The sequence below is a fragment of the Papaver somniferum genome, chromosome 5 (genome assembly GCF_003573695.1).
Source record: "Papaver somniferum cultivar HN1 chromosome 5, ASM357369v1, whole genome shotgun sequence".
In the NCBI taxonomy this organism is placed as follows: Eukaryota; Viridiplantae; Streptophyta; class Magnoliopsida; order Ranunculales; family Papaveraceae; genus Papaver; species Papaver somniferum.
Window position 1 is genome coordinate 99,012,979 of NC_039362.1, and position 72,089 is coordinate 99,085,067.

At 38.7% G+C, this 72,089-nt stretch overlaps 1 protein-coding gene and 3 long non-coding RNA genes across 4 annotated transcripts; all 4 read right to left on the reverse strand.

The window, feature by feature from the left end:
* Positions 1 to 9,315: 9,315 nt before the first annotated feature.
* LOC113281081 lies at positions 9,316 to 9,895 on the reverse strand. Its single transcript, XR_003325902.1, has 3 exons — positions 9,843 to 9,895; positions 9,692 to 9,755; positions 9,316 to 9,356 (listed from the first exon to the last, which is right to left on the reverse strand). It is a non-coding gene; the product is annotated as an uncharacterized LOC113281081 (long non-coding RNA).
* A 25,210-nt stretch (positions 9,896 to 35,105) lies between these two features.
* LOC113277679 lies at positions 35,106 to 36,439 on the reverse strand. Its single transcript, XR_003325046.1, has 3 exons — positions 36,418 to 36,439; positions 36,207 to 36,328; positions 35,106 to 35,329 (listed from the first exon to the last, which is right to left on the reverse strand). It is a non-coding gene; the product is annotated as an uncharacterized LOC113277679 (long non-coding RNA).
* A 557-nt stretch (positions 36,440 to 36,996) lies between these two features.
* On the reverse strand, positions 36,997 to 38,145 carry LOC113279379. The gene is made up of 2 exons (XM_026528073.1): positions 37,692 to 38,145; positions 36,997 to 37,577 (listed from the first exon to the last, which is right to left on the reverse strand). Exons 1-2 carry the CDS (start codon positions 38,143 to 38,145, stop codon positions 36,997 to 36,999), a joined length of 1,035 nt encoding a protein of 344 aa, XP_026383858.1.
* A 136-nt stretch (positions 38,146 to 38,281) lies between these two features.
* LOC113278053 lies at positions 38,282 to 38,894 on the reverse strand. The gene is made up of 3 exons (XR_003325279.1): positions 38,827 to 38,894; positions 38,658 to 38,708; positions 38,282 to 38,406 (listed from the first exon to the last, which is right to left on the reverse strand). It is a non-coding gene; the product is annotated as an uncharacterized LOC113278053 (long non-coding RNA).
* Between the last annotated feature and the right edge of the window lie 33,195 nt (positions 38,895 to 72,089).

A 72,089-nucleotide genomic window follows, 5' to 3' on the forward strand; every position in this document is an offset into this window, starting at 1 on the left:
GGGAAACGTGGCCATGCCCTAGGCCAGCCGACGCCACTTGGCCACGCCCTATGCTACCCAACCGGACCTAATTCCTTTGTCGACCAATCAGATCGCTTTAAACCTACCACGCTTCCATGAGTTTTGGCTGGGCCCATACTTGACGGCCCTATTCCCATCGACCAATCAGGTCGCATCAAACCTGCCACGTGTACCAAAAGGGTGTCCACGCCTGTGCTTGCCCGATCCCCTACTTTTATTGACCAATCAGGTTGCTCCAAACCTGCCACAACTTTAAAAGAGGTGGAAATTGTGTCAAGAGGTCGCCATACTTGGCTTCCCAAAAACAGCGCCAACATACTAACGACATGCTAAACATGCCAAAACGAGCATGCCAGGCGCACATGCCAAACAGGCATGCCAAGTACACATGGCAAATATACCACTTACCGCGGCAACATGCCAAAACGTGCCCACAATCTGTTCGTGACCAGCATCACAACAAACTTCAATCTTGGCTAGCCTAACCGTAATCACGACCATGCTCTAGAGGCGGTGGATGGAACCCTAACTTATAATCGTGGCACAAAACTATGCTGCCTCGGGACCACAACATGCCACAAGCCGTGCGGACTTATGAAACCTTAAAAAATGCGCCACACCACAGCCACTCGTGGAAATATTTGCTCATGTGACCGTTTATACATGGAGGCCTGCCTATGGCTCCTCTGGCACCGTTTGTATAAAATGCCATGCCACGGCCACCTACCGCAAGCCGCATGCCATTTGCGCTAATTAGGGTTTCGGCATGCCAAACCCTAATTTAGGCAAAGTTGCTACGCCAAATAAGCCAGATAATGTTCCACGGAGCATTAGGATTGATGTGGCCACTAAAACTGATGTTTCCACACCACATTGGAGTCTAACACCAATATGCCACCATCGCGCCGCTGGCATGCATAGACTATGCCGACCATTCCACAGTGCCACTGGCATGCACGAACCATGCTAGCCATGCCGTAGTGCCACTGGCATGCGCTAAAGGCGCCACTGTACCATTATCAGGCGCCAAAAAGATGTGGCCATAATCAATGGCCACCCTTCCTCATGAGATGCAATATCGGCCATCCAAGTTCTCTACCGAACCGACAGACTTGTAGCAGCCGAGATGAGCCTAAATCTAGTGGACATGGCTACGCCAGACGCCACTTGCACCTCTGTGCCACTGACTGCACGAACTATGTCAGCCATGCCGCAGTGCCACTGACATACGCTAAAAACACCACTATTCCATTGTCAGACATCAACATGGTGTGTCCATAATCGATTGCTACCCTTCCTCACGAGATATAATCTCGGCCGTCCAAGTTCGCTACCGAACTGACAGGCCTGTGGCAAGTTTTAGGTGACCAGCCAAGATGAGCCTAATATCATCACATGTTATTTTCCTGCGGCAAGTCTCTTGATTTTGACTTGCCACACGTAGCAAACTGCTACATGTTTTCCACGAAAACGCTCGAGACATCAAACATGTCACAAACTGGGGGATACTCATCAGGGTATTGGTCTGGCTGTTTACAGCGTGCGGCGTGCAATACGCCCGTTACAAGAAAGTGTCATGAAGCGGGACGGTTAATGGTGGCAAGAAGTAACGGGTGTAAACGGATCCACTTCCTTTATCATGGAAGCACGGTTTCTGGCGGTTACACACTCTTCCATCACTCAATCGTTCCCAATTCCTACGAGACCAGGGTACGTTTTATTATGGCTTGTATAAATAGGCTTCACCTATTTCCACCAAAAGACAAGTTTTAATCAGCAACAACACGGTATCCAGAAATCACAAAGAACTGATAGCTTTCTGCAAGCCAGTTCCACTTTCTGATACAAGTCATAAAACAGTCACACCTTCAGAATCAACCATTCTGGTCTCAACACTTTCTTCGCTTTCCTCCCTAAGGCCAATCCTTCTTATTCACTTTGTGACCGAAGCAAGCCTGGAACGGCCATTTCTTGGTTTAGGCCAGGATTGTAAAGATTGATCTCTCGAATCAAAAGTACTCCCGTGCAATGCATTGTTTAGGGTCTAGACTTATTTCTCATCCACACACCCAAATTTACCAAATTTACCAAAAACAGCAAACGGGTTAGTCAGTTAGCAGTCTGGTTTAATTAGGGTTAAGACAATTAATTAGTTTTTAATGTTTTAATTATGAGTAGTGATTAGTGTAAGTGAGAGTACATCTGAGCCGTTGGACTTAGGGATAGTGTGCTTTCATTGAGAGTAGGGTTTACTTGTATCTCTATTTAAGATAAGTACGCTATCTGTTTTGGGATTTGAATGAAAAATAAAAACTTAGGCAGTGTTTTTCGAAATACAGAGAGGGTTCTTGAATTCTAACTGTCCAGACCAGAACAATTGGTATCAAGAACATGTTATGATGACAGGAGCAACTATCAAGGATGTTGACAACACCATGAACGAAGTGAGACATAAGATCACGGATTTGAGTAATCATCTTGTACGTGAAGTACATGATACGAGAGTGATAGCACAGGAAAGCTCAGATAAATTAAAAGAGAGATCAAATATGCTACATGAGATCGTGACTCTTGCCAAGACCAACACGGAAGAGATCAAGCCGAGTAATATAGCTTTACAGTAATTAGTCACTTCTTTTACTATGGGGGAAAGCTCTGCAGCTAGGAACGTCAATACCACACCAAGAAAGCAGGAAAGAGACTTCACTACAAACAATATGTTTGATAGAGGCAGATATGGTTCATTTAAGAGTCCTAAGCTTGATTTTACCAGATTCGAAGGTGATAACCCCAGATCTTGGATCATGAAGTGTGAAAGATTCTTCTACATCCATCAAGTGGATGAGACATAAACGGTGAACATAGCTTCCATGTACTTAGAGGGAAGAGCTGACTCATGGTTCTTAGACTATCAAACTGGTAAGGAACTTATTCTTTGGCCTGAGTTAATTGAAGATACTTGTTTTCGGTTCGAAGATTTAGCAAATTGTTAATTGCGTATGCTGTTTCAATAAATTGTTTCAAGTAACAAGTGTAGAAGAATATTATTCTCAGTTTGAAACACTAAAGGCTTTGATATTGAATAATAATAAGCATCTTACAGAAGATTAATTTGTCTTGAGTATTATAAGTGGGCTAAAGGAAGAAATTAAGAGTATTGTACAGATGTTTAATCCAACCACACTTTCACAAGCATTTTACTTAGCTAAGATGCAAGAGATAACAATGGGTATTCAACCAAAATCATCAAAACCCCCCACTTAAATTAAACCCAAGCACCTCCTTTTATTTTGGATTCAATACCAGCAACCAAAATATCACATCACCAAGAACCCCAACTATGAATAACAATACCCAAAGGTTGGATATTACTAGAAAGTCCAAAACCTTCAACCCACAACCCAGACAGAGACCATTCATTTCACTCATTAAAAGGCTTACTCAAGATCAAATGAATGCTAGGCGTGCTCAAGGGTTATGTTATAACTATGATGACCAGTATAATCCTGGCCACCTTTGCAAGACCATAATTATTCATGATGGTAGCTAATGAAGAAGGGCATGAGGAGGAAGTGGAATAAGAGATACAGTCAGAAGAAGACTCTCATACACCCATTGAGACAGATATGAAGATCTCCTTAAATGCATTAACAAGGATTGCTCATGGGGAGATAATTATAATTCCTAGAACTATTAAGAAACATGCCATTTCCATATTGATTGAAACAGGGAGCACTCACAGCTTCATGGACGGTGACTTAGCTCATAATATTTTCTAGACATATAACCTACCGATCACATGCTGGTGACAATGGCAAATGGAGATAGAACCATCAACTTTGGGATGTGTACTGGCTTGAATTGGGAGATGCAAGGGCATTCATTTACAGGAGACATAAGATTACTACCACTTGGGGGTTGTGATGTGGTACTAGCTACTGACTGGCTAAGGGGGTTAGGAGATGTGTTGCTCAACCTGCCAAAGATTAACATCTCATTCAAGCACAAATGGAAGAAGATAACCCTCACTAGCACAACAAGTAAAACAAACTTGATGGCTATGAGCTCTACTGCTGTTAAGAAGTTTTTCAAAAGAAATAAGCATGGGGTTATTGGTCAGCTTTTCTCTATTTCACCTACTCAAACTACTACAACCCCATCCCCAAAAATTAATTCCATACTATTTGAATACAATGATCTGTTCTCTGAGTCTACTCAACTACCCCAAAATAGGTGTCTTGACCACAAGATTCCCCTCAAAGCCAATTCAGAACGGATAAACCAAAGACCTTATAAATTCCCATATGTCCAAAAGGCTGTGATAGAGAAGATTATTCAGGAGATGTTACAGAATGAAGTTATCCAACTTAGTCATATCCCATTTGCCTCACCCATTCTATTAGTCAAGAAAAAAAGATGGAAATTGGAAGTTTGTGTTGATTATAGGAATCTAAAGAAGATCACTATTAAAGACAAATTTTTAATACCAGTCATTGATGAGCTTTTGGATGAGCTGCATGGAACAAAAGTAGGGCTGCACAACGGGTAGGGTGGGTAGGATATGGCCTATACCCACCACCCTACCCGTTTACTGGCAGTTAAGAAAATTTTTACCCGCCACCCTACCCGCCATTAAACGGGTAAGATCCTACCCAACCCATTCTCTGGCGGGTCGGGTAGGGTAGGGTGGCGGGTATAACCGTTTTCCCCCTTCTCCATGACTTTCTGAAGTCTGAATTTCAGACTCTGAACAAGAAAAGGGACCGTGCATGTTGTGCTAGTAGACCAACGATTAATTTAGAAACAAAAGCATAACCATAAAAAATGTACAAACAAAAGTATTCTCAAGAAAAGAGTTGTATTCTTTTTGAAATAGACGATGAATCCCAGCCCAATTCCATGTTCTTCACGTGACCTTGTTCTTCATATAACAGTATCATCACCAAAAGCTCTTCATATTGACCTTCTTCTTCAATCATCATCTACGATGATGGAAGTACTAAGATCACCAAATAAATCTGCATACAAGTTATCTCTTGTTAGATTCAGTCATAATAGTGAATGATTTGATGCAAAGTTCAGTCATAATACCAACATCAAGTAATATCACAACAATTTCTGTATCTGTTAATGTTTGCAAGACAAAATAAGAGGCTAGGAAATTGCTAAATTCTATGAGTTCGAGATAGTAACTATACTTCAAAAAAAGTACAGAAAAATAAGAAGAAGAAACTGCTCCTTTGATAGGTTTAGAACTAACATGCAACTCAGAGCACTGTATTCAGAAAAGGCAGTATATTTCAGAAAAGGCAGAAACCCAGACATGAAATAATGTTATCCTAAATCTACAAGTGCTGAATAAGCAGGACATTATCTTATAACCTTAACATATTATGGCCAAACAAAACCATGTGCAAGCATACACAGGAATAATGACAGAGACCTAACTCTAATCATGTTCAAGTACCCGTCATCCTTTGCATATTTTTTGTTTTCTGAGTTCACATCTCTTTGCATATATCACCACTACATCAATAAAAAGACACCAAATCTATATCTGCAACTTCACGGTTTCCTAATGAGATACATGCCAGGTAGTTCTACAACACCTAATATACATATGGTTATACGAAGGAGAACCAACAAATGTTGATTAAGAGGTCTCAGTATACTTACTGATGGAAATATACATATGGTTATACTATATTGTAAGAAACTGAAAACAACAGAGACTTGACAAATGTAGGAGAATCAATGTAGGAAAGTTGTATACCTGACTCTAAGACGTCATCCTCCTTCTCTTCTGCTCCAAATGTAGATGGATCCATATCAATCGGTGTCCTTAACCAGTTTTGTAGGAGAATCAATGCTTCCACAGTTCGGGGTTTTAAAGAACTTCGGAAATGACCAAGTATTCGCTTTCCAGTACTGAAAGCAGATTCACTTGCAACTGAAGAGACGGGAATAGCAAGTATATCTCTTCCTATAAGTGATAGAATATCAAATCTTGCAGCATTGCTTTTCCACCAAGTGAGTATATCAAACTTCAAACCATTTTTGTTGTCTTTTGTTGGTGAGTAAATCTGTTCCGATAAGTATCTTTCCACCTCTGATTTGTCAACATCCTCCGTTATAGATAACTGGGTTTTACGTTCTTCTCTATGGGCCTTATGTCTTCTCTTTCTATGTGACGTAGAACTAGAACTACAACTCTCTTGACTAGGACTACCACCAGTATCACCTACGGACTCCGACGAGGCTAACACACTTCCTACACCTATATATTCTGCATTATAAGCTGTGAATAATTCATTAAAATCCTCTTTCACTTCATCTAACCAATTGTTTACCAATATTTGTTTCATCTAAGGAATATCATGCACAATCAGGTCTTCTAGTATTATTTGCAGTCCACGTTCTTTTTCTCTTGGGTCAATAAGCACATCAATAAACAATAAAGGATTCATGTTCTTATGCTCACCCCAATACTTGTTGTATTTAAGTAACATCTTCTCACCCATATGGCTTAAGTGAGGATCATGATGAGCTTTTTGCCATTCATTTAACTCTCCACGTACATCACAAATTTCCCCCAAAAATGTATGCGAAGTGACATACGTAGAACCAGAAAACTCAATAGTGGCTTCAAAAAATACCTGTATAAACAGTTTTAGTTGTTATAGAAACTTCATATACAGATCATATTAACTCGTAAGCAACACAACAAGATACTCAAAACATTCTTAGAAAATGTTTACAGATGGCTAAATATTATGAACTAAGAGTGGGGACTAAAAGAGTGCACACCGAAATGGAATCACTGAAATTAAAAGTTGCAACTAATATACAGGGCTAAAATGCAGTTATCTAAGTGAAATTAAAAAGCAAAGCAAGAGTTATTCTTTACCACTAGTATGAATAGGCACAAATTGACTCTTTAAAACAATACACAGAAAAACTAAAAATAAGGAATATAATTAAAGTACTAAAGTTTAGGGATTACTAAAGTAATAATGTTTTAAGATTACTAAAACTAATCAGTGGTGAAATGTGTTAGGCAATATCAAGTTTAGGGATATTTGATCAAATGGATATAATCATGCTGATAATTAAAGAGAATGAAATTTAAAATACCTGTAGAAACTGAACTAGGACTCGAGCATTAGCCCAGTCATACTTTTCAGGAGCATGCACGCGAGGCTTTTTCTTCTTGGCTTTTCTTCGACCAGATAAGGGAACTTCATCAGCATCAGAATCAGAAGAACTGGATTCTATTTCATCAAGAAAATCAGTACTGTCAATATCATCAACATTAACTCCCATTACTGATTCATCGGGAATATCGAAGATAAACCTCTCACGAAATGATTTATCAGATCGTCCTAGCCTTATAAAGACTTTTTCGTATTTTTCTGCTGCATCCAACATCAAGTAAATGGAGTTCCATCTTGTTTTCACGTCTAACACTAATCCCTTTTTGTATTCCATTCTTTCAAGAAATAAGGCATCTAAGAATTTCTTCATTCTAGCAGGAGAGGCCGTGACGTATTTAACCACCGACCTGATTCTGCTCACTGAAGTATGATATTTCTTCAACCCATCCTTAACAACTAAAGCTAATACGTGGGCAACACACCTTACATGTAAATGTTTACCTCCTACAATTGACGATCCCCAACTTACAACTTTCTCTTGGACATATTCAATTGCTTTTTATTTGCAAATGCATTATCGAGCGTGATGGTGAACACTCTATCAAGACCCCACTCTATCAAACATTTCTCCAATGCTCTTCCAATATGCTCACCTCCATGACTAGTAATTTGACAGAAACATATTACTCTTTTGTGTAACTTCCAGTGGTCATCGATGAAGTGGGCAGTAACTACCATGTAGTTGTAGTTCTGAATGGATACCCATGTATCGGTTGTGAGACAAACTATAACCTTGTTCGACTTGAAATAGTTCACCAAATTGGCTTTTTCACTCAAAAAAAGTCCACATATATCACGATAGACGGTCATCCGCGATGGAAGTTTGAACCTCGGATCAAGATATCTACAAAATGCTATAAATCCTTCTCCTTCAACCATTCGGAAAGACTGTTCATCTGTGATAATGAACTTTATCAAGGCTCTTCTACATCCATCTTGACAGAACGTAACCCCAACTATTTGCTGTTGATCTCCCAGATTGCTAGGATGACCGAGAGAGTCCAACTGCGCAGCTTCTAGTGACTCCATATACTTCCGACACTTGGTCAAATGCCAGTTCAAATTTGATGTGCCATACTTCTTACAACCAGCCCTATATTTACCACCTTCACAGTAGTTACATTTCCCCCATTCAGTACCAGCTTCATCAACACTCTTTTGGAAATTCTCCCACACCGAAGATGTTCTGTTCCGCTTCATACTTTCCCTGACCTCAGGTTGAGAAGATGGTGGAGGTGGAGGTGGCGAAGATATAACAACACTGACCCTTTGTTGCACAGATTGATATGAATCTTGAGAGGGAATAAGAGGTCTCGTTGACATCAATTCTGTAATCTCAACCATGCTTCCTCACTAGTCACTTCTGCAACCAGTAAAGAATACTGCAACCAGTAATACTACTGCAACAGTTACTAAGCCTGAGAACAAAGTAGAACTTCTACTGTAGAAGAATACGGCAGCTAGAGAAAAGGTTCCCAATAGAAATAGAGGTTATAAGGCAAAGAACAAGTGATATGAATAGAAAGCAAACAATTAAGAAAGCAAACATTTAAGCAGAGAGTAACAATTAATATGAATAGAAAGCAAAATACACCATTTATGATTGAAACCCTATGATTTTTCAATCAATTTAACACAAAAAAAATGAAACAAAATTCCTATTATCAATTTGACTCTCATCTCTCCCTGGATGAGAATAAGAACTCTTAAGGGGTATGAGTTTATAATCATGCTCATCATATGTGGGATGTATAGGTTTTGTAACAAGGTATAAGCTCTGCTCCCTGAAACAATCTGTAATAGAACAAACCTACTTTTTGTTCTCTAAATTCATTTATTGAGCTATGTTAATAATTTTTTTATAAGACAAAAGGTTCCATAAGCTACACTTAAGTCAGTTGATTTACTTGAACAACAATTGACCATATATCATACATGTTAAACAACGGACAACTAGAAGCAAAGACACGAAAATTCATCTAAAATTATCAAAGATACAGATCAAGAAATGTGTCTATAAGGGAGGGAACCAAACCTGATAACGGTACTTAACAGTTCAAAGCCTAAGCAGATTGCAAATGAGGGAAAATGGTCACCAGCATCGTTTCTCTTAAGAAATATCTGTATGCATAACCTTAATACACAATAAATCAGGGCAGCCACATAGCAATCTAATTCAAAACACTTACATTATGGAAAACCAAGTATAATCAAATAGATGAAGCAAAGAGGGTTTTATATAACAAAGCAAACAAACCCAAGCAAAAGAATACAGAGAAATCCTAATTCCCACGTTCTATTTCAGTAGTATAGGGTTTTTCATAAAAATTTCAAAATCAGTTACTAATATAAAATAGAAAATATAATTAACACATCAACACCTTAATGAAAGCCTAATCCAAAAGAACAAATCGAAACCCAAATCAAAACACAAATTGAAAGCTTTAAACACTTACATCTTCAGATCGAAACCCCCAAAACCTCAAACTGCACTTGCAGCCTGAAACCCTAAATTCTCTTCTGCAGAGATAAGAAAGTGGATTGAGATGAGCAAAAAATAGATTCAAACACATAACGATACACAAATCGAACACACAAATCACTTACATCTTCAGCTTCAGATCGAAACCCAGACTTCACTTCGCTACTGCAGAGACGAGGAGATGAAATGGTTCGAATGAAAAGAGAGAAATGGTTCGAATGAAAAATAGATGAAATAGTTCGATAGAAAGTAAAATCCATTCAAGGGTTACTTTGTCTTTTACCCCTAATATGTTTTAAAATAACAAAAAAATAGGCAGGAGGAGAAAATAATACAAGGGTTACTTTGTCTTTTCAGTATTAGACGGGCAGGCGGGTAGAGTAGGGTAATTTCGTGCTTTACCCGTCATCCTACCCATTTAACGGCGGGTAAAAAAATCTCTAGCTGTCACCCTACCCGCCAAATAATGGGTAGGATAGGTAAGGTTACAACACTGGCGGGTAGGGTAGGATTGGCGGGTATGGATAGGGTATGTGCACCCCTAAACAAAAGTATTCACCAAAATTGACTTGAGATCTGGATACCACCAGATAAGATTGTATGGGCCAGACATACCCAAGACAGCCTTCAGAACACATTGGGGCCACTATGAAACCAATGCCCCAGCTACCTTTCAAGCATTGGTGAATGGTATTTTCAAACCATATTTGAGGAAATTTGTGTTCGTGTTTGTTAGAGCATAGCTCGGTTGAACTCACTAAGCGTTGGTATGTCAAGTTTGGTTGTCATATTTTAGTATCAAAACTCATCTAGAGTCGCTTGATTAAATACTAGAGTCAACTTTGTTTAGGTTAGATTAGAAAGTCTAGGAATGTTGAGACATACAAGTATTACTCCGAAGACTTGAAGAATGTGAAGAAGTAACAAACTAAAACGACGAAATCTTCTTCCACTTGAGGTTAGTAATATTGACTTGAACTGTTTCATTCCTAACGTATTTTTCAAGTCGTGCTATTTGAAAACATGACTGCGAAGATGTATATACTGTACATATTGTATATAATACTCTAGTGATATGACACAATCATAATAGTATGATCATAGTATTAAGGAATTAGACTAGGAAGTATAACGCTTATCTTTTGAACTTCGTAGATATGACATCGACATAATCTTGCATATAGTGTTATGATTATGTGAATGGGTTATGGTGAAGATTTCATCATAGGAAACAATGTCTTACATTTGTTTAAAGGAAGTATATTCATGAACTTGCTTCGTGAATCGAAAGGGAAATCAATAGGTTTATTAGTCCGGTTATTCATTACATATCTTTGGATGACCAATATGTGTGAGTTGGAAGAACCGATCTTAACTCAGGTTATGTATCTTAGTATAACCGAACACAATTCCTAGACTTATGATTTGGTATGACCGGTCATGGTAATTGGTGTAACCGATCCTAAGAAATCACCATGAGATGGTATGATCGATCCTTGTAATTGGTGTGACCGATCCTTGTAATTGGTGTGACCGATCATAAGTGTTATGTGATCCATCCTTGTAATTGGTGTACCCGACCCTAGTGACTGGTGTGTCCGATCACAATTAGATACCATGTGTAGATGGAATCGATCCTTGTAATTGGTGTAACCGATTCTAGTGACTGGTGTGACCGATCACAAGTAGGTACCATATTTAGGTATAACCGATCCGAACCCATGTATGTGACTTGATATGAACGATCACAACTAACCATTGTGATTTGGTATGACCAATCACATAGTAGTCTTGGAATACTGGAAAACCAATTCTAATCGTGTTTGTAAGTGTGGTATAACCGATTCCAAGAAGCAAATCCATATAAATATGAAATAAGGATTTGCAGTGAAAAGATGTCAACATACTTTGAACACGAGCAGTAACTATTATCATTTATTGTTCAAAGATATTCCATGGTACTCAAGGCGATCCTGTGCCAAAATAAATTAAGAATCTTTTAATTAAGGTTTTTAATTTTATATGCTTTAATTACCAGCAATTAATGCATAGATCTAGAGAATAAAGTTAGTAATGTGCATTTACTAATTGAAGATTTTATATTGAGATATTTCGGAAAATATTGGACCAACATTTACTGGAATTATGAAAACCGAACTTGGGCATTCATTGCATGTCTTGAGAATATTTTTGGTTTTGGAAATTCCCTGGTGTCCAAACATCCTTGTTATATAAATACCTAAGTTTGTATTTATAGCAAACTATCCTAAGAGCCAGGTGAATTTCATTTCTTGTTGTTTTTGGTGGATCCGTCTATTCGAAGAGAAAAGTATCCTAATTAGGTGAAATCTCTTACGACCGCTCATTTAAAGACTTATGTGGGATCAAGAAGCTCAAAGAGTACCGTTGGTGGGAAACTAGATAATTGCAATGTTATTAGTTTTCGATTTTATTTAATTGATTAACGGTTGTTGAAACTTTGATTGCACCTTGTTTGTTTATGCTTGAGAATCTTCTCTTCTGATATAAGATTCACTCAGACTAGATCAAAGTGTCGACGGGATCCTTAGAATTGTTGTCAGATCTAAAGACATCTTGTGATAATCCATTGTTAAAAGACTCCGTTCTGTGTGTGATTGATCACAAGGGATTCAAGTGGTGTTGTGCAGGTTTTGAAGATAAAAGAAGATTTGAAGACGAAGAAGATTTCTTATTAGTTTTCGTATCTTGTGGATTTAGTGCACAAACCTTGATCGGCTGGGATCCAACAAGAATCTATTTATCTTTGATAGATTAGTTGCATGAGATCGGCATTCTCTATACTTATCTTTGAGATTTATATTGATTGAGTGTGAATCTATACTTAACTAGTTCGGTAGTTAAAGTTAGATTGATCTAACAAGACAAAGGAGTTTATTAGATTAAACGGAAGAGCCTTTGTCAACGACTCATCTATATCTTATAGAAAGATTGATTAGAGTGGTTACCAAACAGATTCTTCCTTTGTTGTTTGGAATACGATCCAAAGGACTTGTAATTCATGTGCGTGACTTTAGAAGTCGAAGGCGCAGGGATACTGAGGGAACTAAGTATCTAGGAGTAATATGCTTGATCTCAACTATACGAAGTTGGTATTATATTTTGTATTGCAGCTTAATTCTGAAAGTACTCAAAACTGGACTAGGTCCAAGGGTTTCTCTGCATTTGCAGTTTCCTCGTTAACAAAATCTTACTATGTCCTTTACTTTTCCGCATTATAATTGTTTTATTATAATTAAAGTAAATTTCATCTTACGTTAACTTCACAATACTTGATAGTGATCCCTGAGAGTTTGGTTATGAACCTATTATCAAGTAACACATTTTGCTATCGTATTGTCTCGATCTTGTATCCATAGTCAATCATACAAGTTATATTGTTGTTGTATTGTCACGATCTCATATCCATAGACAATCACACGAAGTGTGAACCGAATTATCGTATTGCCTCGACTGTTTCCATAGACGATCACATTCGGTAGAGGACTTATAGGTTGAAACAAAAAGATTGTGGTGTATTTGGGTACCCTCGTCTTTTCAATTGGTATCAGAGCCAGGTTAACACGAAAAGATCTAACAAACTGTGTTGGTGAGATCCGACCTATAAGAATTGAATCTAATGGTTGATTCAGTTAACGTAGTAGCAGGATTTGACTACTTCAAAGACTCGTCGTGGAAGACATGAATGAAGTATATAATACTCTTGTTCCTAAATTTGTTAGGAATTGGGATTATGTCTATGTATGTCTCGGTTGACTTACATAATCCCTTGGCTATCATAGAATTGTATCTCATGGTATTGAATGCTAACAAGTTTAGTAACATTGATACAATATTCTATGTGATATGTTTTATCTTGGAAATGCATAAGATTCCACATGAGATTTTTCTAAATATGAACCATGAATATATTGTTCTTGAAAAATCTGGGATCTTAAATATATTTTGGATTTGTTACCCAAATATATATATGTACATTTTCATATCTAAGACTGTCAATGTATCGCTGATCATGATTGATTTTGGAATATTTGTGATTATATAAAGGATGATTTTTCAGTTAACAAGTCTATTAACAATGGATTGCTTCATATTCCCACAACTGTTTTAATGAAGCAAGTGATCTTTTCAAATATTACTGGATTTGTGATTCTAAAGATATTTTTTTATAAATATCTTTTTATGTTCAAATTTGTCATTGTATACTCTATTGGAAAATTCTTGAGTGAATTTCAAAAGATATTATCAAGTTCTGGTAGTTATAGAGTTTACAATTATTCAGACATAAATATAAAATTTGATCTATAATACAGATCCGGTCCAACAAAAATCTTTTTTCCAAAAGAAAGACCTAGTTGCAAAATCGGATTTGTTTCCCCACAAATTACGGTTTCCGACTTTGGAAGGGTTTCCTAAAACTAGTTATTTACGAAAATTAATATCTTCAATCGCTATAAAAGAAGATTATTTTGTGTTGTTTTTACAAACATCCTGGGAGAAATTTTTCGGAACTAAAACTAGGGTTCTTCATATATCATTGACTTTTGGAAATATGAGAAAGAGGAAATCAAGAGATAATAAAACTTCTGACGATTTTGTTACATACAATGAGATTGAAAGGATCAGATTTCCTTATAAAATAGAAGATAAACATGAAGTCATATCTTTTGTTGATAGTTCATGTTTTGGGAAATCTAAAACTCTCAAAAGAGTAGAGTTTACTGCTGAAAAGAGATTTGATCCAGGAGTGCAAGATAATGATTATGTGTAGTTTGTTCAAGATCGAAACTAGGGAATTTTTTTTTATTTTGAAAAATATTCACCCGTCTTGGTAAGAATTTTCTATGTTAATAATCATAATATTGATCATGAGAATCTTACCTTTGTTACTCTTGTTGGTTGGGGTATTCACTATGTCGATCGTAAGACGATTTCAAACATCATCAAGTACAATGTGGAATGTAATCATATGATTACCGGAGTTAAAATTGAACATGATACCATTTCAACCCGTCTCATCTGAAAAAAGGATTGACTGGGAAGAATGAAGATTAGCAACCAAAGAATACCTTTTTACTTAAGGGTTCTCGGAAAACTTGTTAGCAACTCTATTTGCAAGTACAAGAGATAAGTAAGTTTGGAATAAGGAATTTGCAGAAGTTGTTTACTTTCTGTTTAAAGATAATTCGCAAGTTGACCTTTGTGGGATCATTATCAGTCAAATGATCAAGATATCAGATTCTGTTTCATCTTCAGGAATCAAGAGAAATCTCAGATTTGCATGTCTCATTACCAAAATCTGTGAAGTCACGATGGGAGATGACTTTGATGACATGAGAAGCACTAATGATGTCTCTAAAAAGATGATAAGTCAAATGACTGGAAGTCAAACCAAAGAACAAATTATTTATGAAAATTCACAGATTCCTAACAACAGGACAGAGAATCTTCTAGTTCATCTTAAGAGTCTTGGTAGACAATTAAACTGTATTCAGAAACAGTTAGCCTTTGCTGCTCGAAAAGATCCAAAAACTCTGCAGGGTATCCTGAACATAAATGCAGAGTTTTGGAAGGGGGAAGGAAACCAAGAGTCGGAACTAGAAAAAGAATGTCAAAAATGGCTCGAAGATAAGGAGTGTTCTACTTCTTAGATCTCAAACAAAAATTAGACATCAATTTATTTTGATATTTTTGTGTAAGGTCTATTTTGAATAAAAACTATCAATTATTATTATTTAATGAATAAAATTATTAAAATTTTTGTTTCATGTGATAGTTACTGATTACATGGCATGTGAATGAATGCTTATATTTTTGCTATGTGTTTTCGGTTTATGAGATATTTGATTTCGGTTTTTATTAACCTTAATATTCGATCTCATATAGTGAAACCCTTATGATTTGTATGGCTTTTTTATTTAGCGGGATTAAGTTCTATCCCATATTGGTAGGTTTTATCAAAGGATCATGAGGTGTTCCGATTGAAACTCATATGTGAATAGTCACAATATGTTGAATCAATTTGTGTTTACATGTGTTGTGTTTAACATATAATATGTGTTTCAGGTTTTCAACTTTTGTTATTGGCATGCATTAGTTAAAACCGATTCAACCTTTCTCTAATAAAGGTTGCTTTTTTTGTTGTTCTTTTGTTCTTGAGAGAGGATGACAACACACTGGGGGAGAGTTCTTATTTGAACTTGCGCTTAATGATATATCTTTCTGGGGAGATGTGGATGTGGAAATTGAGGTAACGAATTTGTTAGTTAATCGTTTTCCTGTTTAAGAAAAGCCTGTTTATATTGCATATATTTTTCTTTTGCTTAACAAAATTTCGGTACAATTGATATATTCCACTATGTTGTGTATGGATACTTATGTGATTCAATTGTTTCCGGTTAAGAAAAACTGTATCAATTTATTTGGCTTATTGTTTGGTATCCTCTTTATTATTGGGTATCAAGTGTTTTTTCTTAATGAAATTCGGTGCAATCGCGGTGCTATAATGTTTACATCTGTTCAATTGTTAAGAAAATAATTGTGCAAGTCAATTTATTTTGGTTTGTATCTATAGTTTGAGGCTTAACAAAATACGGGATCATTTGTTTAGTCTAATTGATTCCGGATAAGAGAAACTAAGTTAATTTTGATCTTAGTTAGACTTATCAATTGGAGGATTCGGTTATTCAAGTCTAATCTAGTGTTTTCCTTGACAAGAAAAACTAGTTAACTGACCTAGTGTTTGTTCTGTCTAAAGGGAAAGGTCTAAGTTATTTTCTGAATAATTAGAGTGATGGGAAAAATAAAGTTAATTCTGATCTTTATTTTGGTATTATCGAAACAAGCGATTGTACATACGCAATCGGTTCAACAATAGAATTAAGTTTCTTAGTCGATTTGTTGAACTATTAGGGAAAATTTCTTCGGGTAATTGTTTCTTTGATAACATATTGAAACTAAATTACTTTGTAGTTTGGTTTTTAATATTGGTTACCTAAAATGGTGTTGATGGTGGTTTTTAGTCAGGGATAAAATTGTGAACCCTGTATTTAATGTGCCGTCATTCTGCAAAGAAATAGAGCCATTTAAAAGTGACGAGTGCCTAGGCCTCTTTACTTACATATGCATTGACCAATTCAGTATACTTATATATATAATTTATCCATAACGGTGCGTGTAGCAACAATCCCAATTAGTCTATAAAGTTTATTAATCTTCCACCTGCATGATTCACTAATGAATGGCCCGTCGAGTATTTATTCCATGCTATGTTCCCCAGCTGAACTCTTGATACTGACATGACATGACAATTAATGTTCGCTTGCAGCTGAGTAACATGAATTTCCCGAAGTGTCAGGATTAAGATATGCATAGAAGTACTCAATCAGAGGCACGTAAAGTTATGCTGCCCTATGAGAAAAAATTAGTGATTTTTGTATCAATGCGCAAAATCACCAAAATTGATTGATTTTGTGGCAGCTCGCAAAATTCAATTTTTCTAACCTAATTTTATCAATTTGCAAAAATTAGATTTTTGCGGCCTGCGCAATATCTTGAACCCTATTGGTCGAGACCAAACCTAGGCAAGCTAGGAAATTGATCCATCATGGAACCAGTAGGAGCAAATCCTACCAAAAACGGGAAATAGGAAGAAAAGAGGAAACCGTGACCGGCTGAAGCCATGGAAGAAATGGCTTGACCGCGCCACTTGGCCGGCAAAATTTCCCTAACTCGAGCTTCCTTCGGCCGCCGTTCCTTATTCTATTTTGTTGGCTGCCGGCCCTTCTTTCCGGTCGACCAATCAAATCGCCCTAAATGCGTAGCCTACACTTTTAATTAAAGGTGGAAGTTGGCTGGTCGACGCGCTTAAATTCCTTAAGAAATTGAATTTTGGCTGCCGACGCCAGTCTCAAAACGATCACAGCCCCACGATTTCGCCGGCCGATTCATCACGCTTAGATGCCTCCTGACGCGACCGGACGAGTTCCGTGGTATACACTGGCGGGCCTACTCGCTCCTCAACCAATCAGAATCATCCAGTCTCCAAGCGAGCCACAAACCGATTGCTCAAAGTAGGTTGCTTGCGCGGTATAAAACCCTAATTTATGTTAGCGGCAGCACATTACTGTCGCAAAACGATCTCGACCATCCAACTCGGCTAGCCTAATTTACCGACCCAGATCCAATTTTGGGTGGCGAATGGATACCGTTATGTTTACCGGCGACTCGCCTTTAGCCCTGGACAATCGAATAGCTCCCAGCCTGCATTTAATGACTAAAACCGTTAGCTCAAAGTAGGTTGGCCACGCGGATTTAAAATCCTCAAGGTCGACCAACGACAGTACATAACTTCCGCAAAGCAATCTCGACCATCCAACTTCGCCATCCAAATTGACTGGCCTAGATCTGATTTCGAGGAACCAATGAGATGCCGTCATGATCACCGGGCGCCCCTCTCTTATATGAACCGATCGACCCATCGTCAACCCGCGCATATAATCCCTGGAAGTTGCTCAAAGCAGTCTAGTCACGCTTCTTACAAAAGTATTAATAAATTCAACGACAACCGATTACTGCCGGAAATCATCTTGGCCGTCCAACTTTGCTAGCCAAATTGACCGGCTTAGATCCAATTCTGGGTGACCAATGAGGTGTCGTAGTGATCACCGACCGCCCCTCTTCCACAAGGGATGATCTACTTTCTCTTGGCCTGCTCGAACGGCTCCTGGCAGCTACCCAAAGATGGCGGACCGCGCTCCTTTCAAGACATTAAGTTCCGCTACCAACCAAGACATGATCTATACAACGATGTTTCATAAACATCAATTATTTTCAGCTGCTTGCTTAAAAGCTTATATGCATCGATTACAATCATTATTTAATAAATATCGATTTCACAAATAACTTAATTATTTAACCTTAGAGCATTACATGTTATTTCTTGCGGCAGGTCTCACAACTTGACTTGTAACATATGACCTCCTGCCGCATAGCTTGCGCGTAATTGGTCAAAATAATTAGGTCTTGCAAGCAAGACCCACTCAGCAACTTGCTACATATTTTTCTACAAAATACTCGAGAATCGAACATGTCACAAACGTGGGGATATTCATCTTTAGCGTGCGGCGTGCAACACGCCCATTATAAGAAAGTGTCAGGAAAGGCGGAATGTTAGTGATGGTAGAAAAGTAGTCGGAACGAAACCAACCAGTCTTCCTTATAATAGGGACTTGTTTTTCACCATTTTACATGATCCTCACTTCTCCATCACTCAACTACTTCCACTTCTTATGATATCAGGGGGTTCGGCTATGACTTGCATAAATAGATTTTCTATCTATTTCAAAGACAACAGTGTCATCAACACAAGTATCCATAAAACACCAAGAACTTATAGCTTACATTCCGCAAGCAAGTTCCACATTCAAATACAAGTCATAAAACAACCACACCTTCATAGTTCATCATTCTGATCTCAAAACCTTCTTCGCTTCCCTCCCTAAGATCAACCATTCTCCTTCATTTTTTGACCGAAGCAAGACTGGAACGGTCATTTCTTGGTTTAGGCCAGAATTGTACAGATTGATCTCTCGAATCTAAAGTAATCATGTGCAGTACATTTGTTTAAGGTTTAGATTTGTTTCTCGGCGGCACACCCAATTTACCATTTTCAGCAGAATCAGTTTTTAGCCTACTACAAATTGGCGACCACAGTGGGAGATTAATCTCTCGGTTGCAAAGTCAATTTCCCAATTTTCATTTCAATTTCCTCAATTATAAAATGGTGGATATTAGGTCTGGATCGATAACTAATCATGATACTACTGGTGCTGAAAACACTCTCGTGTCAATATTCTTGTTGCTGACACCAATGTACCGTTTGCCAGCACAGTCAATGCATCTCGTGGTGTTACATCCTCTACCGCCAACACCAGTGGCGTAGGAAACATTCCCTCCGGCGCGACACCTCCTATCATCAGAGCCAGAGCCGTTGCTACCCTTCCCAATGTTTCTTCGAGCGTGACACCTCCAATCATTACCAGAGCTACTTCCACTCCTCCGTCAGGACGGGAGGCTGGAGGATCCAGAGGAAGCCAACCCCCTATTAACATTGTCGATTTAATGGAGAGACAAGAAGTCCTTTCCAAAGATCAAACATACATGGCTACAACTCAGAAAGAAGTGCTCACTTTCCTTAAGACACTAACAGAGCGGCTACCACCAAAGCCACGTCAGCCTCAAGTGGAGCATACAAGGAACGCTCTCATGACTCCTGGCGCAAGCACTTCGACCGGGCATGCCTTTATAGATGAAGAGGCTCGTGTTACTCCTGAACGTCCATCAGAAAGGAATCAACAATCCAATTTTATCACACGTGGGTATCTGGAACGACTTCTCCAAAATCGAGGCAGAGAAAACCTGTCGGCCATGCATCAACATTAACCAAATTATCCTCCTGATGTGCAAATAGTTCCTCTTCCGAGAGGATATTCTTCTCCTCAATTTTCCCTTTATGACGGTACTGGTAACGCTCGTGAACACATCTCTCATTTTCTGGAATCGTTAGGAGAGCATGAATACAATCACGTCCTTCGCCTGAAAGAGTTTCCAAAATCACTTATTGGGAGAGCATACACCTGGTACAACAACATTGCACCAAACATCATAGCCAATTGGTGTGAGATGGTTACCCTTTCTACAAGAAATATTTCTTTGTGTCTGAGCAAATCACTTTTTCAGACTTGGGAAAAATGTTTCAGCGAAACCATGAGCATCCAAATGATTATGTCAAGAGATTCAGAATTCAGGCGCTGGATTGTCACGTTCCAAATGTGACTGAACAACAGTTGGCGGAGTTATGCATTAACGAGATGGTACCTGTCTATCGCGCTTTACTGGAGAACCTACACTTTCAAACATTCTCTGAACTCCATGAAGCTGCTAAGCGGTCGGCTACAACAGAACCAGCCTTGCTGGAAAGAACCAGGCTCGACAGGAATGAAGATGCACGTGAGACTCGAGGAAACAGATGTCTCATCAACAAACAATAAAATACTTAACCCTCTGTAATCATGGTTGGTGAAGGAGGAAAGAGAAAGCTCCAGTTGAGGAACAACAACCCAAATGTGCGGCACCAGCGCAACAGACAGCTCAACCCCGGAAGGTTACGACTAAGACGCCTGCACATCAACATGAAACTGGAGAGGCTGCTCCAAACTTCCCGTTTCCGATTGAAGAGGTAATCGAACTCCTAGAAACATGGATTCAAGATGATTCCATCAAGTTACCTCCTCTCAGATGTCCACCAACTGAGAAAGAAATGGCAGATCCCAAATATTGCCGTTACCATAGGTTCGTCAATCGCCCAACCAATGACTTCAACAAATTGAAGCGCATTTTCAAAGAGAAGATGGATGTTGGAGAACTTCAATTAGGCACTGAAGGAGTTCACATGGATCCTCTTCCTGTCAGAAGCTGCATGCTTTCAGAGGACTCCATTCACAAAACCATGCAGTCTATGATGGAGCATATATGTGAGGTTCTCTATTTCTCCAAGGCGCAGCGTCAAGACATATTTGCAGCCCTCAACTGTATTGTATCAGGAAAGCGACTATTTTCATTCGGAGAAGCTGCTCCCAAATCCCAACCTCTCCTGGAAGGTACGACTGGTAAATGCAACTGGGAACTCTTAATCGCCGCTCACATCAAAGGCATTGAGTTCGACAGCGCACTGATTGATGCATCCTCTGACTTTAACATCATCACTATAAAGACTCTGAAGGCCGCGGGAATTTCAAAGCAAGAAGCTGTTCACTGCCCAACTGTAGTCAAAAACTCAGAATGAGAATCCAAAGATGCCTACGGATACCTTAACACACGCCCAGTTTCATATTATTAAGGAGTACCCAAGTTATGATATGACCCTGGGGCGATCGTGGATACATAAAAATAAAGCAAATCTAGGAGTATGTCCTTTTCCAGTGACTGTATCTGAAAGGATCTCCAACAAGCCGTCCAACCCTGAAGATCCCAAATATTGTCGTATTGACAACTCGCAAATGTGACACAACTACCTAGAGAGGGTGTGGCAGCATTTTTTGTAGGTTCCGGACACAAGTAAGTCTCATTGAAAAATATTTTTTACAACCAGTCACTCCTCCCTTTGTCAAGGCCTGGGGACTCGATCTGATTATCAACACATCTGTCACTAGGAGATGTGAATGGGATGCTGGTTCTTTAAAATATTTTATCAAGTGTTTAGAAGTTGTCTCAGTCAAAGATAATGAACCCAAGAGTCAAGTAGCTATGCAACACCCAAATCACTTTCAAGTTGGAGATGTGGTAGTCAAGATTACTACTCAACATGCTCTACCGGATTTCCCAGAAGGAAAAGAAGAGTCGTACCTGGTAGAAGAAAATATCTTAGGAGGCTACTGCAAGCTAATCAATACTGACAAGCTAGGAGGCATAGTAATACACACCAGGTGGCTCAAACCTTTCAATACCTAAGAAATCATGTCGCCCTTTCCCTATAGTTTCCTCTAGCATTTCCCTTTTCATGCAATATTTGTAATTCCACCAAAATGATTGCACTAGCTTGCATTCATAATTAGGATTTTAGTTTATTAGTTAATCGAAGCATTATTTCCTTTCAGAAAATTACTCTTGAATCATTTCAAAACAAAATCTCAAATAAACTCAAAATCCTCTCAAAAAGATTACCTACTAGCGCAAAACCAAAAAATCAAACCATGAAAGAAACACCTTATATCTTTCAAAAAATACTCAAGAGGGGAATATGTAAACAAAAAAGGAAAGACGAAGTATTTAAGGGAAATCATCCAGCAGCAGCGCATCCTTCACGCCTGAAGAGCAGCCTGCATCAAATTCAATCCCTGAGACAGTATCTCGACTTCCGCCTCTGTGAGATTCGTAGAAGGAGATTCAATCATCCCCTTTTTCAACTTTCGGATTTTGGAAATCCTTCCACATAACCAGGAAGCGTGGAATCCGAAGTTAACAGACATGCCTCGATGATATTCCCAGTTCGCAACTACTTCTTCAGAAACGATGCATCCAATCATGTTGCGCACGTCGTCAATTGAAGATAAGGCCTCTTTCATCCGTTTAGCTAACAAAACGCGGCTTTTGGATATCTTGGTTCGTGGAAATGCGTCCATGCTTCTGCATACTTAGATGGAACGCCACAAATCTTAAAGAAGCACGTAATCTGCAAGGGGAATATCAAACAAAAGGTTGGACGAATCCTTAACCATTATTATTTTTTTCCCTACTTTGAGTTGCCATTACTAGCGTTACATGTGTTGAAATATCATTGTGGAAGTGGTATCTCTTCCCATGAAGAGAAAACACAGACTTGCCGACCATCACCATTTACGTGCCATCTTCCCATCTACCACATCGCCTCAATAAAATGGGAAAGCACAGATTGCAAAGTCAAAGTACTAATTATGGCGGAGGAATGAATATCACATGCGGATACTCTACTGTAACCCTACAGAATAGTGCTACATCTAAAGTTTCAAGATATTGCGAGTTGTTTTTGAGAATTTGGATTTCTTAGCCGGGAGATTTCCTTTATTCATCCAACCGGAAACATAAAATCATGAAAGCAGCATGAATGAAGGATTATTATTCGATGAAGTCTTGGCTCCATCCACATGAAACAAAAAACTACTAAATATCAAAGAAGCATCTACAAGCTACGAAAAAGATGCTCATCTACGAAAGGAAATAACAAAGTGGGAAATCTAGTTATAAGCATCAACACCAGGGTTAATGGAGCCTTCACTGGAGTCCTCTTTGGAAGCCGCTTCAACATCCTTTCCAGAAGCCGCTTCAACCTCCTCTTCGGAAGCTACTTCAACATCTTCCTTGGAAGCTGCATCAACATCCTCTTGGGGAGTCGGTTCAACATCCTTTTCAGAAATTGTTTTAGCAACCTTTTTTGGATATTCCTCATGATAGGGATAATCCACATCAAAGTCGAGGATTATGACGCCGTTATGAATAGGGTATTTATGTTTATCCAGGAGTTCATGTTCACCCAGGAGCTGCTCATGCTCCACCCTCCGTCGCTTTAGTCGAGCAACAAATATTTCAGCCCTGGCACTTGTTAGCTGAGATGCTTCAACGCGCCTCCAATTTTCCTCCATGCTAACCGAAGCCAGGAAAGCTTGAACACCCTCTCGGACGATGCTCAGATGTGCGAGGGACATGCCTTGTATGGCCTGACCAGCTTCACGAAACGGGGGATCTATTTTAGCCAATACCTCCTCGAATACAGTTATCCTAGATTTGCCAACTTCAAAAAATTTCTCTAGAGAGTTAGAGGAGTAATCATCACTAGGAATTTCCATCATATACTGCAGAAAAGCATCACGGTTATGTCAACAACTGACATGGTGAACGATTAAAAAAAACTACAAGAGAATCGAAGCACGTACCCAGAAGGAAGAAAAGTGCAGCCCTGTTATTATCGGTGTGAAAAGAAAGACTCAAGTGCTTCCTTTTTATTGATGGTGGATTTTCGACAAAGGTCAAAATCGTAAAATCATGATATTTCATGTTTCTGGCCCGACTTCAGGAGCGCATGTGACGATTCATATTTTACGATCTGTGAACCATTTTCACGATCTCTGATCGAGTACCTCTAAGAGCCACGATGAGTATGATTCTCGAAAGGCCTCCCACTAGCTGAGCGTTCGATGCTGCACATGTCATCGTGTAGAAGAAAGATTGGGCGGTCCTCCTACATAATTGTTTGTTGAGAGGGCTTAACGCCTTCAGGACGTCAACGACACTCGTTGTCCCCTGACTACATAGAGAGACCCCATCTACATAGAAGAACGATTGGGCGGTCCTCCTACATAATTTTTTGTTGAGAGGGCTTAACGCCTTAAGGACGTCGACGACACTCGATGTTCCCTGACTATGTAGAGAGACCGTGTGTAGATTCAGGCGGCTCTCCTACATAATTGTTTGTTGAGGGGGTTAAACGCCTTCAGGACGTCAAAAACGCTGCACGCTGTTCCCTGACTATGCACCTTTCAGAACGAGTATGATGCTTCAACTATCTCATATCTCGATTCTACAATAGATTAACTCTACCATGACATTCTCCACTGAATTCCTAGAAAATAATCTATTATATCTCATTACTCTGTTCCATGAATCCCCGGCTGACTCCATGGATTAGTAATAGATAACCAATTTATCTCATTACTCTGTTCTCGGAATTCCCCGGATGGATTCATGGATTAGTAATAGATGCACAATTCATGATTATTACTCCGTTTCATGAATATTCTCCACTGAATTTCATGAATTAGTAATAATTACTCAACAATCGGGCATCTGGACTATCACCGAGTAAACCCCAATAAAATAGTGCAAGTGTACTCAACATTGATGCACGAACGAACACCCAGATGCATGAACGAGCATTCGAAAATATGGACAAACGAGGAATCCTACACAAAATAGGAGAGAGAAAATAATATTAAAAAAATAGAAAAGAGGCGCCCAGGGACCAGGCCCACTGGCCGGCCGGCCTATCCCGAGTAAGCCCCAATAAAATGGTGCAAGTGTACTCAACAATGATGCACGAACGAACACCCAGATGCACGAACGAGCATTCGAAAATATGGACAAACGAGGAATCCTACACAAAACAGGAGAGAGAAAATAATAATAAAAAAATAAAAAAGAGGCGCCTAAGGACCGGTCCCACCGGCCGGCCGGCCATGCCGCTGTGGCCGGTCCCTCACGCCTCTTCATTTATTTTTATTATTTTATTTATTTTCATGAACTCATGAAAACTCCTTCATTCAAGCAACTTTCCTTGTTTGAGCAAAACTCACGGTTTCTCCATATTTTCACGGTTTCATGAAAAATAATAAAATAGGGAAAGGTGTTGCGGGGACGGGCTACCTAGCCGTGCCGGTCCCACACCTTGCAATCCCTTGTTTTCATAATTATTATTTCCCTAATTTCATGAAACTCCTCCGTTTGAGCAAAAATCATGGTTTCTTCATATTTTCTCAAATATTGCTCAAACCATGAAAAAAGCCAAAAAGTCAATTGGTCTCATGACCGACTAGGCTTTTCAAGAAAATATTAAAATATTATTATTATTTTAATATTCTCAAAATATTTATCAAACGAGCAAAGTCCTACTTGCTCATTCGAGCAAAATCAAGGATTTCAGTCAAAGATCAAACTCTTCTGAAAATCCAAAATATTGCTCAAACGCGCATCAGAAAATACCAAAACTCTCAGGACTAAGACACATACATTATGGTGACACAAGTATGCTTCCTTGACTGACCAAGGCCGGCCCTAAGGCTTGCAAGGAGCCGGTCCCACACATTCTTATAATTTTGACCTAATTTGCTCAATTGCTCATATTAGGTCCAACCTCTTTCCAACCAACTTGGAATTCTCTCAATCGACCATCACCTGGTCCCACACCACTAAGGACGGTTCTATATGCCCTCTTGGTCGGTCCCTCACTTCTCCATAATTAGGTTTTATCACCTAATGCTCAGACGAGCACTATTCTAATAAATGGTCAACACCAGCATTTGATCAGTCTTTCACCAACCGGTCAACTAAGAACCCTGGTGCACGCTCACTTGAGAACTTGGGAACCACATGGACGTCCATCATCCCATGTGGTCGGTCCCTCCCTCACTCATGACCTATTTTCAGCAATTCATAAATTGACTAACAATTGAACAAAAATAAGGATTTCGAACAAACGCTCCACAAATCATCATTCTCACCCAGTTCAAACACTAATAAATTTATATTGATCCAGCAAGCAATCGACATATGGATTAATCATATAATATTTGATAGTCTACCAATATTTTAATTAATATTTTATTGGGTCACGTTACCAATAAGTAATTCGTCGAATTGAGAAATACTTGCTCAGTTGCTCGAATATTGATCCAACTATCAATATTCAGTAATTTATCGATATTCAGTAATTTGTCGAATTGAGCAATTGTTTAGTTGCTCGAATATTGATCCAACTATCAGTATTCAGTAATTCGTCGAATCGAGCAATACTTGCTCAGTTGCTCGAATTTACAATATTTTCTCAGACGAGTAATATCAACATAAGAACTGTACGTGTGTTTAATCCATGAATCACTGAGTATTCATCACTCATGCTCAATTCAACAAAAATTAGAATCACTGTCTAATAAGTCAACGAATGACTAATCAAATACACGTCTGCTTTGCAGACTCCACATTCGTGAGACATCAATTACGTCACATGGGGGATATCAGTTAGGGTTTTGGTATGGTGGCCTACAACACGTGTGTTCATCCACGATGAGAAATGTGAGTAAGTCGTGCAAACAGTTGAAGGAGTTAGCAAATTGGTGGGTGCATGATCAATCAAGTCTCCACACGACGTGGAACTGATTTTACCACGATCTTCCACTTTCCCACTCTTTCACTCCAGAAACCGTCACACTTACTGGGATCAATGTGTTCATTATTTTTAAAATATAAATAATTCTTTGAATCCATGATTGAAAGACACAGAAAATCCACGAGATATTGAATAGACAATCCATCGTCTAACCAAGAATCATCATGTGAGCAACACTCTCTCAATCATTTGAACTTATTCATCATTTGCAGAAACCTACAACACATCCACAATCCTTTATCATCATTGATCCCACACAATTCTTAGTTTCCCTCCTACAGATCAGTCCAACTCCCTCTTTGTGACTGAATTGACTCTGGAACGACCATTGACTTGGTTTAGGCCGGAGTCCTACAGATTGATCTCTCGAACTCAAAGCACTCTCGTGCAGTGCATCTGTTTGAGGTTAAGCAGTTTGATCGGTTGAGGAGTCTCGACCGCACGGTCGTCTCGTCACTTTACTAAAAACCAGCGAATCGTTTTCCCCATCTACAGATTGGCGACCACAGTGGGAGATTAATCTCTCGGTTGCAATCTCACATTTTCACAAAATGGTTGACTTAGGTCAGGTTCAGTTACAAATCTTAACACAAACAACGCTAGCACTAGCAACAATGGTGGTACTTCAGAAACTACTCCTGCTTCCAACATCGGTGCTGGTGATACCACTCCTCCTCAAACCAACATTGAAGACCATCCCCGGTTTAGCCGCTCTCCGGAAGAAATCATAGAAAATCCTCCTACCATAGATGATCTCATGAAGGTGCAAGATACTCTCGCCAAAAATCAGATTGATATGGCCACCACTCAGAAAGAGTTGTGCAATTATATCAAAACTCTCACAGAAGATGTCAGAGAAAGCTCAGGAGAAAGTAAAATCCAAAGAAACATCTCTGGCTGCTGATCCTGAAGTCACTCCGATCAATGTAGTAGATGGTGATGAGGTGCACAAGGCTGCAGATAACCCACCAACAAAGGAACCTTCAGGATTCATCACTCGTGAGGACCTGGAACGCTTCATGGAGGATCGAGAAAAGACAAAGAATCATCTGTTCACCGTCATCAACCTCTATATCCTGCTGCTACGCAAAGAATTCCTCTCCCGAAGGGATACACTTCCCCAACGTTCACACTGTATAACTGAATAGGGAACGCTCGAGAACACGTCTCTCGATTCCTGGAGGCACTAGGAGAGCACGAACACAACCATGTCGTCCGTCTGAAGGAATTCTCGTAATCTCTGACAGGCCGAGCATACACCTGGTACAAAAACATTGTACATGGGAGCATCGATAGTTGGGGAGAAATGGTTAATGCCTTCTACAAGAAATACTTCTTTGTCTCAGAGAATATTACTCTCTCTGACTTAGGAAGAATGTCTTAGAAGAACAATGAACATCCGAACGACTATGTGAAGAGGTTCAGAGTCCAAGCTTTGGATTGTCATGACACCAATGTCACTGAACAAAAACTAGTGGACTTGTGCATCAACGGAATGATCCCGGTCTACAGAGCCTTGCTGGAAAATCTCTGATTCTATACTTTCTCAGAGCTTCATGAAGCAGCGAAGTGATCAACAACTACTGCTCCGTCCTTACTGGAAAGAACAAGAACTACAAAAGTCGAGGAACCACGAGAAACTCGAGGAAGTGCCAGGAGATTGATCAACAAGCAGTATAATCTCCAACCTTCCATGAATGTTGCTGAAGGGAGCAAGAGAAAAGCCGAAGCGCAGCCACATAAGAACATTTCTCCAACATCCCAAGCTCCTCCGAAAGCGCAAAGAAAGGATAACCAATCTTGCACAAACCTCGACACGGCATCAACGAACGGGGAAATGATCAAACGGAGACTCAAACTTCCCTCTTCCCACTGAAGAAGTGACCGAGTTACTGGGAGTCTGGGTTCAAGATGATGCAATCAAATTGTTGTTCATCAGAGAGAGCCAACTGAAGAAAAAATGGAGAATCCCAGGTACTGTCACCTTCATAGATTCATCAATCATCCAACAAGTAACTGCAATATTTTGAAGCACATCTTCAAAGAGAAAGTTATCCACAATAGTTTCAACTGGGGACTGGAGGAGTACACAAGAATCCTCTTCCAATCAGAACCTTTACACTCTCTGAACAACAGTCAAAGAAGCAGTTCAATTGTTGATCGAGCATATCTGTGAATTGCTCTATCTGTCTAAGGCACAAAGGAAAGACATGTTCACAACACCGAATTACATTGTGTCAGAAGTCTGTCCATCCCGAAAATACTCCTTGAACCTTCATCCACAGACAAAGAGATGCACGACTAGGGACTACTTACCACAGTCCATCTCAGACGAAATGAATTCGGAAGAATGTTGATCGATGCTGACACTTCCATCAACATCATTCCACTGAAAACCTCAGAGCTGCAGGTATCACTCGACAAGAAGCTACTCGTGATCCCATCTCAATCAGAGACCTTGAAGCTCGGAAATACTTATGGCTACATCACTCTCAAAGTGAACATAAGTTCAACAAATCAAGTTTCACATAATCAGGAAGATCCAGGACATGACATGTTCTTCAGACAAGCATGGATCCACGCTGAAAAGACGGCTACTGACAAATCGTCTTTGGTTCCACATCTCTCCAACGAAGAAAGTTTTGATCCAGAAGATTTGGCGGACATTCCATCATCAGAGCACTTGGGGGAATTTCGAACTTTGACGAGGTTGAAGAAAGAACCTGCAAAAGATGCATAGGCATTCATCAAGCGGTTCCACACCCAGGAAAGTCTCATTCCTTTCATGACTGTGTCATTTATTTCCTCACATGCTATTATAGCATGGGGACTCAATTCTGCTAGCAACTCTGTAAGACGTTATGAATGGCATTAGTATTTTACCAAGTGGTTGAATCTGATATTTCTCCGAATAGAGCATTGAGACATTCATTACTGTGAGATGATGTCCAAGCATGGCAAAGAACACTTTGAGCGTTTCTCCACAGCCTTGCAGGAGTGTCCATGTGTCCCACAAAATCAGAAAGCTCTGATGTCTGCACAAGTGTCGAATCCCACTACCTCAACGAAAGGAATGTTGAATCAACAGAAGATACTCAGGGCCGAGACGATCAAACCTAAGACATTCGATGCTTAAGGAATATATGCTTCAATGCTCAAGCATCTAAGAAGCCTTCAAATTGTACTCCCAATCAAAGAGTACACCTTCGATAATGGCGCATCTTGCTTGAGCACAAATATCTCGACGATGACACATTGATTCAACAACAACACGATCAAAGTTTAACTGATCAAAGTTTTTACCATCTCCATGGCCAGACTTCTGAAGCAGATGCAACATCCTTCTTCCATGGATGACACAAACTCCTTCAACATATATGTTTTTTTGAATAGACGAACACGTCGAGATGCACTTCGGGACTTGATCTTATTGGAAATCTCAATATGTTTGAATAAATGTTATCCACATAAAAAGTCATTGCAACCTGATGCGATTCCATGAAAGGTCATCAACGAAACCTCTCTACATCACAAACCTTGCACGACCAAGGAACTTTTCTCCTCACATCCATAATGGAGACTGCCACCGCTATCTGCCACAACAACATCGATTCCCTGACGAAGCCACTTCACAACTTACTGGATGGAAAAGCAAAGACCATGTCGATATTCTAACCTTTTCGGTCTCTGGAGCAACTCCAACCATAGTATCAGCATCAACAAGGATATGCGGAGGAACTCCATTCATGCTCTCAGCATCAACAAGAAGTGATCTCAACATCAACAACGGTCTCAAGAGCAACATCCTCATGACAGGGCTTCATCAATAAACCATTCTCTAAAGTATTGATCGATGAAGCGGACCTCTCCAAGAACTAATGATTCATATCAATATGTGTAGACCTGATAACATACTCACATGAAAGTATTCCCAAAGCTTGCATAACTGGTGGGCACAATCCAAAGTCTTCTACAAGATGTTCTCATCACCTCTACAAATGAGATACAACACACTTCAGGCCATGGGTTTACAAAAAAGTACCAATGGGAGAGGAATGGGACAATGATTCCTCAACAAAATTTGTTCGCCTATGTCTCTTCTACAACATACCAAAAGGGCGCATGAATAGGACATACGAGCTGAAAGATATGACCCTTACTGTCAGGTCTACAAAATCTGAAAAATTTGTACGGGATTACAAATTACAAATTTGCACGCTTCGTTGGCTGACCTCTACAACTCCAAATTGAGTGATTCTTTTCTCATGTGATAACTCAGTCTCTTAGCTTCAAAGTTGGGGTCAAGCATCGAATTCCGACGTCGTATGAGGTTCCTACAGCTTCCAGAGCGTACAACATGCAAGCAGCAATTCTTAGACGAGATTTATAACTTCCACAGTCGATCGGTGTCCACCAGGTCTTTCCATTAAGTACTTCATCAAGGTACATACAACTTCGACCACCTAGGTCTTTACATCAATTTTTCTACTTGGGTCCTCTATCCAAGTCTTGCTAGAAGAAGAGAAAACGAAAAGGATAGATTTAACAAAATACTGGGGACTGACGGTCCACTGATCATGACGATCAGTTTCACAGTCCAAGACCTGTGGCCCTAGACTCTCATGTGCTAATCATTCATCATAAAAGGAATGCTACCACCGGGACATGAAACCATGGTCATTACACCACCCCCTCTTGAGAGCAACCTCAGTTATGGTCCCGTGACCAGGGTTTCAGAAGTGATGTTTCTACGACTGACAGAAACAAGATGGCTGCAAGCACCATGCTCATGTATCAATCAAGGGGTCCTGATCTCAAATGAATCAATGAAATTGAAATACTTCACCAACCGTTCAATACACGAGCGAATGGTCCAAAAACACAACAAGAGTGTTTTACAACAAGCTCGTCTGAGATGATTTTACACTGTCCCGCACAAAGAAGCGATCTGGGAGAAATCGGCGAAGAATCTCGGGATGGGTCATATACCATTCTCTTCGTATGGATGTACTCTACAACATATCCAAAATTCACATAAATTTGAGAAACGAGCAAAGATATGTGTCCAAAACATTGGACTACATGCCAGCTGAAAACTTTCTGGAAGTCTCCTGGAAGTTTACTGTTTCGCCTATTTCGGCCCCTAAACATGATCGAAACTCAAAAAGTTTCTTTAACAAAACTTGGAAATTTCCTGGGCATGAAAAAACATGGGTAGATTGCGAAAATCCGACGTCAGACGAAGATTCTACAGCGTTTTTACTGAAAGGCTGAAGTCTGGATTTTTCTGGTGACGTATTTTGGAAAACTTTCTCATATATTCATATAGATTCTCATTCATTCATTCACAAGTCAGCAATTTCATACTTCTATGAAGAAATTACGGGAGGAATACTTACCTGAGGAGTCTCTAAGCCGCTCGAAGGACTAATGTTGTTGAAGTCACCGTTAGTGGCATTACTACCTCCATTCAGTCCCGGGTTTTGAAGATTCTCCATCTCCTCATTTTCCAAGGAAGAATGTGCTTCATCAATATGTTGGTTGTCTGCAATAATATCCTCCTGGATACATCAACAACAATTATTATTACTTCATTCAAGGAGATGCCATGATCGCTTGAACGAAAAAGAGATACTTACATCAACTCCCTCATCAGTGCTGGATTCCTGAATTGTTTGCCTAGGAGCAACATGAAGACCGTCAATGATCAATGGAGCAAAATCTGAGATTAACAAACATTTTTTTTTGTGATCCTAATTGTACGGATAAGAAAAGTCATGACGGAGGAAACATCGAAAACTCACCAAAGAAACGGCTGGAGACTGCACGTCCTTTACTAACATCTTGTATCCCTTACTTCTGGGTTCTCTGCCCCGAAGACTTTCTTCCATTGCCGTGAAGTCTACATTGATCTGGGATCTCATTATACGATCATCATGTGATAAAGTTAATGAAATAACTAGGAGTACAGCTCAGTATGAAGGATCTCTCACTGAAAAAGTGGGGGTACAACAACCACACCCAATATTTCGCTTAGCAATCTGTATGGACAAACTCCAATATACTTTCTAGAGAATCAACTAGACAGTCAGACTCAATCTAGATAAAAAGTATATCAAAGAGTTTATATCTCAATCTCTCGATTTGATATATACTCAAGCAAATAGAAATCTGCGAGTCTTTATCAAATACTAGAGAGATAACTTGGATGGTACCAAAGACCAATATCCAAGTGTCAATATATTTAAATCAACAACCAAAAGGTCGGATATTCTAATTGATTGAACAACGCACAACCTGTGATATTTCAATTATATAACAAAATGTAATGCGGAAAAGAAATAACACAGACACCAGAATTTTGTTAACCAGGAAACCGCAAATGCACAAAAACCTCGGGTCCTAGTCCAGATTGAACACACACTGTATTAAGCCGCTACAGACACTAGCCTACTCCAAACTAACTTCGGTCTGGACTGTAATTGAACCCCAATCAATCTCACACTGATCCAAGGTACAGTTATGCTCCTACGCCTCTGATCCCAGCAAGATGCTACGTACTTGATTCCCTTAGCTGATCTCACCCACAACTAAGAGTTGCTACGACCCAAAGATGAAGACTTTAATAAACAAATCTGTATCACACAGAAAAGTCTACGGTAATAGATAAATCCGTCTCCCACGAATATACCTATGAGTTTTGTTCCGTCTTTTGATAAATTAAGGTGAACATGAACCAATTGATAAACCGGACTTATATTCCCGAAGAACAACCTAGTATTATCAATCACCTCACAATAATCCTAATCGACGCAGCGAAAAAAGATATTGTGGAATCACAAACGATGAGACGAAGTATTTGTGATTACTTTTCTATCTTGCCTATCGGAGATATAAATCTCGAGCCAATTATTACAATTGTACTCGTAACGATAGAAGATGCAAGATAAGATCACACAACTACAAGAAAAGTAGTATCGGTCTGGCTTCACAATCCCAATGAAGTCTTTAAGTCGTTAACTTGGTTTTAGAAGAAGAAACCAAAGGTTAAAGGATAATCGACTCTAGCTATGCAACTAGTATCACACGTAAGGTGTGGGGATTAGTTTTCCAAGTTGCTAGAGTTCTCCTTTATATAGTCTTTCAAATCAGGGTTTGCAATCAATGTTAGCTTGGTTAAAAGCATTCAATATTCACCGTTAGATGAAAACCTGATTAGATTCAAGCTAATATTTCTCAACCGTTGGATCGAAAACTTATCTTGTTACACACAAATAAAATGTCCAATTTTGGGTTTATGTAACCGTTCCCAAACATTAACATTTGTTGGTTCAACAATAGTTAACCAAATGGTTAGACCAATGTAGTCAATATCGGATACCGGTTTGTCTCGGCTGAGGACCGGTACACTGGTACAACATTGTATCGGGGAGATCTCGGTTTCAAATATCGGGGAGATATCGGTTCTAAATTTATATCTATAATTTATATTGTTTCACACAAAATTATACAACATTAAAATGCATCAATTTTAGAAAAAAAAACAAGTTCATTCAAAACATAAGAGTCGTCGTATGAAGTTCAAATTGGAAAAATGGGAGAATTCACAACTTTAAAGTTCACAATCTGGAAACATAATTAAACATGGACATTACAATTTTAATCAAAATCATTCGATTCATCATAGATATCATAATCTTCCGTAGCTCCATCATCTCCACCAAGTAGTCCATAATTAGAGTCCAACATCAAGTCATCAGTATCATATCCACTATATTCAGAGTCAGTTGGATAAGTAGATTTGCGTCGGGAGATACAAGCACTTTTACCAACAACTGGCATACCTTTTTCACCCGCAATATCTTGCAAATCATCCAAAATAACATTATCTCCTTGTACAACCAAGTCATCCAAATTCTCTAAAGCCAACCATTCATCATTGTCATCACGCTCATCCAGAAAAATGGGATCATGAGCTTTCGGATCATCATTATATTGACTGATTTCTTTGTATCGACGTTCCAATTTCTTGTTGTATTGAATAAAGACGCTATCATTCAATTTTTGTTGCTTTATGCGATTTCGCTTCTTTGAATGCAACTGAAAGACGAAAGGATAATAAGTAAATGAAATGAAACACATCAAACAGATTGAATCTTGATGTTCATCATTATAAATTGAACCAAATAGAAAAGCCAAATATAAATCAAGTGTGTTGGAACATAACTTAGTATTTAGCGACCCTAAATGCAGGGAAAAGGAGAAGACAGGTTTAGATTGACTCACCACCGGTCCATCAAAGGTAGCGATGGCAGCACAGAGAACAATACCATGATCATTTTGATTTTGGGTCATACACTGATTTGGATCATTAGCACATGACATCATATGGAACAATGAACCAATGGATGTTGAGAAAAAATGATTGGCTAGAGAAATATCATGCAGCAAATCATGACTAACTGTGCTTCAAAAAGAAATAACCAACTGACTAATCCCCGTTTTACATGAGTCCATGACAATTAAACCAATTGATACACAAGAATCGAAAGAATATGGGGTTTAAAAATCTCCTCCATGGGGTTTAAAATTAGATGTTGGTGCAGGTTTCAATCCTTCTCTTACTGTAAATACTTCAAATTTTTGTAAAATTCAATTATGACATCTACTCGAGGAAAAAAGAATCACATTCGTTTGTATGCATTAACCAGACCTAGTGATGCAGTTATGGTGAAGAATGCAACACTAAAACTAGTTCTGTTTTGGGCTTTAAGAGCCAGTTGAAAAATGCCCTACTCTTGCTCATATAGTGGTATACAATGGTAACACATTACACATTCACTACAACTTGGTGTGTCGCGGCACCTCAGGAAACTGAATTACAGGCATACATATGATCTAAATACCCTTACAGGAAAATGGTAATACATGAAAAATAATCAGTGCAAGTAAGACTCAACAAGATTAGAATACTTACATTCTGAAATGTGCTCCAGTTTCGCTCACACGGGGAAGCAGAACAAGTAAGACTCAATACCCTTATTGCAAATTTTTGTAGGTTTGGGGTATCGATTCCTCCATATGTAATCCACCAATCATCTGTCATAAACACGGACAAAATAATTATACAAATGCATAGGTAACACAGATGTAATCAAACCTTCAACTTACATAACAAACAAACTGACGAGGTTGATCTTTATATCTTCTCTTTTTGCAAACCGGAGTTCCCAAGATCCCGTTAGCATCACTGTAGTCTCTCAATTCAGTTGTAGCTTTCTCAAGATCTTCTTCATTGGGAATAAGCCTTTGCATTGCTGTATGAAGTCCCCTTTTGATTTCTATGTACTTAAGATCATTATCCATTAGATGAGCAGGGACTTTGTAGAATATGGAAGGATTTAAATAATATGCAGCACAATGTAGAGCATGATTGAAGTTATTCTTCCATCTTTTATCAAAGATAGCCTTAGTTACAGCCCAAGTACTATCATCTTGACTGAAATTCTCCTCGAGTTTCTCCCTTGCTATCCTCATTGCTTCATAAAAACAAGGCATTGTAGGTTTGCGCTCGATATCCACTAACCTTACAACCTTAACCAAAGGCTTTAGCACTCTACAAGAATAATCAACATCTTCCCAAAATGTACCGCTTGTGACAATTTTAAGTACATTAATTCCCATAGTTTCTTTTGCAAACCTCATTTTCAACCACTTATCATTCACAAACATTATTTGCAAATGGGTTTTATACTTTGCAAGACTTTCTAGTGTGTAGACTGAGTTGCAAATCTATTCTTTGTAGACCTATGTAATTCACCACCGATCATCTCCCTCATTAAGCTTAATACTTGAAAATGAGCATAAATATATGTAACGAGTATCTTACCTAGAATGACGGCTGTCTTGATTCGTGGAAGCTTGCCACCAAGTTCTTCTAGCATCAACTGAACACAATGAGCACCACAAGGAGTCCAAAACATATTTGGGTATTCAAGCATTAAATCTTTCCCTGCCTTTTTAAAATTTGAACCATTATCGGTAATGAACTGAACTATATTTTCTTCCCCAACATCGTTAATTACCTCCTTTACAAGCCCACGTATAAAATCAGCATCATTGGTTCTGTTTGACGCATCCACAGACTTCAAAAAAACTGTCCCTTTCGGACAATTCACCAAAAAGTTAATAAGATGTCGCTTTTTCCCATCTGTCCAGCCATCAGACATGATAGAACATCCAAACCTCTTCCAATGTTCCCTAAATGTATCAACAAATTTCTTCATTTCTACTAACCGGTCCTTGAAAAGATTCGTACGAATCTGATGGTAAGATGGTGGGGGCATAGCTAACAAAAAAACAACATAAAAAGCAAAAGTAAACCAAATGAATATACGATAAGAAGAACAGATTAAAGCACGTATTATAGCTAAAATCAACTGAGCATATCACAACTGCTTACCTTTCCCATAGTCGCCTATTGCATATATCATTTCTTTGAAACTTGGGCAACGAACAGTGTTAAATGATACTGAATTCTCAGTCATCCAAGCTGAAATGCATTTCCATGCAGTCTTCATTAACTTCTCTTTCACAGCTGAGTCTCTTTCAAGAGTGGCCTGTTGAGTTTTTTGGTGGTCTGTCTTCATATATAAATCAATTGGACCTCTACTATTACTTTGGCTTATCCTCTTTCTCTTTGTCTGATTCTGAGAAACTAGTTGACTAGAACCCACACCAGCACTAGCACCACGACTGCCCATATTGCCATCAATTTCGACTTCTTGTTCTTCAACATCGGTATCAGCATCAGATCCTTCATTTGAGTTGTTTGCACGCCGATACGCCAAATCAATGTTATCCCTATGAGATTTTTTGGTCCTGTTTACAGAATACACCAGACTAACTTTGTTCATAATGTCAATGGACACATTTGGACATGAAGAAACATTCCCTTTAATATGTAAAAGATGCTCCTTAAGCCTAGTAATTCCACCACCACGAATTAATTTCTTACATAACAAACAAGTAATAATATTTTGATTTGCTAGGTCTTGGCGTTCACCCCATTCCCATGCTGGATCTTTAGTTTGAGTAGCCGAAGAAGAGGGCAATGAATCACAGGTAGTGTTTGTGGCATTTGAATTTGATGCATTAGAAGAATCCATAATCACAACCTACAACAGAAATAAAATATATAGGAGAGTGGTTTGAGCAAATAAAGGAACACAATTGTGTTCTGTTGCTGTTAAATAACAACAAAAGTAGTGGTTGAAATGAAATGGATTGTACGAATTAAATCCAACAATGAATTTACGAATTAAATCAATGGATTGTACTACAAAGTATGAGTTGTAATGAAACAGTAGCCTAGATTTAGACAAAATATTAAGAATATTTCATGAAACAGTTGCAGCAGTAGCCGTACCTTGATTTATTCTGCTCTTACGTTAATCATTGGAGAAGCTATACGCTGAATCTGTACAGTTGGTTTGATAGTTTCATACAGAAAGAACACACATAAATTGATTAGATCTAACAAGAATGGAACTATCAATTAAGATGGAGAAACTAATTTGTTAATGATGAAAACCAACCTTTTGTTAAGATAGAATCAATTAAGATGGAGAAGAAGAACCTGCAAACAAATTTACCTGAATTAAATCTCTTCCCTTTGCGTATCGATGGGATTTAGGGATTAAATTTCTTCCCTTCTCATAGAATTCCGAAAATGCCCTCATAAATTAATGTAAAAGCCAAATATCGCCGAATATCGCCGATAAATCGATGTACCATTTTTCCCGTATCGGACGATATTATCGGTAAAAAATCGTATCGCGATATTAGGATTTCCGTATCGCTCAGCGTCCGATACCGGTAATATCGCCGATATATCGGCCGGTACGGACGAAATTGACTACATTGGGTTAGACATATGATCACTTTCATATCCACCATATTCTTCTTCACCATAACTAGTTCAAATGACTCAAATGAACTAGTTAGAGAGTTGTTCAATTGCTTAGATCTAATGTAACTACACAAGACACAATTGAAGCAAAAACGGTTTGATTCACTCGAATCAGTTCAAGAACTTTATAGCCACGGTATGCAAAAGCATTCCTTAGCTTATATAAACATGGGTTCAAGAACAACCGATTTTAGATATAACCTGCTCAAGTTCGCGGACTGGGTTCGCGGACTTAAGCTCACGGAAGGAGTTCACAAACTCCAGCATAAATTCTCGGGTCGAGAACTTCTGCCAGTTTGCGGACTTGGCTCACGCCACATTCCGTTTCTCTTGATCAACAAAGTTCGCAAACTTTGGTTCAAGGAATAAGGACTTATACATATATGTGTTTCCACAATAATGCTTATATACTACCAATGGTTATATAATCTAAAATCTCATCTCAATCATTGAAACGTTCTCAGAGGATGTTATATAGCCGTTATTCACATACCATTTTTCGTCAGAGCAATTTCCAAAGTGATTGAAACATAACATGACATTCGTCACTAGGTAAAGATGAATTTGGCAAAAGCCAAAGCTTACCAACACATATTTCGAGAAATAGATAGGCGAGTTACACTCGGCTCGAAATAACAAATGTGTATAATGAAAGTCTATATATCAAAACGACTTTTGTCTCAAGAGTAGGAGATAGAGTAGATAGACTTTTGAGTGACAGATAAGTTCAAGTCTCCACATACCTTTTAGTCGATGAAGATCCACCAGTTCCTTGAGTAGTCCTTCGTCGTGTATGATGATTGCCTTGGAGTCTTGAGCTCAACTACACTTTCTATCCTAGTCCGAGACCTTTATCTATATAGGCTAGAAATCAAGACTTATAGTTTTGATCACTAACATTGACAAAAATGCTTGAGATAGCAACGCATACGAGTTCGACCGAGCAATGCTCTAACAATCTCCCCCTTTGTCAATTTTAGTGACAAAACTATCAATACATATGGAATACAAAAAAATAAATAAATTAACTTTTGTAGCTCCTATTCCACATGCCTAATCTTCAACATTACTCGAAATCTTCGTCACTTCGAAGTACTCCAATGATCCCAAAGGCTGTAAGTTTAGTATCATCGTTGTTGAAAATCCGTAGATATAACAACAACAAAACAATAGTCCTCAATCATTGTTATACAGTGTCATATTATCATTACACGGCGTCAAAGTCCAATTGTATCACAACTTCAACAACAATACTATGGTGATATGTATCACTCCCCCTTAGTCAATACTCCATCTCACATGTAAACCTCTCCCCCTTACATAATGATAGGAAAACCATATGTATTTTTAGTGTGAACTACATATTAATTCTCCCCCTTTTTGTCAATAAAATTGACAAAGGTACAAGAATGGGATCCTAATGAAATTTCCGAAAGAGACATTTCTTGACCAAAAGAAAGCAAAAGTATATCATCTTATTTAGATGCAATCATAAAGCCGAAGCTAAATGCATTCATCAAGGAGTTTGTAAAGATACAAGATAACCCATATAATATTCCACAGCCGCACTCCCCACAAAGATTTGACAATTAAGCACAAGTTCAAAAGAACTCTCCCCCATAAGATGTCATTCCCGAGAGAACAACAAGAACGAACTTAATTTCGAAGGAAAAGAAGGATTTCTTTGGACAAAAGAAATCACATACAAGTATGAATTTGAATCCAAAATATTCAATTAAACTAACCACAAGAGAACCCATGATTAATTTAATCGACAAATGCTCAACATAAGTGAACTTATGGACACTCAAAATATACAATTAGATTAATCACAAGAGAACCCATAATTAATCTAATCGAAATACACAATCAAACTAATCACAAAAGTAATCAATTTAATTGGTCGTGCTAGACATATGAAAACTTACGGAGCAACAACTAAATAACCAAACAAAGTGATTAATTTAGTTGAACATGCTCGACATAAAGTACCTTACGGAACAACAACATAGCTAATCATGGAAATAATCAACTTGGTCGTTCAACGCTCAACATAAGACACTTTACGGAGCCTCACAATAATAAAATATGGATCAGGGAAGATCAATTACTGCGGAATACACAAGGATTCATTATATTTTACACCACTATTTGCATAACGACATTCAATAGACATAATCCTTGAAAACAAAAGATTTTAACCTATCTTACATCAATAATTGACATAATAGGCTTAACTTTTGTATTTGTCAAAAGTCTATTCATTCTTTTATCAGTACATGCATATCGACATACGAAAGACTTTACTTTTAACAAGATATGGGACAATCAAAGTTCACGGATGTAAACACACATGTCCCATAATATTGCAATATATAAAACTATAAAGATTAATACTGCAAAAATCATCTTCCAAACAAATTTAGAATTTAAACCAATAAATCTAAAAACACGAAGATGAAAACGTTGGACATAGCTATGTGTATTCACAATAATGGCTATTCCAATCTCTAGCTATTCTTCTAATAAAAACAAGAAAATAGAAGATTTACTAGAAAATAAAACCTTTGAAGAATTCTTTATTATCCCCGAACTCCTTGTCGTCAACAACCATTGGGATATAAGGTTCATTAAGGTAGGAGTTTATATCAATAAACCTTCTCGGCTGATGTTGTCGAACCAGGGCCTTCTGAATCTCATGAGTCTTAAACACAAAAGACTTTATTTGTTGAATCTCCTTCAACTCTTCAAGAACACCAGAAAACTTCTGAGAGTTTGAAGGAACGGCTCTTGGCTTCCTCACATTCCTTGTTTTTCTTTTCAAGGTAGGAGATAGCGATATTTTTCTTTTTCCTTCATGATTGGTGGCTTAACAATCGTATTAACATCTTTTCCATCGGAAGACATCATGCTTGGAGTATCCATAACGTATGGGATTGTGAGAGGAAATCACAAATTGACCTCAACAAGTAGTCTTGAGATAAAAAGAGGTTTTGAGGAAGGAAAAAGTAATGTAGGGTTTCGAAACCTTTAAACAGGTTCGCACATGTCCAACTCACAACCCTATAAAGAGTGGAATTGTCGATAATAACCACCCTTTGTTGATAGACATGAAGAACAAAAACTAAGAAAAGAAGAAAGAAAAATTTTCCTAAAGCCTGAGAGGTACAAAATCATTGTCTCTTTTGATCAGGCACATGAGACAAGATTTCCAAATCAACACAATCAAGTTGCGTTGTGGTGAACAACAATTTGTCCACCATTTTCCTCTTGAGAGGAATCCACAGACCTCTGTCTATCAAAATTATTCGACCATATTCTCTTCTCTAATGGTCTTGGTTTATCCTTGGAAACTAACTTCTTAGACGAAGATAACATCCTACATACCTCAGCGGTCTTCTGAGCAAGTTTAAGCTTCCTTGCTAAATGATTTGCTCTTCGTTGAAGTTTGTTGACGTGCCTCAATTGGTTTTTGTACTTGTAACACCTTGAAAGTTCATGACCCTTCAGAGAACAATACGAGCACGTCAAACTAGGATAAAATTCAGGCTTCTGAGATGTGCACGCAGCTAGACACATGGTGGAACCTGAAACATTACAAACAGAGTTTCCAAGTAATGGGTCAATTTTTTCTTCCAGATTAGTTGGATTATCTTCTGGAAGAATATTGAGATTGATGTATGTATTGATACAGTTATCAAAATTAATATTTTCACCAAGAAGTGTAACACTTGATTTCTCTTCTTCATTTGAATCATAGTTTTCAGACATTTCATCAAGGGTTGCAGCAAGACATTTGTTCCCGGTGTATTTTCTTCGATTTGGGCACTCGTTTGCAAAATGACAAAATCCCTTACACTTAAATCACTGAGGCATATCCTCATCATCAGTTTCATCTGTTTCCCTATTTTTAGTAGGAATACGATTATGAGGTTTAACTGATGCTTTAGGCTTATCTCTGGAGAACCGTTTACTTCTCTTCAACATAAGATCCCTAAACTGTCTTGTGATCATCGGGACTGACTTGTCAAGATCTTCATCTGATGAATCTATCTCAGATTGATCATCTTCAGAGATATACACTTTTTTACTCTTATCAAGTAATTTAGTGTCCTTTTGTGCTTTGAACGCAACATCACTAGATTTGGTTGAATGTTCGTGATCAAAGATCTTAAGATTCCCAACCAGTGTATTTCTGGAGAGAATATCAAGGTTATTTCCCTCAACGATGGCATGCTTCTTAGAATCGTATCTGGATGGTAGCGATCTGAGAATTTTCATCACAATGTCCTTTTCAGGAATAGTCTTACCCAATGCAAAGGATGCATTAACAATTTCAGACACTTTGTGATTAAACTTATCAAATGTTTCTTCATCTGCCATACGAAGGTTTTCCCAATCGGAATTAAGGTTTTGAAGCCTAGCTTCCTTTTCACTGGCATTACCTTCAAAAACAGTTTCTAAGATATCCCAAGCTTCTTGCGACTTAGTGCAGTTTTACATATGATGCTGAAGATTTAGGGTAATGGCATGTATAGTGGCATTCAAACCGTCGGAATTTTGCTTTGCAGAATTTATCTCGGCAGGGGTGTATTCACCAATAGGCTTGGGAACGTTTACATCTCCAACTGCCACGACGGGAGCATTATAGCCATTAACAACATATACTCATGATTGAAAATCACGTGCTTGAAGAAAAGCTCGCATAGAAATTTTCCACCATAAGTAATTAGAGCCATCGAAGACTGGTGATACGTTAATTGAGATAACACCTCTGTCCATAGAGTCAGATCGCTACAAACACAGACTTGTAAGGTCTTAAACGTGTTTTCCTGCTCTGATACCAATTAAAAAAGTGAGGGTACAAAAACCACACCCAATATTTCTCTTAGCAATCTATATGGAAAAACTCCAATATACTTTCTAGAGAATCAACTAGACAGTCAGACTCAATCTAGATAAAAAGTATATCAAAGAGTTTATATCTCAATCTCTCGATTTGATATATATTCAAGCAAATAAAAATCTGCGAGTCTTTATCAAATACTAGAGAGATAACTTGGATGGTACCAAAGACCAATATCCAAGTGTCAATCAATTTAAATCAACAACCAAAAGGTCAGATATTCTAATTGATTGAACAATGCACAACCTGTGATATTTCAATTATATAACAAAATATAATGCGGAAAAGAAATAACACAGACACTAGAACTTTGTTAACGAGGAAACCGCAAATGCAGAAAATCCCGGGACCTAGTCCAGATTGAACACACACTGTATTAAGCCGCTATAAACACTAGCCTACTCCAAACTAACTTCGGTCTGGACTGTAGTTGAACCCCAATCAATCTCACACTAATTCAAGGTACAGTTGCGCTCCTTACGTCTCTGATCCCAGTAGGATGCTACGTACTTGATTCCCTTAGCTGATCTCACCCACAACTAAGAGTTGCTACGCCCAAAGTCGAAGACTTTAAAAAACAAATCTGTATTACACAGAAAAGTCTACGGTAATAGATAAAAATTCATCTCCCATGAATATACCTACGAGTTTTGTTCCGTTTTTTGATAAATCAAGGTGAACAGGAACCAATTGATAAACCAGACTTATATTCCCGAAGAACAGCCTAGTATTATCAATCACCTCACAATAATCCTAATCGACGCAGCAAAAAAAGATATTGTGGAATCACAAACGATGAGACGAAGTGTTTGCGATTACTTTTCTATCTTGCCTATCGGAGATATAAATCTCGAGCCAATTATTACAATTGTACTCGTAACGATAGAAGATGCAAAATCAGATCACACAACTACAAGAAAAGTAGTATCGGTCTGGCTTCACAATCCCAATGAAGTCTTTAAGTCGTTAACCTGGTTTTAGAAGAAGAAACCAAAGGTTAAAGGATAATCGACTCTAGCTATGCAACTAGTATCACACGTAAGGTGTGGGGATTAGGTTTCCCAGTTTCTAGAGTTCTCCTTTATATATTCTTTCAAATCATGGTTTGCAATCAATGTTAGCTTGGTAACAAAGCATTCAATATTCACCGTTAGATGAAAACCTGATTAGATTCAAGCTAATATTTCTCAACCGTTGGATCAAAAACTTAGCTTGTTACACACAAATAAAATGTCCAATTTTGGGTTTATGTAACCATTCCCAAACATTAACATTTGTTGGTTCAACAACAGTTAACCAAATGGTTAGCCATATGATCACTTTCATATCCACCATATTCTTCTTCACCATAACTAGTTCAAATGACTCAAATGAACTATTTAGAGAGTTGTTCAATTGCTTAGATCTAATGTAACTACACAAGACACAATTGAAGCAAAAACGGTTTGATTCACTCGAATCGGTTCATGAACTTTATAGCCACGGTTTGCAAAATCATTCCTTAGTTTATATAAACATGAGTTCAAGAAAAACCGATTTAAGATATAACCTGCTCAAGTTCGTGGACTGGGTTCGCAGACTTAGGCTCACGGAAAGAGTTCACAAACTCCAGCAGAAATTCTCGGGTCGAGAACTTCCGCCAGTTCGCGGACTGAGTTTGCGGACTTGGCTCACGCCACATTCCGTTTCTCTTGATCAACAAAGTTCCCAAACTTTGGTTCAAGGAATAAGGACTTATACATATATGTGTTTCCATAATAATGCTTATATCCTACCAATGGTTATGTAATCTAAACTCTTCTTTCAATCATTAAAACATTCTCAGAGGACGTTATATAGCCGTTATTCACAGACCAGTTTTCGTCAGAGCAATTTCCAAAGTGATTGAAACATAACATGACATTCGTCACTAGGTAAAGATGAATTTGGAAAAAGAGAAAGCTTACCAACACATATTTCGAGAAATAGATAGGAGAGTTACAATCGGCTCGAAATAACAAATGTGGATAATAAAAGTCTATATATCAAAACGAGTTTTGTCTCTAGAGTAGGAGATAGAGTAGATAGACTTTTTGAGTGACAGATAAGTTCAAGTCTCCACATACCTTTTAGTCGATGAAGATCCACCAGTCCTTGAGTATTCCTTCATCTTGTATGATGATTTCCATGGAGTCTTGAGCTCAACTACACTTTCTATACTAGTCCGAGACCTTTAGATTTATAGGCTAGAAATCAAGACTTATAGTTTTGATCACTAACATTGACAAACATGCTTGAGATAGCAACGCATGCGAGTTCGACCGAGAAATGCTCTAACACTTACCATCACTCAGAAGTTCCAGAAGTACCATTTCTTAGAGTTGCATCCGTACAGATGTCATCTCTGGAAACACCATCTTTGAAAGTGTCATCATGGGAGTCAGTCATTCTTGCAAAGTGGCTGTGACAGATGCATAATATTTCTACTTCACGCATCCTTCATACAAAGCATAGGATTCAACAAAACAATGAATCATGGAATAAAGATGTTCACGTCTAAAAAAATGGTAGCTTTCAACTCTTAAATGTTTACGATTCCACTAACAGTAGTAATTGTGATACAAGAGTTAATACTTCAAAATTTGCTCGTCTCCTCGAACCTGCAAACACGAGCAAAATTTTTATTCAAAAACCAAAACTTGATTTTTCATTGGGTGAACATTCACTAAAATTATGAAAACTCACATACATACATTATTTCACCATGAATAATTGTCTACTTTCAACAGTTGTTCAAAATCAAGACATTGATTTTACAAAAATATATTTTAACGTGAAACTCACGTGAATTTGAAAATATATGTATATATTTTGCTCCCACTCGCGAGCATTTGTCTTTGAAACGAAAGTATATTTTCAAAGATTTCTGAAAGCTCGAAGATAAAAAAATTTTCATGAAACCTCATAAACAAAATTTTATTACTAACAGACACACGCCTATTAAAAAAAAAAACTTTTCTCTCGTACGAGCATCCACCTTTGAAACGAGAGTTTATTCCCTTTTGTGAAATCTCACATATTTAAAAAATAAAGTTTTGGCTTCCGTAAAAGCGCATAGACAAAATTTTTATCATTATACTCAGGTCTATTTTGTTTGTTTCTTAAACTAACGAACGAACAAAAGTTTGTTCCTTAAACAAGGATTTTCTTTTTTGCGCTGGACCCATAAATGCTAAACCGACCAAAAATGGACTTCCGACCGTCCAAATTAGCAGTGCTTCATCTCTCCGTGATCACGAGATGACACTCTATCATACTGTCTGGGTCCTCACCCGAGCATTTGCTTGTACATGACACCATTTGAGAAAATCAAGGATTATGAAAATACCTTTGTACGATTGAGTTCAACTGCTCGTCTCGTAGAAAATCACCATCTAATGCTTATTGCGGCACATGAGTGTCCCTCACTAATCAAGGGACTTAATGTTGATGGTGGATTTTCGATAAAGGTCAAAATCGTAAAATCATGATACTGCATGTTTCTGACCCGGCTTAAGGAACGCATGTGACGATTCATATTTTACGATCTGTGAGCTGTTTTCACGATCTCTGATCGAGTACCTCTCAGAGCCACGATGAGTATGATTCTCGAAAAGCCTCCCACTAGCTGAGCGTTCGATGTTGCGCATTTCATCGTGCCCACTATGTAGAAGAATGATTGGGCGGTCCTCCAACATAATTGTTTGTTTAGAGGGCTTAACGCCTTCAGGACGTCGGTGACACTCGCTGTTCCCTGACTATGTAGAGAGACCGTGTATAGATTCAGGCGGCTCTCCTACATAATTGTTTGTTGAGGGGGATAAACACCTTCAGGACGTCAACAACGTTGTACGTTGTTCCCTGACTATGCACCTTTCAGAACGAGTATGATGCTTCAACTATCTCATATCTCGATTCAACAATAGATTAATTCTACCGTGACATTCACCACTGAATTCCTAGAAAATAATCTATTATATCTCATTACTCCATTCCATGAATCCCCGGCTGACTCCATGGATTAGTAATAGATCACAAATTTATCTCATTACTCGGTTCCCTGAATTCCCTGACTGGATTCATGGATTAGTAATAGATGCACAATTCATGATTATTACTCCGTTTCATGAATAATTCTCCACTGAATTTCGAAAATATGGTGCAATTGTACTCAACAATGATGGACGAACGAACACCCAGATGCTCGAACGAGCATTCGAAAATATGGACAAACGAGGAATCCGACACAAAACAAGAGAGAGAAAATGATAACAAAAAAATAGAAAAGAGGCGCCTAGGGACCGGGGCCACCGGCCGGCCATGCCGTTGTGGCCAGTCCCTCACGCTTCTTCCTTTATTTTTCTTATTTTATTTATTTTCATGAACTCATGAAAACTCCTTCATTCAAGCAACTTTCCTTGTTTGAGCAAAACTCACGGTTTTTCCATATTTTCACGGTTTCATGAAAAATAATAAAATAGGTAAAGGTGTTGCGGGATCGGGCTACCTAGCCGTCCAGCTATGCCCTAGCCGTGGCCCGTCCTACACCTTGCAATCCCTTATTTTCATAATTATTATTTCCCTAATTTCATGAAACTCCTCCGCTTGAGCAAAAATCATGATTTCTTCATATTTTCTCAAATATTGCTCAAACCATGAAAAAAGCCAAAAACTCAATTGGTCTCATGACCGACTAGGCTTTTCACGAAAATATTAAAATATTATTATTATTTTAATATTCTCAGAATATTGATCAAACGAGCAAAGTCCTACTTGCTCATTCGAGCAAAATCAAGGATTTCAGTCAAAGATCAAACTCTTCTGAAAATCCAAAATATTGCTCAAACACACATCAGAAAATACCGAAACTCTCAGGACTGAGACACAAACATTATGGTGACACGGGCATGCTTCCTTGACCGACCAAGTCCCGCCCTAAGGCTTGCAAAGAGCCGTTCCCACACATTCTTATAATTTTGACCTAATTTGCTCAATTGCTCATATTGGGTCCAAACTCTTTCCAACCAACTTGGAATTTGCTCAATCGACCATCAGCTGGTCCCACACCACCAAGGGCCGGTTATATATGCCCTCTTTTTCGGTCCCTCACTTCTCCATAATTAGGTTTTATCACCTAATGCTCAGAAGAGCAGTATTCTAATAAATGGTCAACACCAGCATTTGATCATTATTTCACCAACTGGTCAACTAAGAACCCTGGTGCACGCTCACTTGAGCGCTTGGGCACCACATGGACGTCCATCATCCCATGTGGTCGGTCCCTTCCTCACTCAAGACCTATTTTCAGAAATTCATCAATTGACGAACAATTGATCAAAAATTAGGGTTTCAAACAAATGCTCCACAAATCATCATTCCGAGCAAGTTCAAACACTAATAAATTTATGTTGATTCAGCAAGAAATCGACATCTGGATTAATCATATAATATTTGATAGTCTACCAATATTTTAATTAATATTTTATCGGGTCACGTTACCAATACGTAATTCGTCGAATTGAGCTTTTTTTTTGCTAAGTCCAAAAGTTTATTAGAGCAAAAAAACGTAATTACAAAGAAGAGAGGCTCAAAGGCCCCCCCATCCCCGTAAACCAAAGGGGTAGAAAATAACAAAAAACTAACATCTAAAGGCCACTAACTTAACGAAAAAAATAAGAAAAAACAAAAAAAGGGAAAAATTATTCCCCCCTCTCAATTTTCTTATTCGATTAGAAGATTTACTCTTTGAGAAAATAGTATCCATTATGTTCATATCTTCATATCCATCCAAAAAGTCTCCTTCCTCATCCTCATCCGAAGTCAAATTACCCGGAACAAGCTTAATTGGAGTTTGATTGATCTTCCCACTTTTTGTAAGCCTAGGAGACCTACCAAGATAAGACTTAAGACCCATGGTATTTGTAAACAGATCCGGAGAAGCTTCTAGCTCGGCCAAAATGGCTTTGCCTTGTAAAGACACCTCCCTTTGTTCTTTCAAAATTCTTGCACGTTTTTCCTTTTCTAAGTCTTGATCTGCAGTTGTTGTAGGCCCATCCAATTTGTCCGGCTTAACAGACCCCGAACTGCCCATATCCAAATTTGAAACTGGTCCAGACTTCTCTTTGGCCGGCACTGTATTCCTAACTGAATCAGGACTGTCCATAACCAAAATTTCAAGAGTCCCATATTTTTCCTCCACTAAAACACGGTCAGGGGATTCCATATCCTTCCCATTGCTATCCAAATGTACCCTGCCAGAATCAGCGTTATCTTGAGCTTTGCAATCTGCCAGAATTTTTGCAGCCCTCCGAGATACTTTTCTTGCTTCCCAACAAGCCAAAATATCTGCGTCAACATCTACATCAGCTAAAAACTCTTCCAACTCACTGTCTTCCTTATTCTCATTGATCACATTACTAGAATCAGTGTCTAAATTGTTGGAATCCAACCCTAACTCGCTTAGAAGAATATCAAATTTATTTTGCATAACAACTTCAGATTGGAGTAACGCATCCACAAGAGGAGTAGGAGAATTGGCTGCATTATTCTTATTAGTCTTTCCATTTACCAAAGTCCAATCCATGTTTTGATAAGTTTGATTAGATACAGAGGAAGTAAGATCAACCCTACTACCAGCAGCAATCAACGAAATTGCAACTGGATTATTCTCAACAGAATTCGTACTAGGAACATTAGTAGCACCTTGCATAATCTTATCTTTAACAGGTTGCCACTTTTGAATACTCTTTGTTGGATTAACATGATGATTTTTCTTGGTTTTCTGCCTACAATGAGATTCAACATGTCCAACTATTTTGCAGTGGGAGCAAAACTTGGGAATTTTTTGTAACTCCACAAACAGTTCAAAACTTCTACCACCCACTGTTACATGAATGAAATCAGGCACTGTCTTAGCAAAATCAATATCAACCAAAACAGCTGCATAACATCCGTAATCATGATTTAACGTCTTCTTATCCACCATAATGGGATTACCAAGGTTCTTACCAAGTGATAACAAGATTTTTTCAGTCTATAACTCCACATATAACCCAGGAAAAATTAACCCAAACAGTAGCATGAGAAGAACTCTCTTTATCTGGATCAAACCAAGGAAACCAATCTTGGAGTCGTAACTCTTGTCGATTAATTTTCCAGGTTTTACCATCACGAATTTTTGCTTTATCTTCCTCAGATGAAAACTTTATAATAAAAATTCCTTTGTTCATAAGTGTGAACTTTACCTTACCCGGACCTAAGTTCCATTGATCTTCCAAAGATTTTGTAACCATAGCAAAACTTTTAGCTTTAAGATGCAACCTTCCAATAAGACTATGATTCCATATCGCACACCCTTCCTGAAAAAAATCCAGCCGCAATTCCATTGAAGTTTTATTATCATGAAAAATAGGGTTTGGAAGACTACCAATATCTATAGTGGTAGGTTTTAACGTTTTTTTCCCCTTAACCATATCTGCAAAAGAGGCAGATACAAGAGACGAGTTACTAGAACCCGGATCATGATTTTCCCCCATTGCAGATCATCCAAAGATGAGCAGAACAATGGAGAAAAAGGTGAAAAAACTGGAAACCCTAAAAAAACCCAAGAAAAAAATCACCAGAGCTAATAGGAGAGAGAGAAAAAATATTCGTCGAATTGAGCAATGTTCAGTTGCTCGAATATTGATCCAACTATCAGTATTCAGTAATTCGTCGAATAGAGCAATATTTGCTCAGTTACTCGAATTTATAATATTTGCTCAGACGAGTAATATCAACATAAGAACTGTATGTGTGTTCAATCCATGAATCACTGAGCATTCATCACTCATGCTCAATTCAACAAAACTTAGACTCACTGTCTAATAAGTCAACTACTGACTAATCAAATACACGTCTACTTTGCAGAGTCCACGTTCGTGAGACATCAATCACGTCACATGGGGGATATCAGTTAGGGTTTTGGTCTGGCGTCCCACATCACGTGTGTTCATCCACGATGAGAAGTGTGGGTAAGTCGTGCAAACGGTTGAAGGAGTTAGCAAAGTGGTGGGTGCAAGATCAATCAAGTCTTCGCATGACATGGAACTGATTTTACCACGATCTTCCACTTTCCCACTTTTTCACTCCAGAAACCGTCTACACTTACTGGGATCAACGTGTTCACTATTCTTACAATATAAATAAGTCTCTGAATCCATGATTGAAAGACACAGAAAATCCACGAGATATTGAATAGACAATCCATCGTCTAACCAAGAATCATCGTGTGAGCAACACTCTCTCAATCATTCGAAATTATTCATCATTTGCAGAAACCTACAACACATCCACAATCCTTTATCATCATTGATCCCATACAATTCTCAGCTTCCCTCCTACAGATCAACCCAACTCCCTCTTTGTGCCCGAATTGACTCTGGAACGACCATTGACTTGGTTTATGCCGGAGTCCTACAGATTGATCTCTCGAACTCAAAGCACTCTCGTGGAGTGCATCTGTTTGAGGTTAAGCAGTTTGCTCGGTTGAGAAGTCTCGACCGCACGGTCGTTTCTTCATTTTCCTAAAAAACCAGAGAATCGTTTTTCCCCATCTACACTTTTATATTTAGCAAGTCGACAAGATACGGGAAAGGAAAATGACTTTCTATTTGCCGCGTATAGAGGATTTAGATGCGGGATGGTTTGAGGGTAAAAACTGATTCTGTAGGTTTTTGGTAAATTTGGGTGTGTTAATGAGAAAAAAATTCAAACCCTAAACAAATGCACTGCATGGGAGTATTTTAGATTCGAGAGATCAATCTGTAAGACTCTGGCCTAAACCAAGAAATGGTCGTTCCAGATTCAATTCGGTCACAAGGTGAAGGAGAAGGGTTGATCTTAGGGAGGGAAGCGAAGTAGGTGTTTGAGATCATAGTGTTGAATTATGAAGGTGTGGTTGTTTATGACTTGCGTATCATAAAATGGTTTCTGGCTACTTGTGTTGATAACACTTGTGTTCTCTGTCCTTTGCTGAAATAGGTCGAAAACCTATTTATACAAGTCATTTTAGCGCAACCCTGATCTCGTAGGAAATAGAGAAGATTAAGCAGTGAAGTAGTGGAGTTGTGTAAGAGGTGGTGATCATTACGTGGTCACATCTTTACCCACTACTTTCACCGTTGTTAATCGTTCGTCTTTTCCTGACACGTTCTCATAATGGACGCGTTGCACTCCGCACACTTTAAACCGCCATACCAATACCCCAGTAAGTATCCACCAGTTTGTGACATGTTTGATGTCTCGAATAAGTGGGACAAGTCGTGGGACTTGCCGCGGAGAACAACATATAGTGCTATTAGGTGAAACAACTAAGTTGTTTATGAAGCCAACATAAAATATCGTATGTATTTGATGCATGTGAAGCATCGCATTTAAACATCTCAAATTAATCTATGTGTATGAAGCATCGTTGTTTTAGAGCTTGATTGAATAAGTCGTGGATAAGCGTCTTAAAGGAAGTAGCATGATCGACCACCTTTGGGTGATCGTTTGGTGGCTCTAGGGACATGCCATCACTTGGTCGATCACTACTCGTGGAGGAGGGGTGGCCAGTGATCATGGCGTCACCCTCCTGACCATCTAGAATCTGATCTAAACCGTCCGACCAAGCTAGCAAAGTTGGTCGGACAAGATGGTTTGCGGCAGTTGAACGCTGTCGCTGATTATCTTCTAGGGTTTGAAGCTGCACGGCCAACCCCTCTTTGGGAGAGTGTTCCAGGACATCGAGCCCTAGTTGGAACAGGCCGGTAGGCCATGTGTAGAGGTGGGTCAACGGTGATCACACTGACATCTTCAGGGTCGCCCGAAATTGAATCTAAGTCGCTCAACTAGGACGGCCAAGATGGATGGTCGTGATTGATTTGCGACAGTAAGGCGCTGCCGCAAACACAATTTTAGGGTTTTCAAAGCAGCGCGTTCACCCCACTTTGGGCGAACGATTTGATGCGCTCTGGTTTTGCATTGGAAAGGTCGATCGACCGAGGGGGGGAGTTGGGCCAACGGTGAACACGTCGGAATCTCTTTGATCGCTCGAAATGCGATCCAAGCCGTCTAACTAGGTCGTCTAAGTTGGACAGTCGTGATGCGTTTTGAGACCGTTTTTCTCGGTCTTGATTCGTTTGAGCTATTTTATGCAGCGTGAACGCCCATGTTTGGGTCGGCGTTCGAAGCACTTGTGAATGAGGGGAATAAGACTCGATCGACTAGGGCACTAGTGGGCCCGCCGGTGGTCACTATGGTGATTGCCTAGTTTCGCTAGGAAGAGTCTAAACTTGTTAAATCACGTGGCCAAATCGTGTGGCCGTGATTATTTTTGAGACTGATATTAACAGTCTAGATTTTCTTTAAGAATAAATATGTGTTCGATCACGCTAACTTTAATTAAAAAAGTGTGTGAACGCGTTGATCTCTTTGTCAGAGAGCGATGTAGCCTTAGTATTTTTGTGCAGATCCCAATACTGGCACTTCGGGAGATTCATGCTACTCTGTTGAGAGTGAGCATTGATCGTCATGTCATGTCAATATTGAGAGTTCGGCTAGGAACAAAGCATATGCAAATACTAGGCAAGTCACGCATTAGTTAATAATGCTGGAAGAAAATAGAATTCACGGAATATTTGGGATTGCTACTACGCGCACCATTCTGAGTGAATTTCATATTTATACTGAGTTTCTCAATACATATATATATATATATATATATATATATATATATATATATATATATATATATATATATATATATATATATATAAGTAAAGAGGTTTGAACACTCATTACTTTCAAATGGTTTTTGTTCCTTTGCAGGATGACATCGTATTAAAATACAGGGTTTCACGATTTTGGCCCTGAACTAAAAACCACCATCAACATTAATTCCCTGCTTAGCACGTAATAGTGACATTGTTGCGGGGTAAGAAGTAGATGGTGACAGGCAAGAACAAATTGAAAAGGCAGGGCATGGAAGGATTACCAGGAAACACTTGACCGACTCTTGCAATAAGTACAAGCGGCACGAGTGCACTGTTAGGCTGGCCATTCACGGGTTCAGCTACCTTCCTCGAAAAGAAACCTTTTTACACTTGAATTCCAAAACGTGTGTATATAAAAAGGGGGTCGTCCTCCCTCTTTATTATTTGCTCGTCAGTCTATGTATTTTTTTGCGGCAGCTGGTGCTTTTTATTGTGTTGAACCCCCTCAATTGCTTTAGCGAGGAAGTGGCTGCTGCTTCGAATTTGGGACGACGAGCATCCTACAGATATGTTAATTTGGACTCGGAGTTGGGTTGGGCGCATTCTTTCTTTGACCATCCAACGGTCCCTTCCCAGTTCTTAATTAGGGTTTCAACAAGAAGTATGACTTGGTTGGTGTTGAATCCTCGTTTATCGGATGAATCTTGTTACAGCCATTCAGTCTCGTTTTAGGGTTTCTATCGTGTATATGTATATACAGGAAAGCTAAAACACCCTTATCGTGCCGAGATAAATATTATCTTGCTGAAACTCTCTGCTTTCATCATGTCAGATAGAAGTGGATCATCTTCTTCGGCTCAGCCAGACTCTTCTACTAAACGCAAACGACTTGTATCCAGAGTATGATTTTAAACATTTTCTGATTTTGAAGTAGTAGTTTTTCTTTTTCTTTTGGCGTCTAATCATTGTTTTCTTTCAGAGCGGCTGAATCCCTGAGCCTTGCGACGGTTCTCCTGTACGAATCATGCGAGTCAAGAAGATTATACCGATATATTTTCCACTGGTGAATATGTATCTGTTTTCCATAGCTAGTCGGTGACGCAACCTTCCCCTCTCTTTTTTTTATAGAGGTATCCTTCTGGGACGTGTGTAACAGTGGTTGACGACGATGATTTAACCACTCCTCTCCCTTAAAGGTCAAACACGCCTGCCGCTGATCTTGGGTGACGACGATGATTTAACCACTCCTCTCCCTTAAAGGTCAAACACGCCTTCCGCTGATCGAAAACTTAGCTTGTCACACACACTTGGGTAGACGTTTACTGGGTTCGTGAAAACCATGCCCAAACTTGTACGTGTATGTTGGTTCAATGTAGTAACACAAAAGGTTAACCATATGGCATTTCATATTAACCTTGTTCTTCTTCACCATAACTAGTTCAATTGACTCAAATGAACTAGTTAAAGAGTTGTTCAATTGCTATGATATCTTATGTAACTACACAAGACACAATTGAAACAAAGATGATTCGGTTCGATTGAATCGTCTCATGAACATTATAGCCACGGTTTGCATAAAGCATTCCTTAGTAATTTAATGTTTCATGTTCAGAGCACATCTTTAGATCATAACCTCTTAAGTTCACAAACAAGTTCGCGGACTTAAGTTAATCGGTTGAGTTTTCCAAACTCAGCAGAAATTCTCAGGAAGAGAACTTCCGCCAGTTCGCGGACTGGGTTCGCGGACTGAGTTCGCGGATTTATCACACAAACGAGTTTTGGAAAATCCAGCAGAAATTCTCGGTCGAGAACTTCCGACAGTTCGCGGACTTGGCAAGCCAATTCCACGATCCTCCCGATTTCTCTTGATCAACAATGTTCGAAAACTTCGGTTCAAGGAATACATGGTTATGTAATCTAAACTATCATTTCAATCATTGAGACATTCTCAGAGGACGCTATGTAGCCGTTATTCACATACCGATTCACGTCAGAGCAATTCTCAAAGTGATTGAAACTTTTCATGACTTTCGTCACTAGGTGAAGATAAACTTGATCAAAGCGAAACGCTTTACCAACACACGATTTCGAGATAAAAGATAAGCAATGAATACTCAGCTCGAAATGTCAAATGTGTATGATCTAGTCTATATAGCATACGACTTTTGTCTCATAAGAAGTAGGAGATAGAAGAGATAGACTTTTGAGTGATAGATAAGTTCAAGTCTCCACGTACCTTTTTGTTGATGAATTTCCACGGTTCCGTATATAGATCTTCGTCGTTGTATGATGAATCTCCATGAAGTTCTTGAGCTCAACTATACTTTTCTATCATAGTCCGAGACTTAGCTATGTAGGCTAGAAATCAACACTTATAGTTTTGATCACTAACATTGACAAACATGTTGAGATAGCAACGCATGCGAGGTTGACCGAGCTATGCTCTAACAAACACAGACACCAGAATTTTGTTAACGAGGAAACCACAAATGTAGAAAAACCCCGGGACCTAGTCCAGATTGAATACACATTGTATTAAGCCGCTACATACACTAACCTACTCCAAACTAACTTCGGACTGGACTATAGTTGAACCCCAATCAGTCTCCCACTGATCCAAGGTGCAGTTGTACTCCCTACGCCTCTGATCCCAACAGGATACTGCGCACTTTATTCCCTTAGATGATCTCACCCACAACTAAGAGTTCCTACGACCCTAAATCGCAGGCTTTAACAATAAACAAATCTGTCTCACGCAGACAAGTCTATCAAAGGATCAATCTGTCTCCCACATAAAAACCCTAAAAGTTTTTGTTCCATTTTTTGATAATAATCAAGGTGAACAGGAACCAATTGATAATCCGGTCTTATATTCCCGAAGAACATCCTAGATTAATCAATCACCTCACAACAATCTTAATCGTATGGTAGCGAAACAAGATGTCGTGGAATCACAAACGATGAGACGAAGGTGTTTGTGATTACTTTTTATATCTTTCCTATCGGAGAAGTCTCACGATCTCAAGCCAATCAATATGATTGTACTGTGACTATAGAAGATGCAAGATCAGATCAGATAACTACGATAAAAGTAGTATCGGTCTGGCTTCACAATCCCAATGAAGTCTTTAAGTCGTTAACCTGGTTTTAGAATAAGAAAACCAAAGGTTAAAGGAGAATCGACTCTAGCAGAGAAACTAGTATCACACGGACGTGTGGGGATTAGTTTTCTCAATGCTAAATGTCTCCTTTATATAGCCTTTCAAATCAGGGTTTTGCCTTAGTTACAAAGCAATCAATATTCACCGTTAGATGAAAACCTTATTTAGATTCAATCTAATATTTCTCAACCGTTAGATCGAAAACTCAGCTTGTCATACACAATTGACTGTACGCTTCTAGGTTTGTTAACCGCACCCAAACATGTACATTGTTGGTTCAACAATAGTCTACCCAAAGAGGTTAACCATATAAGCGTTTCATATCAACCATGTTCTTCTTCACCATAACTAGTTCAATTGACTCAAATGAACAAGTTAAGGGAGTTGTTCAATTGCAAGGAAATCTTATGTAACTACACAAGAAACAATTGAAGCAAAGATGATTTGATTCACTCGAATCAGTTCATGAACTTTAATAGCCACGGTTTGCAAATGCATTCCTTAGTCTTTTAAGATTAGGTTACAAATCATCTTTAGATATATAACCTTCTCAAGTTCGCAGACTAGGTTCGCGGACTTAAGACACCGGATAGAGTTTACAAACTCCAGCAGAAATTCTCGGGTTCGAGAACTACACCGGTTCGCGGACTGGGCTCACGCAAGTAGTTTGTCAACTCCAGCAGAAATTCTCGGGTTTGAGAACTTCGGCAGTTCGCGGACTGAGTTCGCGTACTTGGCACTTGCCATACTTCCGGTTCTCTTGATCAACAAAGTTCGAAAACTTGGGTTCAAGGAATCCATTGGTTATGTAATCTAAACTCTCATTCCAATCATTGGAACATTCTTAGAGGACGTTATATAGTTGTTACACTATTTCTCGTCAAAGCAATTTTCAAGGTGATTGAAACATTCATGACTTTCATCACTAGGTAAAGATAAACTTGGTCGAAGCGAAAAGCTTACCAACACATATTTCGAGATATAGATAGGAAAGGTATACTCGGCTCGAAATAACAAATGTGTATGATCTAGTCTATATATATATATATATAGCATACGACTTTTCTCTCAAAGAGTATGAGATAAAATAGATAGACTTTTGAGTGACAGATAAGTTCAAGTCTCCACATACCTTTTTGTCGAGAAGTTCCACCGGTTCCTTGAGTAGATCTTCTACTTGTATGATGAATCGCCATGAAGTCCTTGAGCTCAAATACACTTACTATCCTAGTCCGAGACTTAGCTATAAGAGACTAGGAATCAATACTTATATTTTTGATCACTAACATTGACAAACATGCTTGAGATAACAACGCATGGGAGTTTGACCGAGCAGTGCTCTAACAATCTCCCCCTTTATCAACTTTAGTGACAAAACTATCAATATATATGGAATACAAAAAAGATAATGAAACTTTAGTAGCTCCTATTCCACATGTCTAATCTTCAACATTCCTCGAAATCTTCGTCACTTCCAAGTACTCCAATGATCCCAAAGGTTGTAAGTTTAGCATCACCGTTGTTGAAGATCCGTAGATATAACAATGATAAAGCATCTGTCTCGATCATTGTTATACAGTGTCATAGTATTATTACATAGTGTCAAAGTCCAATTGTATCACAACTTCAACAATAATATTGTGGTGATATGTATCATTCCCCTTTAGTCAATACTCCATCTCACATGAAAACCACTACCCCTTACACAATGATCCGAAAACCATATGCATTTGTAGTGTGAACTACATATTAATTCTCCCCCTTTTTATCAATAAAATTGGCAAAGGTACAAGAACGGGATCATAATGAAATTTCCGTAAGAGACATTTCATGACTGAGAGAAACAAACACACAACATCTTATTTAGATGCAATCATATGTCCGAAGCTAACAACATTCATCAAGGAGTTTAAAGATACAAGATAACCCCTCTAAAATTCCACAGCCTCACACCCCTCAAGATATGACCATTAAGCACAAGTTCAAAAGAACTCTCCCCCATTTGATGTCATTCCCAAGGGAACAACAACGAGCAACCTTAATTTCAAGAGAAACAAAGGATTTTATTGGACACCAAAACCATGAGAATGATTTTTATATCCCAGACTCAATCAAATTATTCATAAGTAAACCCATGAATAATTCAATCGGAATACATAATCATATTAACCACAAAAATGATCAATTTAATTCATTGTGCTCAACATAAGTAAACTTACGGAGCAACGACTAAGTTAACCATACAAGAGAGTGATTGGCTTAATCGTTCATGTACTCAACACAAGAGAACTTGTGGAGTAATAACTAAATAACCAAGAAGATGATTAATTTAGTTCTAAATGCTCAACATAACGTACCTTACGGAACAACCAACAAAGCTAATCAATAATAATCAACTTAGTTGTATTGTGCTCAACATAAGATACATCACGGAGCCTCACGGTACTACAAAAAGATGGATCAATGAAGATCTATACCGTGGAATACACAAGGATTCATTCTTTTGCACAAGCATATACAATAGCAATAATCCTTGGATAAAAAAGATTTTAACCTATCTTCCGTCAAGGGTTGACAATATAGGCTTAACTTTTGTATATGTCAAAAGTCTATTCATTATTAAACCAATACGTGAATACCGATCGTGAACGACTTTACTTTTGACAAAATATGGGACAACATAGTTCACGGACGTAAACACCAATATCCCATAACAAATTGCAATATAAAAAATCAAAAAAGATTAAATACTGCAAAACATCATCCTTCAAACAGTTTTAGAATTTTAAACCAAAAAACCTAAAAACAAGAAGATGAAAATAATGGCTATGTGTAGTCACAATCATCGCTATTCAAAGCACTAGTTATTCTTCCAACTAAACCAAAAAGAAGACTTACTAGGCAACATAAATAAACCTCTATGAAGCATTTCACTTACTTTGAATATTCTTCTCATATTCTCTATATTCATCAAGCTCGTCTTCGATTAGATCAATCCTAGATTCAAGATTATCCATCTTATCTTCAAGTCTCTTAGAGGAAGCTTCGAGTTTACTTTTCAGGGCGCGTACTTGAACCAAGACAAGATTCATGGTTAAAGAGAGCTTATCAAATTGTGAGACAGATAGATTCTCATCAGAAGATGAGGTACGTTTTTCAGAACACATCTCGTTGTCAGAAGAATCAAAACGAATCTTCTTAGATGGAAACAGAACAGTCCATACATCACTTTCTTTGCTGGAAAGACTAGAAGAGGACATGATAGAGAAGGTAAATGAAATGATTAAGCAGAAGAGGAGAAACTTCATTTTTGAAGGGATGAAGATGAAGAATTTCTAAAAACGACCTTTTACCAAACCCTAACAGAATTTGGTAATCTCCAGAAAAAGTCTTATGAACAAACAAAAACGGTAAGCGGGAAGAATAAACAAAATCAAATTCTCCTAGGGATTTAACAGATACATTCCTACACAACCCTCTCGAAAATCATGATTCTTGCCCAAAAGGGATAGATGAAAGATTCATGAATAACAAGATTACAGTTCATAATCATTCCAATCTAATATAGGACTGGGATATATCTCGTGGAGGGGGGGAATCATTTGTTAATCCAGGTTTTTGCTTATCCTTTAGGAGATAATAGTTACGCACATCATTATTTTCCCTTTTAATCATAGTTTTGAAAAACTTGATTGTTGATTTGGGTAAATCATGCACCGTTCTAGAAATCACTTTTTGAGGAAAAAGGGATTTCATAGAAGATTTCTTCTTCTGCTCAAAGATTTTCGACAAAGGCTACAATCGTAAACCCGTAATTATACGAACTTCTGATCCAGCAATCAGACGCGAGTATCGAGACACGGGTCTCTCATCGAATCTCTGACTGAGAATACTGTCTCTCAGAGTACATGCAGATATGTAGTCTCTCGGCTAGGCAACGGCATATCTCATGAATACTGAACACTTCAGTCATTATTTCTATATAGAATCGCGAGATTGGACGGCTCCTAGACAGCTTGCCTGCTAGTATAGAGCAATAACGTCTTCAGGATACAAATAACAGTTTTCCCTGACTATATAAAGGATATGACGCTTCAACTATCTCATGTCGCTCAGAATAATTAATGCTCCTAGACGATCGTACTAGTATAGAGCCATCAATTAATTATTCCTAAATTCTTGGATTCATCCACTGAATTTTTGAAAATATTCAAATATTTTCGTAATATTTCGTTACTTCAATCTATGGTTCTTCCCAGCAGAATACCATGGGTTAGTAATAAATATTCAATATACGGGCGTCTGAGTTACCTTCGAGTAAGCCCCGACTTAAAAGGTGCAAGTGTATTCGACGATGATGCACTAACAATCACCCGAACGCACGAACGAGTATTTTAAAATACGAGGAAACGATGAACCTATGCAAAATAGGAAAGAAAATAATAAATAATAAAATATTGACCAAGGCGCTGGGGACTGGGCCCACTAGCCGGCCGGCCGTGCCGTGGCTAGTCCCACGCCAGTTTTATATTTTATCATATTTTTGTTATTTTTCTTGATCTTATGAAAATCCTTTCATTTGAACAAATATCCTTCGTTTTGAGGAAACTCCTCAGTTTCATGGTGTTTCCTTCGCACCAAGAAAATAATATAAAATTGGGAAATATGTAGTGGGGCCGTGTTTATTGGCCAACCGGCCATGCCTTGATCCCGGCCGGCCCCACACCTCATGGTTCCTTATTATTTTATTAATATTTCCCTAATCTCATGAAAACTCCTTAATCTCATGGTATTTTCATAAAACCATGAAAAATATATTATAAAATTAGGGAAACTCGTGGGACCGGGCCCCAACCGGCCGACCGTGCCCTAGCCGGTCCCAGACATCTCTTTATTTTATTATTATTATTTTAAGTTTCCTTGATCCCATGAAATTCCTTGATTTCATGGTATTTCTCTCAAATTATGAAAATTCCTTCAAATCATGGAAATAATACACAAAAATTACATAAAATTAGGAAAACGCACGGGACCGGGCCCCAGCCGTCCGACATGCTCAAACCCGGTCCCACACACCCTTATTTTATTATTTTAATATTATTTGTTTCCTTGATTCCATGGAAACTCCTTCACTTCAAGGAAACTCCTTAATTTCAACAAACTCTTTGATTTCATGATATTTTCATAAAATCATGAAAAATAATATAAAATTAGGAAGGGCACCATGGGACCGTGGTCACTGACGTGCCGGCCATTCCTTGGCCTCAGCGGTCCCACGCTTCATCATTCCTTCATTTTATAATTATTTTCCTTCATCTCATGAAGTTTCCTCAGTTTCAGCAAAACCCTGATTTTGTCATATTTTCTCAAATGGTTGCTCAAACGTACGCCAGAAAATACCAAAATTCTCAGGACTGAGATACGGACGTTTCGAAGACGTGAGCATGTTACTTTGACCGACCAAGGTTGGATCTTTGGTTCACACGGAGCCGGTCCCACATATTTTCATGAATTGACCTAATTTGCGCAATTGCACGTATTAGGTCCAAAACTCTTCCAAATAATTTTGGAATTTTCATAGAGCGATCGTCATTCGATCCCGTGACCATCCAGGGACGGTTTCATGACCCCTTGGTCGGTCCCTCATCTCTTCATAATTAATTAGGTTTTATCACCTAAGGCTCAGACGAGTATTTTTCTAATAAATGATTAAACCAACATTTAATCATTCTTTCATCAACAAATCACCAACTCTTCAAGAGACCTTGGTATTTGCTCACTCGAGCATATGGGAGCTACATGGACGATACATGATCTCATGTATCTGGTCCCTCCTTCATTCCCTGGTTAATTTTCAAATAAACGATCAATTGGTCATCAATTGATCGAATTAGGGTTTCTGAGTCCAATGATCATGATTCCAGACTCGGACGAACGATAATAATTTTACGACGATCTCATGATCAATATTTTATTAATTATACTTGGTCCAGCTGCCAGTATCTTAATTTAATATTTTATTTGGTCACGCTACCAATAATTCATCAAACGAGCAACGTTCAGATGAATAATATTTGCTCACACTGAGGAATATTGGTTCATCTTAACTATCAACATTTATTCGAGAATTGTGCCTCTGTCTCAACAGACACGTTCAATTCATGAGTCTCAGAACATTTTGCAAAATCATGTTCAACTCAGCAAATGCATGGACTCATCGTCCCATGAAGTCATGAAGTCATCATGACTAACTAAATACACGTCTGCCTTGCAGACTCCACGAGACATCAATCGTGTCACATTGGGGGATATTAACTAGGGTTTTGGTCTGGCGGTCTATGGCACGTGTGTTCATACACACGATGAAAATGTGAGAAAGTCGTGCAATCAGTTGAAGGAGTTAACAAAGTAGTGGATGAAAAATCGACCAAGTCTCCGCACGATGAGCAACTTGTTTCAAACACGATTTCTATTTCTCCACTCTTTGATTCCATCAACTGTCACACTTCATGGGATCATGGTGTTTACAATTCCTGCAATATAAATAAGTGTTTGAATCATGATTGAATATACAACAAGAATCTCACGTCAAACAGACAACACGAGATTAACAACTCAACATCTGAGTAATCACTCTCAACAGAGATTCAATCATTCATAACTTATCTTATTCAGAATACATAACACACCTACAATCTTTGATTACCATTGATTCCACACATTTCTCAGCTTCCCTCCTACAGATCGACCCATCCTCTCTTGTGACCGAATTTACTCTGGAACGGCCATTGTCTTGGTTTAGGCCGGAGTACTACAGATTGATCTCTCGAATTCAAAGCACTCCCTTCTTGCAGTGCATCTGTGTGAGGTTGAACATTTTGCTCGGTTCAAGGAGTCTCCTCCGCACGGTCGTCTCCTCAATTCCGTAAAAACCAGCAAATCGTTTTGCCTCATCTACAGATTGGCGGACATAGTGGGAGATCATTATCTCGGTTGCAATCTCACAACTCCACAAGATGGCTGGTCTTAGGTCTGGGTTAGTCACAGGTTCCATCGCAAACGGCGCTAGCACTAGCAACAACAAAAACAACGACAACAAGGATATCCCGGGAATGATTCCGTCCTCTAACACTGACGGTGGTGATGTTACTCCTCCTCATGTCAACACGGAGGAACATCCTTTGTTCGGCCGACACCCTGAGGAAGTCAGAGGAAATCCACCACCTACCATTGCTGATCTCATCAAAGTGCAAGAGACTCTTGCAAAGAATCAAACATATATGGCTACAGCACAAAAGGAGCTATTTAATCAACTGAAGGATCTCACTGATACAATGTCAGGGAAGACCCAAGAAAAAGGAAAAGAGAGGGAAAAATCCTCAGACGCTGATCATGAGGTAATTCCGATTCACACAGTAGATGATTATGAAGTCCGCAAAGCTGCAGACGATTTAGCGAAGGAGTCATCAAACTTCATCACTCGGGAAGATTTGGAACGTCTTCTGGAGAACCGTGGAAAAGACAAGACCCCACATGTCCATCCTCACTAGATTTCATACCCTGCTTCTACACAAAGGATTCCTCTTCCGAAAGGTTATATCTCTCCAACCTTTACTTTGTACGACGGAACCGGCAATTCTCGGGAACATGTTTCTCGGTTCCTCGAAGCTTTGGGTGAACATGAGCATAACCATGTTGTTCGCCTCAAAGAATTTTCAAAATCCTTGAAAGGCAGAGCATACACCTGGTACAACAACATCGCACCAGGAACTATCAACAGTTGGAGAGAAATGGTTAATGCTTTCTATAGGAAGTATTTCTTCATTTCAGAGCAAATTACCCTCTCTGATCTCGGAAGGATGTTTCAAAAGAACAACGAACATCCTAACGATTATGTGAAAAGGTTCAGAGTTCAAGCTTTGGATTGCCATGATCCAAATATCACGGAGCAACAACTTGTGGACTTATGCATCAACAGAATGATTCCAGTCTACAGAGCTTTATTGGAGAATCTCAGGTTTCAGACTTTCACAGAACTCCATGAAGCAGCCAAGAGGTCGGCAACCACTGCACCTGCTCTATTAGAAAGGACTAAGACTGCAAAAGCTGAAGAACCGCGAGAGGCTAGAGGCAGCAACATACATTTGATCAACAAACAATACAACCTTCAACCTTCCACAAATGATGTCGCGGAAGGGAGAAAACGGAAAGCTGAACCACAACGTAAGCATATTTCCTCGACCCCTTTAAAGGCGCAAAAGAAGGATAACGTGCAAGCTCCTCCTCAACACACGGAATATCCAGAAGCACCTGATTTCCCTTGCTCAATTGAAGAAGTTATCGAATTGATGAATTCCTGGATTCAAGATGGTGCAATCAAGTTGTCGTATGTCAAGAAGGAACCAACTGAAGAGGCCATGGAAAATCCTCGGTATTGTCGCTTTCATAGATTTTTCATCCATCCCACAAGTGATTGTAAAACTTTGAAACGCGTATTTAAAGAAAAGGTCGAATCGGGAGAACTCAACTTGGGGACTGAAGGAGTACACATGAACCCCCTTCCAGTCAGAACCTTTACTATCTCTGAACCTCCCGTCAAAGAAGCAGTTCAATCCTTAATTGAGCATGTATGCGAATTGCTATACTTATCAAAAGCTCAAAGGAAAGACATGTTTCCTGCATTAAACCACATCATGTCAGGCAAGCGTCTGTTGATTCAAGAGACACTCACTAAGCCTCCAGCAACTGACAAAGAAATGTATGATTGGGGATTGCTCACCACAGTGCACATCAAAGGAAATGAGTTCAAGAGAGCATTTGTTGATGTCGGCACTGCCGTCAATATCATCCCTTTGAAAACTCTCAGAGCCGCTAGCATTACTCGACAGGAAACTACTCATGCCCCCATCGCAATCAGAGATCACGCAGGAGTTTCCAGAGATGCGTATGGCCACATCATCCTCAAAGTCAAAGAAAATTTGGTCTGCACTGAGACCAAGTTTTATATAATCCGAGAAGATCCAGGATATGATACGATTCTTGGACACACATGGATTCATTATGGGAAGGTGACACTGACACCTTCAATTACACATCTCTTTGCTGAAGAAACCTCTGACTCGAAAGAAGAAAAAGAAGATATCTCACCATTCGAGTATTTGGAGGAGGTCAAAGCCTTGACAGAACTTACACAAAAGCCTGAGGAACATCCAAACGCTTTCGTCAAGAGATTTCGCACTCAGGCAAATCTTATTCCTTATCATGTGCCCACATCGTCAGTTTTCAAATATGCTTATTTGGTCCAAGGGCTTCACTCCGCAAAAAATTTAGCAATTGCAAAATGCTATGAGTGGATAATCTCACCACAACAATATTTCACCCAACGGTTGGGTCCAGAATCTCTTCAAGTTGATCATCCAATCAAAAGATTCATTACGGAGGATGTGGCTAAGCATGACAGACATTATGAAGGATACTCCTTTCTGCACAAGTGTCCATATGTGCCACAACCACGGAATCTCATCACACGAGGAATTCTGAATCAACAAAAGATATTCAAGGCGCGGTCGACCAAACCTAACAAATTTCATGAAGGAGACCTGGTTCTCAAAGCAGTTCAACGTGGTTTTCACTCTGCAAGAAACTTTAATTGGGAAGGACCATTTATGGTTGCTAAATCCATAACCGGAGGATACTACAAATTAATCAACACAGACGGAAGAACCCTACCAGTAATTCATGAGAATTGGCTTAAGGCATTCGTCTGAAATAATTAGGCATTTGAGGTACTGGGCGTTGTAGCATTCATGGCGTCTGGATTTGGCATTTAGGATTTTCTTTCATTGTATTTCAATTCCTCCAAAACGTTTGCAGTACTTGCAATCAGTATTTGAATTCAGCAATTTATCAAAATTCAGTTCATATTTCTTAAAAGAAAATCTCTATCAAATTCAAAAGAAAATCCTCAATCATCTACCAATCCTAAACCAGCTAATACCAAAACCCAAATAAAAACCTCACATCTCTCAGAAGTTCAGAAGTTCAAGAGATTATGAAAGGGAAATCAAATAAAATCAGCAAAAAAGGATTTTCGCTCCTCTGCATCCTTCAAGACCTGCAAAGTCGGCTTCTCCTTGTTCAACTCTTCAGCCAGTCTGGCGATCTTGTCTTCTTTATCCATCACATCATCATTGGGAAAGGGTATGTTGTTCTCACATGATTCCTTGATAGCGTTCATTTGCTTACGAAGCCACTTCACATTGAAGCCAAGTCTTTCTGAATTCTCCAAGTTAAACTCCCAATCAAAGAGTATATCTGGAGCCACAGTATTTATGGACCTAGTGCATATATCACTTACGACACGCAATATAATACCTACTTGCATTTTTAAAGCATAAGCACGTCCAGGATCCCTGTAAACAATCAGATGACCAAACTTCTTCCATATTTTCTCGTACAAGCCTGCATATCCAATGGGAACGCTGAATCCACCAACTAGTTCATGATACGGGAGTGAAGAATCAAATGGAGGATCAAAATCAACTCCTGCACTTGGATATTCATGCACCACTATACGGTTCTCAATTACTGGAGAAGCTTCTACAATCGGGGCAACAGTTTCTTCAGTATTCACTACTGATGTTTCGGTTTCTTCTATCACTGAAGCAGCAACAATCTGGGTTTCCATAACTTCAGTGACAACCTTCTCATGGCCTTGAAGTGCAGGGATGGTTGTCTCTTCATCAATAACTCCAGGTCAGTTCGAGTTATCCTCATTGGTTTCAATATCCTCAACTTCGGTATTTGACACCTAATACGAAGATTACATGAGGTTAGAGTCATTTAAGCATGAAACCAAGTGAGATTATAAAATACAGTATACAAGCAATGAAACATCATCAAAGTTCATCATTATACACCCAAGTCACGAGCAAATAGCATGAAATTCATGAAAATACGTTTTACGGTAACCTCGTCTGAAAAAACTGTACTCTGCTCTGTACTAAAATACGAACTGGGATACATCTACAAGGAATCTGAGGATGGGTTATATACCATTCTCTTCGTATGGATGTCCTCTACATCGTTTCAAAATTTCATGACAATCCGATGAACAAGCAAGGAGATGTGGTCAAAACATTGAGCAACATACCATCTGAAAAAGTTCTGAAAGTCTCCTGGAAGTTTACTGTTTCACATTTTTCAGGCCCTGAACGTGCTCAAAACTTAAAAAGCTTCTTTAATAAAACTTGGAAATTTTCCGGGATTGAATATGCATATGCAGATCATGAAAATCCGACTCCAGATGAAGGTTTTACGGCGTTTTTGCTAAAACATTGAGTTCTGAATTTTCTGACGACGAATTTCGACTAAGTTTTTCGTGTATACACATGGATCCTCATTCATTCATTCACAAATCAGCACTTTCTTCTATGAATAGGATACATGACATGTACTTAATTGGGGGGTCTCCGAAGTATTCAAGGAATTGGGATTGTCCGTGTTAACGACAAAAGGCTCATTACTTCTATTCGGCTCCGAATCTTTGGAAGTGCTTTTGTATATATTCTCAGAGGATGGCCGGGTATCAGCACTCTCCATATCCATGGAGACATCCTCCTGGATACATCCTCAACAATCAACATTTTATCTATAAAGCATCATAATTGAATATGCGAAGAAATACTTACGGCTTCTTCTTCATCGCTCAAATCAGGAATTGTTTGCTCAGTAGCAGAAAACCGAAGACCATCGATACTTGATGGAGTAAAATTCTGCAACGGAATAACAAAATTGGTTTCATGATCCTAATAATGCGGGCGACAAAAAGTCACAACAAAGGAAATACTGAGAACTCACCAAAGAACCAACTGGGGACTTTACGGTATTAGGTAACATCTTATAACTTTTGTTCCTTCCTTCTCCACCGTGAACAATCGCTTCAGTTTCTGAGAAATCTACACAGGTTCGAGGTCTTACATTGCGACCGTCCTGTGATAAAATTCAGTGACATAATTATAATACAGTTCTCATAATTTCATGAAGATGATATGAAGAAACATACCTGAGAACATCCTGGAGACGATTTTCGTTTATCACCAGAGAGATACTTCAATCTTGGTCGACCATAAATCATCTCAGTAGAAGGGGGATCCTTCACTGGAGGCTGACCAACCATCACGAATTCATGCAACCGCTCAAGTTGTTGATTCCAAAAGTCTACATAACCTGGAGTTACATACGCAAATCTTTCGGAGCAAGGAAACCAGTAATTACTTCCTTCCATATGAGTATGGTCCAAATGAGTCCTAAGCTGCTCAACTGATGGCTTCCTTTTTCGTATAGTTGGAACACACTGATCCATACCCATATGTCGAGCCGCCCTATCAATGTTATATTCCTCCACTGAAAACTCTCCATACATGGCCGATAACAAATGACCGGGGGTGCAACTCAACATGAAAGATCTCTCGCCATCATTCAGATTCACACCAGACGTCAGAACCACACTCTCTCCAGTATTGAAAGTTGTCGGCTGAGAAACATAAGCAGGAACTGACACCCATGGGCGGAAGTTGAACTCAGATTCATCATCTAACACATCAATGAGGCGTGCTTTAGACCGGGGCTGCTTTGTATTCCAGCGCATGATCCTGGCATTATCTTTCTCAGAGAATATGTGACGAGCATCAGCATTCGGTCCTTGCAAAATATTACGTGGAATAGGTGCATAGTTCTTGAAGTGTTCCCACATCAAAGCTTGAAGAAACATCGTGTTGGCATAACACTCAATCTTCATAAAGCCATCGACACGCTGGAGTCTATTGTCAAGGAGTCCAAGTTAGAATACAAAGAACCCAGGAATAAGCTACCTATCGTAAGTTTCTCACCTTGAGCCATCTTGATAACAAAGGGGATCATGAAGGGATTCAACAAGTTTCCACTGTCTTCAAATATGTCTCTGGACAGCCATAAACATAAGAAAGCAGCAATGGGTAACATACCGTCCATGGGACTATCAGAAACCTCGTATTAGGGCCACCGACGTGTTAACCAGTGAGCATAGCATCCTTTACTGCCAGATGCCTTATTCACTTCCTCCATTGTAGCTGTCAAGATGTTAGAAACTGCAGTCTCCTCATCTGAAAGATCCCCAGGGAGATTGCCCGTGATTGGGAGATGCATCAAAGCAGCCACATCCTCTAAGGTAATGGTAAACTCTCCCCATCTACATATGAAGGTGTGAGTGGGAATACACTAACGAGCAAGTAGAGCCACAATACCTCTTGCATCATGAAAAATGAATAAGTCTCCAGAAGCCTGAATAGCTCTCGTCACTTGCGGAGTAGCTGTAAAATTCACATTGCATTCTACTTCAGTACATCATCCAGATATGAAATTCAACAAGATGATGGAATCATGCAAATGGAAATACTAGCATCTACAAAATGGTAATTCTTAACTCTTACCTTTTCACGATTCCACTAACAATAGTGATAGTAATGCGAGAGTTAAACACCTCAAAAATCGTTCGTCTCTTCGAAACCTACAAAAAACGAACGAAACTCAGATTTCTATAAAATCATGAACATTTCTACTGTCTGAACATTCACCATGGAATTATGAAAACTAAAACATTATTTCATCATAAATAATTGTTTACTTTGAATATTACTCAAAATCAAACTTGGGTTTTGAAAATATATGTTTACAAAAACATGAAAGATAACTCGCGTTTTTATTTTTGTGAGTGGTAACTCACGCAAAACAAAATTCCGTGAGCATGTCACGGTTTTATGTACAAAATAGTTTTCGTGGACATCACGATTTTATATATATAAAAAAAAATTCCTTCGTGTCGTCATTCGGCTTTAAAATGAAGGTTTATTTCAATTTTGTGAAAGCTCACACCTTATAAGATAAAGTTTTGATTTCCATGAAAGCTCATACACAAAATTTTATCACTGGACACAAGTCTATATATATAAAAAAAAAAGAAACTTTTTTCCTTCGTGCTATCGTCATTCTTTAAAACGAGGGTTTGTTTATTTCGGTTTAGTGAAAGTTCACT

Excerpts from the sequence above, each read along its gene's own strand:
- LOC113279379 (XM_026528073.1), bottom strand. The coding sequence starts at position 38,145 with ATGAACAAAGTTAGTCTGGTGTATTCTGTAAACAGGACCAAAAAATCT. Across the intron at positions 37,578-37,691 it reads AATAGGCGACTATGGGAAAG|CTATGCCCCCACCATCTTAC; the intron begins GTAAGCAGTTGT and ends TTTTTTTGTTAG.